Source organism: Nilaparvata lugens, chromosome 11, assembly GCF_014356525.2.
Source record: "Nilaparvata lugens isolate BPH chromosome 11, ASM1435652v1, whole genome shotgun sequence".
NCBI classification, from domain to species: Eukaryota; Metazoa; Arthropoda; class Insecta; order Hemiptera; family Delphacidae; genus Nilaparvata; species Nilaparvata lugens.
Window position 1 is genome coordinate 2,521,633 of NC_052514.1, and position 57,318 is coordinate 2,578,950.

Genomic DNA, 57,318 nt, shown 5'->3' on the forward strand with positions numbered 1-57,318 from the left:
GCTGTGTGACGCTATATTCTTTCATACTGTGCCGTTTATACACTCTCACCCCAACAAAACAGTAAAAACAGACAGTAATCGATAATAATCGGCTTGAGATAACAGTAAAAGTAGCGACATAAACGCCCTATACCATGGGATATCTACTTACGCTATTGTTTATCTATGGTATAACTTATACAGTTTTTATCCTGTATTTGACGATTAAAGAGCTTGTTATTGATGAGAAAATATTATGTATGATGGAAAATAAAAGCTCACATAGTGAAATGACTACACTATGGATAATTAAATCTTTTTTCAGAGTAGAGATTAAGGTCTTCTTATCATTATTACAGGTAGTGATGAAAAATAAAAGACCTCATCGTGAAATTTCCCAACTTTGGATATTTTAACATTTTTCCAAATTTGAGATTAAGGTGTTCCTATCATTATTGCGAGTTGTTTGAAATTCCATCACGTTTATTTCATCCTCAAATTGGCATAAATGCAAATTATTTTTCCTGATTTTGGTAACCTCAGATGAACATATCTTCTTGATAACTCAATCAAGACATTGGAAATACAGGTTCACATCTAATGATGAAGTGATAAATACAGGTTAACAATAAATCATGGATATCAAAAATGAGAGAATAACGACGAGAAAACACTTGACATAAAATATTAAACATTCAATACATGGAGAAAGAGAATATTTTTCAACCTAAGGCTGGTCACACACCGATTAGTAAAGACAAGACTAGTCACGTTTAGTCACAATACTTCACATAGTTGCTTATGGAGTCATGTCTAATTGCAATGACTAATCAGTGTGTTGTGTCATAAGCAGCAATGTGAAGTATTGTGACTAAACGTGACTAGTCTTGTCTTGACTAATCGGTGTGTGCCCAGCCTGAGTTGCGTCATACGCAACAATGTGAAGTATTGTGACTAAACGTGACTAGTCTTGTCTTGACTAATCGGTGTGTGACCAGCCTAAAGGATCATAATAATCTACAAATAAACTAAAATATAATCCTTCTCATGTAGAATTCAATTTGAAGCTTAGCATAATTTATTCATGAATGAAGAGAACCTGATAAGTTAAAACCGGAATAATAGCCTACTTCTCAGAACTCCATTTGAATAAGAACTCCATTTTAGAACTCCAACTTCTCAGAACTCCATTTTAATCAAGTTTGATTACGTTAGTATAAAATCATGGTTCATTTGAAGCTTACAATATTCCATTTGAAGCTTATCATGTTTTATTTAGAAATTAATAGAACCTGATTAATTAAAACTGGAATAATAATTCTTATAACTCCATTTGAATAAAAATTAAGTTGGACTACGTTAGTATACATGTTGAAAATCTACTTTGATACCTTATTGAAGGTTTAAAAGTGGAGAATCCACCATAAATATATTTAATTATTATTCATTGTTTTTGATTCCACTCACCCAAAACCGAATATGTACATACATTTATTTATTAGTTATATATTTATTATAATCATTAATCTGACACTTGAGAAACTAGATTTAGATAAAATATCTGCACTGAATGAAATACTTCGTGGAGTACTTTGTATATTTTTTAAGTTCTTTATACAGCATTTAAAAACTTCAAAAAATGATCTGTATTGGGAAATTTGTAAGGAAAATAGTTTGAAATATATCTTAAAAGTATTTATTCTATACTACAATATAGATACAAACTACTTGGGAGCAATTCGTGGATTCTTTCACAATTTATACACTAAGAACCTTTCTAAGAGTTTGATAGAATTAGATAAGTGACCATACCTAGTAAACGTGTTGCCATAACCAGATAAGATACCTGATGTTCTCTAAACTAGATGACCTGTGACTAAACTAACATCTACAAGTACCATATTCAGCAACAAAACTTGAAAATATCTTCACACTCCTAGAAACCCGGAATTTTCCGGTTAAACACTCAACTCATTACTTCCATTTGCATTAAATACAATTTATTGAAAATCTGTCAACATATTTCATTCACACTTTAAAGCTCAACTCACACTGACGCGACTCAGGTCGAGAAGAGACTCGACTCTAGTGGAGAGCATGTGTTTCCAAATGGTGACACTCAGACCAGTCGACTCTAGTCTCCGACACTGTCACTATTTGAAAACACATGCTCTCGACCTGAGTCGCGTCAGTGTGAGCTGAGCCTTAAGGTGCGTACAGATTTACGCGCCGCGAACATGAGCAATTCACTTTTAATCAGCTGATGCCAAGCTTTTCATATCTGTATCATACCGTTTCTGTAAAAATTCAGATATAGTCAGCTGATTAAAAGTGAATTGCTCATGTTCGCGGCGCCTAAATCTGTACGCACCTTTACAAATACGACTCACTCGGGCATCATTAAGCTACAAAAACAGCCACAATATTTACACAGGACCAAGTTCAAGAACAATTTTTAGCAAAAAGAAGACTAGAACTATCTTTATAAATTCTAAAAACCTGAATTGTTTACGATAAACACTTCATTTTCACATCTACAGACTGCAAACCACATTCAAACAGACTCTGACAATGGGCCCGTTCTGTGTACATAGAATATGGTAAATTGTCCGATTCACAATCTACCAGGTAAAAAGTTCCGCGTCCCATGGGAAGAATTTTGACAGATTCTGTACCAGAAACCAGTTCCAGTTCCAAGTTCCTGCCCCACAGTCGAATTATTGTTACAGTTTCAACTATCCGAGCTCTCACTGGTCGATTGAATATTGTAGTCTGCTTGCTTCTCTACGCATGCGCTGACAGCTTGTTTACCATGGCATAGCCATAGAATACATAACCAGCAAAATTATGTTTGATAATGTGATGAATTTTTCAAATAGATCTCATGAGAAGAGAGAAAAATTGTGATTACCTTTTAAAATGAAAGAATTTGCTAAAAGAATAGTTAGCGACCGAGCGATAAAGCTTACTTATCAATAACTGTATATTAGATAAGAGTACCGTTCTGTACTGAATATTTTTCTAGGAAAATTATTCAATAAAATTATAATTATTTTGCAAATAAAGCACAAATTATTTATGAATCGCTCACCGATTTTGAGGTTACACTTGTTTACTATCGATCAGATGTTTTTAAAAACAGTTCGAACGCAGCTGACTGATTCAAAGCATTGTCAAATATCATACCGGTTCTCATGCAAGGTAAAATATCATTCCTAAAAATTATAAAACTATCAATAAAGGATCAAGAATTTCAAATAAAAAATAAAATGTATGTATTATTGTTGAAATTATTTATTATTTAAGAAATTGTATTATGCGTCAGGTCTTATTGTAACTAAATAGGTCATAGCATGAAATTCTATTATTGATAAAATGGCAGAAATTAATTATAATAATCTCAAACCTAATAAAAATTGTACAAGAATATTAATTTATTAATAATTTAATTCAACTGAACCACATGGTAATTAAATCTCTTTGGTAGGTCTAAACCAATCACAGTGCATAGAAATAGCACCAAGACGGTGATCGTTTGAAAGCAACACATGTTAATCTATTATCAGACACCAACCCTGCCTTATCAGTTACACTAGCACGTGTACATTGTATGAGAGGAACTATGTCTAGAAGATTAAGCAGTTTTAAGAATTACATAAATTAAATTATTATTGTAATTAAAGGAATTGTATTCTACTACTTGCCACTGACGTCATGTTTACGTCACAAGCGTTCTACCAATGGCAAATTTTTATGCAAATTATTACATTGAGATTCCGAGAAGCAAGGTCTAGCCTAAAAGCTTAGAGAAAAGAGCACTTCCCTTTTGAAATCCTTACCGTGTAGATCTCTTTCATAGTTACCAAAGACCTATTTGTAAAATTTCTTGTTCGATTTTTAAATGTTCTATTTGTGAGCCGATATTTTAGGCCAATCTATTTGTTATTTGTAAATTTCTGTTTTCATCAATCGATAAATTTAAAAGCTTAAAGTAAACTATCCCTTAATTAATTCGGTGAAGGAGATATTTAAATTAAACTTCCCCACGTGCTGAAACCGAAGCCTGGATTGCCGCCGATCAAACGATTTTTGATCTAAAGAAGAAAACCACGACCGCCAAGGAATTTCACGTGAGTTATAAGTCATAAGGGGCCCCAATCTACGCTTCGAAAATATTTCAGTGCAGAAAAACATAAATTTTTCTTCGTTAAATTATTGGCCACGCCGACAAGCGCTTTTAGTTATTAAGAGCCTAAAATTTATTCATATTTAATTTCTAAGAATTTGTAGTTGATTAACTATCCTCCGCTGCCTGAACCACGACCCCGAACATTTTAAAAAATATTTCTATAATTCATTTTTTCACTATTTTTTCAAACTGTTAATTTTATCAATTGTAAAATTCTGTTGAATCACGCATGGTATCATGCAAGCACAAGAAATTTTTAACTATTCTATTAATGCTAAATTATTATCAACCTGTAAATCAAATTCTGAATCTGCACTGTATGATTACATATTTTATTGTAATATATTTCAGTTTTGTTAATTCGCTTTCTGAGTTCGATTATTTCTTAAGCCTGTCAATTATTGTGTCTGATACGTTCTATATCATCAAGAACCGATCGAATACGATCATTGGAATAATTGAATCAAGCTGGATATTGGAACAGGTCTAAGTGGATGTAGCGAGTGGGGTCAGATCGAGATATTTATTCTTTGTCCTTACCTGCTCATATATCAGCTTTTATCTGTTACCTACCTCGAATTTGGAGCGAACTCATCAATTGTACAGCAGAGGCAGCCATAGATCATATAAATTCCTACAATAGAGCTTAAAACCCGACAAGACTCTGTTCTCGAAGTATATTCTGAACGATATTGGGTTCAAATACCGTATTTTAATCCTTCAGAACTTATTAGAGACGCAGTCCCGTAAATTAGCTACATCGGGATTTTTGCTCGACCTGTATGATTTTGTATGCTCATTCTTCACAGGTAATAATTTTAAGGTATCCGTATTCAGTGTTTAGCGTCCGCTACACTACTTATAAAAATTTCATCATTATACAATCTGTCATTAGAAGAATCAAGGGTGAGCGAGCGTTTAGGCCTCCCGCGATTCCGACAATTGTATTGAGTCTTGTAGTGAGTCAATCAGTCTGGTGTTCACTCAGCGTCCTCACACGCCATTGCAAAATTTATAGCCACTACACCACTGACTCAGTGCAAGATTCACCCTACATGTGTGAAGCCGTTAAAAAACGCACCACATGATTTGCCGGCCCAACGTGAGGCATTTAAATACAGCATTACATCACCCTACGTGTGTTGTCCTATCCTTGGAGGTGAGAGTGACTCCCCCAGGAAGAGCACCACATGATTTGGCGCCCAACGTGGGGCATTTAAATACAGCATTACATCACCCTACGTGTGTTGTCCTATCCTTGGAGGTGAGAGTGACTCCCCAGAAGAGCACCACATGATTTGGCGCCCAACAGTGATAGGCATTGAAGAGGTGGATAATCGACTACGAGGATTATTTAGTTGCTCAGTATACTATAGCGCTGACAACGGGAAAATTTGTGAAAAATTCATGGTTGTGAATTTCTTCGAATTTAGTATTAACTGTTCACTGTTATATAAAATAACAAGTCGTACCATACTCAATTTTTGAACAGAAAAGAAATTTATCGATTGATGAATTTTGAGAGAAAAATCGAACTCAGAATTTTATTATTGTGTTATTCGAAAATGGTCGTACTATAAGTCATAGGTATAAGAGATATCATAAGAAAGGTCATATTATTTGAAGAATATTAGGTCTATATTGAAACAATTTATAAATATTTACAGAAAAGAGGATTGAAGTTATTTACATTTTTAAAAGTTTTTAAAACATAAAGAGGAAGTAAAATTAAATCACGGATATATTGTGGAATTCAAGCAGAGCATCACTGCTTTTATATAAAATTTTGCGAAGAATACTAGCCCTATATATATAATTGCGGCAAGAAATTATAAAAGTAAGATATTTATAATAATAATAATAATAAATTGTAAGAGGCGTACCTTTGTCACCGCATCATCCATTGTGTATCCTTTATGTCATTTTCGTTTTATGTCAACGATATTGCTAATTTGATTCACTTCATCACTGAACATATTATTGAACCACACCTTTGTATTTCTTCATTGAACGAATTTTTCACACTATTTCAATCTTTGATCATTCACTTATAATCGTTTCACATAACCTCACATGTTTGCGGTCGTTTTCAACACACTTGCATCGTTATAACATTAAATAAATTATGGAAGGTCCACACCGCATCCCGGAGGCCACGTCAGCGATTTCAGAGACGGAAGATGTCGCGCGGGATAAACGCCCATGCATTGCTGTTCCAGAGGTCCGGACGCCCGCATCTCATGTCATAGAACCATTGCCGCCAACCGAAGACCACACACCCACTCCTTCCGTGTTACAGATGAGTCTCATCCTGGAAGCATTGAACGATATGATCAAAGAAAGGAAACAACTGAACGAAGCAATAAACAACAATCTAAATAAAAAATACGACCAAACGAAGGAAGAATTAAAAGAAGACAATAAACAAAAAAATGAAGAATTAAGGAAAGCAAGTAAAGAACTACTCAAAGAACACGAACAAGCAAATGAAGAATTAAAGAAGGAAATCCAACAGTGGAGGAAAACAAGTGAACAAGGTTTTGAGAAACTGGATCAACAGTTGGAGGAAGCAGCGGAAAGAAGCAGGATGTTAGGACAGCAAATCGAGAGGAAAAAGTCAGACAATAGAATCAATATTGGACCAGTGATCGAGCCCATGCATGCGAAAGCAAACATACTCGAAGAGGAGGTCATAAAACAAGCAAGTGAACATGACACATATAAGGAAGACCAACCTACCGAGAATGTCAAGACTGAAGTCGCACCACACCCCGCAGAATGCCGAGAGGGACCGGACGACATCACCCGCCAAGCTGAGGACGACATCCATCAGGTAGAGGGACAGCTCGTACCACCGCGCGCCGACTACCAGGAGTCCAAGGACGTTGCCCGCCGAGTAGAAGAGCAGCCCGGACCGCCGACCCCCCACATCTCCCATCCACCGAGGACAGCACCTGCAACGGACAAACCCAATACTCATGAAGATAACCCACAAAACAATAGAAGCAAAACAGAAACCCACAACAAATCGAAATCACAACTGAAAATAAAAACCTATAAATCAAAACCATACCCAAGCAGCAAAACAATTCAAGAAAGAAGAAAAATATCTGAAAGGATCTATTTACACCGCCGTCATGTTAGGCTAAAATCGTACATCAAGCTTCCTACCAGCATGCAAGAAAAAAGGAAGACGGTATCAGGAAGGACCTACAATCACCGCAGTCATGTCCGGTTGAAATCAAACAGACTGTACACGGCATGCAAACAAGGAAAGGATTATTTGAAAAAACCACAGACACCACCGGCATGTCAGGTTTAAAAGATCAATCTGCATGTTACCGGCCGACAAAGAGGAGGAAACGAGTTTGAAAGAATTGATTTACACCACAGGCACATTCGTTTTAAACCAAGTTTTAATAAAACGGACAGTTGCAAATTGGAATGAAACTTGGAACAATAGAGAAATCAAATTTAGATGGGGGCTTGAGGAGAAAATAATTTCGGATTAACTGAAAAATTGCATTCGTGGAATACATCAACTATCAAACTTCTTCATAGTCACAGCCTACCCACCGAGTCATATCTTTGCAGACTAGCATCTTTCTACTGCAGCCTAATCAATCAAGATAACCTAAACTTCGCCGCATCTCAGCCAATAAGGAAATATTATTAATTCACTTCAAATGAAGAAACCGAAATCAACTTTAATAAAAGTCAAGAAAATAAAACTACGAAACAACTTTAAAAATTTACCAACCTAATCAAGCCATCCACCTCATGTCATAGTCATCACAGAAACAATCGCCTGGTACAAGCCGCACAACTGGAAAACAGAAACAAGAATTATATTATCCACAGAAAATAATTATAAATTAGAAATAACATGAAATTAGTAGTGAATAGGAGGAAAGAAAATAAACAAAGTTTATTTGAAAAAATGTGTAAATCTAACCTTGAAATACAGAATCGATAGAAAAAATCTATTCAGAACCAAAGCCTGTTCGATAATTTTCTTCGTCCCACCAACCAATGTGTACGAAATCCTAGAGTCAATGTTAATAGAATCCAAGCAATATCGTTATTCAATTATTAATGTAACATATTATTTAATGTGAAATTATAAGTAAAAAACGCAACCAAAAATATATATTTATGTTAATTTGCACGAAATGCGCATGTTCTGTGTTATATGAATGTATCTCTAAAAAAACTCCAAAGAAAATGAAATTCTTACCTTTAAATGTGAAATTTATTACTGTTGCATCAAAAGATCATGAATTGAAATTCAAATTGATAAATGTAAGACTTAATATTTGTAACCAACATTGATAAAAATCAAGAAAGCCATTTCAAGTGTAACCCTGTTTGTACGCAACGTACTAAGCGCAAATAAGAAATTGCTCGAGTCAAACGGTAGACGATTGTCAAGTCACCGAAGTGAAATCACATTCTCACTCAATTTATGTAAAAGCCAAACCAAAGAGTCGAAACCTGTAATAACTATGAAAAAATGATGAAAGTCTATATTTGTTGCAAATACTGTTCAAATCTTAAGAAGTAATATGTGAAATCTTGTATATTTGTTATAGTTATGGGTCTGCTCATAAGCCACCCGTGAATGGAAGTTGTGGAGTTGTTTTAATGAAGGATCCAAAGAGACCTCATTAATTATTGTATTTCGATTGTATCCAATGAAAGGAACAATCAATATTTATTTTTCGTAGCCAAAAGTGCACGATATATTGTTTTTAGTGTTAAGTGTTGAGTTTTCGTAGAAGTAAGGAGATGAAATAGTGTATTCATCACAATATCGGATTTTTCAAATAGTCATTGTTTCGACTCGTCTCCCAATTACCTATTTAAAATATCCTGGGGGCTTTTGTGTGATGAATTTTTCAAATAGATCTCATGAGAAGAGAGAAAAATTGTGATTACCTTTTAAAATGAAAGAATTTGCTAAAGGAATAGTTAGCGACCGAGCGATAAAGCTTACTTATCAATAACTGTATATTAGATAAGAGTACCGTTCTGTACTGAATATTTTTCTAGGAAAATTATTCAATAAAATTATAATTATTTTGCAATAAAGCACAAATTATTTATGAATCGCTCACCGATTTTGAGGTTACACTTGTTTACTATCGATCAGATGTTTTTAAAAACAGTTCGAACGCAGCTGACTGATTCAAAGCATTGTCAAATATCATACCGGTTCTCATGCAAGGTAAAATATCATTCCTAAAAATTATAAAACTATCAATAAAGGATCAAGAATTTCAAATAAAAAAATAAAATGTATGTATTATTGTTGAAATTATTTATTATTTAAGAAATTGTATTATGCGTCAGGTCTTATTGTAACTAAATAGGTCATAGCATGAAATTCTATTATTGATAAAATGGCAGAAATTAATTATAATAATCTCAAACCTAATAAAAATTGTACAAGAATATTAATTTATTAATAATTTAATTCAACTGAACCACATGGTAATTAAATCTCTTTGGTAGGTCTAAACCAATCACAGTGCATAGAAATAGCACCAAGACGGTGATCGTTTGAAAGCAACACATGTTAATCTATTATCAGACACCAACCCTGCCTTATCAGTTACACTAGCACGTGTACATTGTATGAGAGGAACTATGTCTATAAGATTAAGCAGTTTTAAGAATTACATAAATTAAATTATTATTGTAATTAAAGGAATTGTATTCTACTACTTGCCACTGACGTCATGTTTACGTCACAAGCGTTCTACCAATGGCAAATTTTTATGCAAATTATTACATTGAGATTCCGAGAAGCAAGGTCTAGCCTAAAAGCTTAGAGAAAAAGAGCACTTCCCTTTTGAAATCCTTACCGTGTAGATCTCTTTCATAGTTACCAAAGACCTATTTGTAAAATTTCTTGTTCGATTTTTAAATGTTCTATTTGTGAGCCGATATTTTAGGCCAATCTATTTGTTATTTGTAAAATTTCTGTTTTCATCAATCGATAAATTTAAAAGCTTAAAGTAACTATCCCTTAATTAATTCGGTGAAGGAGATATTTAAATTAAAATTCCCCACGTGCTGAAACCGAAGCCTGGATTGCCGCCGATCAAACGATTTTTGATCTAAAGAAGAAAACCACGACGACCAAGGAATTTCACGTGAGTTATAAGTCATAAGGGGCCCCAATCTACGCTTCGAAAATATTTCAGTGCAGAAAAACATAAATTTTTCTTCGTTAAATTATTGGCCACGCCGACAAGCGCTTTTAGTTATTAAGAGCCTAAAATTTATTCATATTTAATTTCTAAGAATTTGTAGTTGATTAACTATCCTCCGCTGCCTGAACCACGACCCCGAACATTTTAAAAAATATTTCTATAATTCATTTTTCACTATTTTTTTCAAAACTGTTAATTTTATCAATTGTAAAATTCTGTTGAATCACGCATGGTATCATGCAAGCACAAGAAAATTTTTAACTATTCTATTAATGCTAAATTATTATCAACCTGTGAATCAAATTCTGAATCTGCACTGTATGATTACATATTTTATTGTAATATATTTCAGTTTTGTTAATTCGCTTTCTGAGTTCGATTATTTCTTAAGCCTGTCAATTATTGTGTCTGATACGTTCTATATCATCAAGAACCGATCGAATACGATCATTGGAATAATTGAATCAAGCTGGATATTGGAACAGGTCTAAGTGGATGTAGCGAGTGGGGTCAGATCGAGATATTTATTCTTTGTCCTTACCTGCTCATATATCAGCTTTTATCTGTTACCTACCTCGAATTTGGAGCGAACTCATCAATTGTACAGCAGAGGCAGCCATAGATCATATAAATTCCTACAATAGAGCTTAAAACCCGACAAGACTCTGTTCTCGAAGTATATTCTGAACGATATTGGGTTCAAATACCGTATTTTAATCCTTCAGAACTTATTAGAGACGCAGTCCCGTAAATTATCTACATCGGGATTTTTGCTCGACCTGTATGATTTTGTATGCTCATTCTTCACAGGTAATAATTTTAAGGTATCCGTATTCAGTGTTTAGCGTCCGCTACACTACTTATAAAAATTTCATCATTATACAATCTGTCATTAGAAGAATCAAGGGTGAGCGAGCGTTTAGGCCTCCCGCGATTCCGACAATTGTATTGAGTCTTGTAGTGAGTCAATCAGTCTGGTGTTCACTCAGCGTCCTCACACGCCATTGCAAAATTTATAGCCACTACACCACTGACTCAGTGCAAGATTCACCCTACATGTGTGAAGCCGTTAAAAAACGCACCACATGATTTGCCGGCCCAACGTGAGGCATTTAAATACAGCATTACATCACCCTACGTGTGTTGTCCTATCCTTGGAGGTGAGAGTGACTCCCCAGGAAGAGCACCACAATTTTTCTCAATAGAAGATTTGAGAGTAATGGAATGAAAGAAATGCACACTTTTCTAAACGGTACGTTTGTAGAACAGGATTTCTTCATTCACGCAGCTAGTAGACGACACATTTTGGTTTAAATAAACTTTATAAGTGCGCGCCAAAAGCTTGAACCAACGATTCTGAAATGGCGTTCCATGGGAACATTTTCCACTAGTCACGTGATGGAATAATTTACGATTGGAACTGAAACAATTTACTGTACACAGAACCTACACATTTTCACTTCTAAAGCAAACCGCATTCAAACACACTCTGACAATGTATACTTTGTTTAGCAGTACTGTACCGCAACTAGTCACTAGTTCTTGTTCTTATAATATTAAAAACATAATAAGATTTCCACAATAAACACCTCACTCTGTCACCGTACTGTATCTAGCGCCAGTTGTCACCGTACTGCGTCTAGTCAGCAGACCTGACGTTGCCCGGGTTGATAATCTCGTCGTGTAGAGTGCGCATGTGTCGCAGCAGATTGCTCTTAACGTTGAACTCCTTGGCGCACACCTGACACTCGTAGGGCCGCTCGCCCGTGTGCGTGCGAGAGTGAACCATCATGGAGGCGTGTGAAGGGAATGTCTTCTCGCACAGCGGACAGTGCTTACGCCCGTTCAGTGCTGCCTGCTTCAACAGGAACTGTAACAAATTATTAGAAAACCAGTTGTAATGGAGTATAGAAGAGGGTTACAAAAATAGTTCATCTTTATAGAGATGTCCACGTTATAATGGCAGTGGAGAAAGATAGCTAGAACAAAGTTGCCGATCAATGCCTTCTATAAACGGTAGCTGATACAGGTTCATATTATTAATTTTTAATCATTATTAACCTGACCTGTGCAGCGCTCCTCGCCAACCGACTGCTACGAGACGACCCTGATGTGGAGGTGCTAGCCCTAGGGGGTCGCGCCGCTCCCACCGACGACTGGTTGCTCATTGCCAGTTGCTCCTCTGTGTGCGCGCTTTGGATATGCCTCACCCAATCACCTGGGTTCGAGTACACCTGCAAACATATCAACAGAAATAATGTAGAAAATTAAGCAGTCAAAATAGAAAAATTAGAAATACAGATGAAAATTAATGAGGAATTGCATTTATTCAAATGCTAATTAATGACTACTTATTATTAAACGAAAATCCAAATTATATGCTGTAAATCACCCCGAAGACTACTGCTACTGCAAATATGGTTCGAGGTTATTTACAGGATTTAATTTGGATTTTCGTTTGATAATGATCATACCGGGTGACCCAGAATAACGGGAACATTTGAAAACGCCATAAAACATTAGTGGGAAGGGCAAAAATGATTTTATTTAAACTAATGTAAAGTTCAAAACTGTCCATTTGAGAATTATTAATAACATCTATCACTTTTTGACAATTACTTCTTCAAGATGGCTTCCTCCTGCACGAATACACCCTTGAAATCTGTGTTGAGATTCCTGAACGATTGCTGCAACATTTCAGCTGGGATATTGTTGATTTCATTTTGAATTGTCTGTTATGATTCAACCACAGTTATAGGTCAAGTTGTGGAAACGTTTGATTTGAGGTAGCTCCACAAACAGAAAATAGCAGGTGGACAGATCATGAAACGCAACCTAATCGTGAGATTACACAGTTACTAAACAATACTCTCTCGCACAGTTGCCATTGAATGCAGTGCAGAGTGAATTTCGCTCACAATTTCATCAATAATTAAAAATTGAAACAGAATTCAAAATGAAATCCGCAATAACCCAGATGAGATGTTGAAGCGATCAATGAGGAATCGTCAACACAGATTTCAAGAGTGTATTCGTTCAGGAGGAAGCCATCTTAAAGAAGTAATTGTCAAAGAAAATAAAATACAAAATGATTAAATGAACTAAATAATGCTGAAGAAATATTATATTCTTGACTGAAAAAAAATTAATTTTAAAATAGTTGATAAATATTTTTACAAGATGGAAAAATTATCACGGAACTGTATAAATCATAACATGAGATACAAATTCAAACGTGAACTGAGTTTATTAACATAAGTGAGTTTTTGATCTTGGAGGAGACAAATGACAGTTTTTAAGAGTAAATTATGATTCACCTGTGAATTGTGATTCAACTAGAACAGGTGACATCAGATACTTGTTTATGAGAAAACTGCGTGAGGTCTACTGTTCACAAACTAATAGTAATAACTGACCAAGCGAAGTGAGGTCTAAGATTCAAGTCAACGGTTTTGCATTTCTCTTTATGTTTATATGTTGCGCATTTACGGCGGAACACGGTAATAGATTTTCATGAAATTTGACAGGTACATACTCCTTTTTAAATTGCGCGTCGAAGTATATACAAGGTTTTTGGAAATTTGCATTTCAGATAATATAAAAGGAAAAGGAGCCTTCATACGCCAATATTAGAGTAAAAATCAGACTATAGAATATTATTCATCATAAATCAGCTGTCGAGTGGATTATAAATTGACGCATTCAATTCAATAACTCAATGTAACTTAATGAAAATACAGCTATTATGTGGAGTACTAATTGCATGCAGTGAGGCATGCAATTGATAACTTGAAGTAGCATAGTATTTTCTCCCGACTTTCCTCTGCTTTCAACTTCAACTCGATAAGCTTTTGATGATAGTAGCATATAGATGTTTACATCAAATTATTAGCATTGTCGATACAACAACCCAAACAGCCATTAGTAGTTTATACACTGATATCTCACCGACATGACAGGACAGGACAGAATTTACTCTGATGGACAGTATTAGAGGAGACTGTGATTTATAACTGCGTGAGGTCTACTGTTCACAGAACTACTAGTAATAATAATATTGAAAACCTTATTGATCACTTATTGAAAACCTTGTTGATTGACTTATTGAAAACCTTGGAACCTTATTGATTACTTATTGGAAACCTTAAAACCTTATTGATTTACCTCCTGACATAGCTCACAGCGCAGAGGAGGGTACTCAGCTTCGCTGGCTGTCCCCTCATCGTCCCCTTTCTCTCCCACAGCTGAGCCGTTCGTAGCCAGCGAGTCACCTCCACTTGTCTAGAAAAACACAAAATACATATCAACATTTATTGAATTTATTCATTTATTTATTCATATGGCTTTTATTGGCAGAGAGATCTTTTTGGATGTTCTGCCTTGCCGTATTTCCCAATGTATTAGCCTTTTCACTTTGATATAATATCGTATGTTAACTATGATTTATTTTTCCTCCACCTACTGTCTAAAGTACTTACTTTACTCCCTGAAACATGATACTAAAGTGTCACTCTTTCGCCCTCGGTAGTAAAAAACAGAAAAACTCCCTAGGGAGGAAAAGTGACTCCATTTAAATAACATGGGAAGCATCTCTATTTCAAAAACTCACATTGTAATAGGTTAGAAAGTCTAAGCTCAGATGAGAAAGCGTAATAGAGGTGTATGTCATTGAGTCAACTGAATTCAATACCACAACAAGAAATTTGATCAACTCATGAAATATATGTTTGTATGCCTATGATATTATATTCTCAATATTAGTAGACAATAAAAATGTATAAAATTTTTTAAATATTTTATTCTATTCAAAATACCAGCCAACAAATATTTTTGATTTGCAATTCAAATCTGAAACGCCGTATCTGGAGTCAGCCATTTTTGGTAGCCGCTCAGCTGATGTAATTGTTACAACTTTAGCTGATAGATAGCGCAATTGGCAGTGCCAATCAGCCGACCGGTTTTTAGGTTTTAGATTTTAGGTTATGTTGTTAGGAAACATTGTGACCAATACGTAAGTTATTAAAATGATTTTATTTGCAGTTTCTATAAAAAAAAGTAGATGGAGGAAAAATGTTGTGTACATCACGAGCGAAAAATACTTTTTCTCCCTCAGGAAAATTGTTGCCCTCGGCTTTGCCTCGGGCTTCAAACTTTTTCCCACAGGGAGAAAAAGTCGTACTTTCACTCTAGATATACAAATAACTATTGTATTCCATATCTTTAACCAGTTATTTCATAACCAGCAACAAAAACATCCACACACACCATACAAGAAGCTATGCAAATTTGCATATACCACAATTACGGTTATCAAAGACCTTAAGAAGCCATGTAAATGTAGGTTTGAGACTCTTCAATCACCTTCCTCAAGAAATAAGAAATTTCCCGTTTTTGAAGTTTAAAGATGCACTTTACAATTTTCTAGTCAAAAATCCCTTTTACAGCTTGAAAGAGTACTATGAGAAGTGAATATTTGAATGTATTATGACTTTTTAAAAATGTATACTTTGATGTTATTTTGACTTATATTGTATAGAAATAAATTAAGATGTAATTGAATATTATAACTATCTTGACAATGTCTCATGCAATCATGTAATTGTTCTTGGACAAATAAAAATATTCTATTCTATTCCTATTTTTGTCTTTCAAATTATCCACATATTTTCTATTATTGTATATTATTTATCTATATTTTTTTTTTATTGTATCTCTTTTTCTATGTTATTTTTCTGCATTTTTCTAATATTGTATATTATCTACATCTTTTTTTGCTGTTACCTGTTTCTCTGTTATTTTTATGTAAAATTGGTGTTGTATTGTAGTATTGGTTATGTATTATAGTTTATTTATTTCTGGACTGAAAAGTGGACTCAAATCAATTCAAGTGGATAGCATAACCTATAATGTTTATTCATTCATAACTCTACCTTCATTGTATTATCATTCATCCCATCATCACCTAGGCTTAAAATACTTCTATGAAGTCGCCTTTGTAAAATAATAAATATTCAAATTTCGGACAAATTTCAAGTTTGGACAAACTTCCGGCCATTGATATGTATTCAATAATACAGTGAATGAATAAATAAATAATAGTTTAGCTTACATTGCGCTTAGCCTTGCGCCTAGGCAGTTCGGTGGGAGGGTGCGTCTCAGTGTGCCTGACCCAGAGCGCAGGAGTGGTGAAAGTCTGTCCGCACATGTCACAGGTCAACGGCGCATAGAAAGCACTCATGTCTTCCTCATCCTCATCCTCCTCACCTCCCTCTCCTTCCTCCTCATCCTCCTCAAATTCCACCTCCTCATCCTCTTCATCTCCACCCTCTTCCCCCTCATCACCTGAGTAGAGTTCCTGCGAAAAAAAACAAAGAGATTAGAGAAAAATCAAAATATAACAAAAGAAATGATAAATATTGTATATGACCGTAGGCCTATATCATTTGGTTAAAGTATGTGGATATGATTGTGTATATCATTTTTTTTCCTGAATTAAGAGTGCACTCCTAAAGGATTAAAAATGTTGAACCGGCAAGATGTTCTGCTGATTCTATGTAACATATACAGTAGGCTACACAGACAAGATATCAAGGATTTTGAGGGAAATAATATTACACTTTAATTAATATTTTCACGTTTTTTATTCCTTATTCAATGATCGATTTACCAAATTCAATAGCATTGAGTAATTGAATTAGAAAGAGCCAGGGAAAGCATGTCAATTTTCAATAAGAGAGCAACAGGTATTCTATGTTCTACTGATTCTATGTAATGTATATATACAATAGGCTACACAGACAAGATATCAAGGATTTTGAGGGAAATAATATTATACTTTAATTAATGTTTTCACGTTTTTTATTCATTATCAATGATCAATTTATTAAATTCGTTAGCATTGAGTAATTGAATTAGAAGGAGCCAGGGAAAGCATGTCAATTTTCAATAAGAGAGCAACAGGTATTCGATGTGCAGGCTCTTACAAAATCGATCATTCTGAAAGATCCAGCCGTCCAAAAGTATTGAATTTCTAGAAAAATTGAAGATAAATATTGTATGAATCGTAGGAGATGTTGATGGGACTTGAAAGTTATGTACTTTTTGAGAAAGAGACTTACAAAGTTGCTCAATTCAACATTGAAAAGATAAGAAGAATAGAGCACCAATGACGTCACACCGATCATCTGACTCTGACTCAAGATGCGCGTGGCCAGTACCTTGTATTCTAGTTACCTTGCTTTTAATAAATAAACTTTACTTACCGACTTGATGTTGATATCTGAATGTAGCACCGCTTTGTCCGAGTCAGGGTGGGGTGGTGGAGCATCCATGTTGTCCCACTCTATGGGCTCCTCTTTCACCAGCAACTCTATCTGCATACTCTGCTCTATGCCTAGCACTCCTTCGTCACTCTCTCGCTCTCGCTCCTCTCTCTGCTTGTCACTGCCTCCTAGATATCACAATGAATGGACAATCATTATATTTGTTAAAGAGCAATAATGTGCATATTCACTATATTAAGTAACAACCTGGCCCGGCGAACTTCATACCGCCAAATAGTTAATTCATCTCATGACAATCTTTAGCTGGATGCACACCTGAGGAGGCGCGATGCGGCATTTTCAATCCAGGTGCTTCTTGCTTATTGGTTTGAATAGAAGAAATCACACACACTGAATCGGGCATTGCGTGGAACGGTGTGATAAGGCAATCTCCATAATATAACCAAGCCGCATCTCCTCAGGTGTGCTTAGCCTTAGCTTAATCTGATGCACTATATTTTTATGAAAATCATCCATCAATCAGTAATTACATTCATATCTCAATATGGACTTACTATGTGCTTAGTTAGTTGTGCAGTAGTTTGTATTTTTTAGATATAATTGAATGCAGCCTGCTGGGAAATTGAATGGAATATCTCCTTGTTGCTGATTTTCCCGTGCATATTCTAAATTTACAGCATATCGAGTTCTACGACCCAATTTTGGACGTCGTTCGTACCGCGGCAATATTATTAGAATCAAAATTTTGTGAATCAGTGGAAAGAAAATAGAAAAACAGATCCAACGACGGCTGTTGGATGACGCAATGATTATAACAGCAGATTTTTATTTCTGTGTGTGGCCAGCTCACAAATCTTCTCCCATAAGGATTAGATAAGGTTACACATAGTCCGGAATAGGTTAAGTCTTGTAGTTGTTTATTTATAGTAGTTTACTTCACAAAATTTCCAGTCCTTGAATATGTTCACAAAGTAGAATTTTAAAGTTGAATAAATACCTCCAACCAACTCCTCGACATTCTCCTTCTGGTTCTCGGGTGGGGGCAGAGAGTGCGACTTCTTGGCGGGCGGTGGTGGGGGATTGGGAGGTGTGTGCGTTCCTTGGCTAGCCGACGCAGGGCGTTTGGAGGCACCCACCTACAAAACATACAGCATAGCATATTACTATAAGATACACAGATAAGATAGGATTCATTTGCCATAAACAAGATACTATCACAATTTTCCACGAGAAATATACAAACAGTGATTACATAAATAATACAATAATGATGATCTGGTGTGGCGCACTCATACAACTTTCCTTGCCGTTATGAAAATTGATCACCTGACGACGCTAGAGATGAAGCTGATGACGCTAGTGTTCACGCGCATCTCAAGTCTACTATTCAAAGATCTGAGCCAGCTGGTGACAGGACAATAACGCTGGAGAAACATTAGGTCTGCTATCTCTTCATAGTGAATGATTTAATAGAATCAACAGTTGCCAACAGTTTGCAATTGAATAGTCACATTTTCTCGAATTGCAAGCTTATTTTCAATTTTAGGTGGAAATGTTACTGAACATCAATTGTAGAGATGTTCATGCAAAATCTTTTCCACTTGAAAGTTTTTGTTTAAATTATATCTGGAGCCTGATAATTGGGAATCTAAAATGAAACTTTGCATAGATGGGACGGAGCTCCTGAAATTTTAACAGATATGGGACTTGTGGCAGTTGATATAGCTTATCAATGACTATTTTAGGTATAAATTCAATCAAAATCGTTGGAGCAGTTTTCGAGAAAATCGCGAAAAACCCTGTTATTGACAACATTTTCGCCATTTTATACGCCATCTTGAATTGCATTTGATGGAAATTCGTGTCGGATCCTTATATTGTAAAGACCTTAAGTTCCAAATTTCAAGTCATTCCGTTAATTGGAAGAAGAGGTATCGTGTACACAGACACACATACACAAACAAACAGTCATAAACAAACATACCACACACACACACACACACACACACACACACACATACATACAGACCAATACCCAAAAACCACTTTTTTGGACTCAGGGGACCTTGAAACGTATAGAAATTTGAAAATTGGGTACCTTAATTTTTTCGGAAAGCAATATTTTCCTTACCTATGGTGATAGGGCAAGGAAAGTAGAAATGATAGAAATAAAATAGTGAGTATTATTTACCTTCAAGTGAGGTTGGTGACTACCTTCAGTATCGGTAGCAGGCGATTCCAGCGGTCGACTACTCCTTATATTCGGGTCTTGACGGGTTAACACGCCTGTCGGTCTGAAAACATAATTAATTATTAGTTTATTCCCCAAAAAAAGTTCAAATAACATCAATAATAAGTTGACCGTCATATCGAATAATCTATTAGCCTATTTCAATTATTTCTCCGTGTCTTTGCTTATTTTGATGAATATTGGTAAATTGTCTTATTTGTAATTATGTTGACAAATAAATGAATTTGTAGTTGAAATGGCCATAAAATTATAGGTACCAACAAAAAGCCATAATGATTTACTTTACACAGTAAAAACATTCTTCAAAGCCAACTATATTGGAAACTCTCAGGGATACTCTCATGTATGCCCAATCCTGTATAATTATTTCAGTCAATTGAATTATAGAGAAACTATAGCATAATAGTCCAGTAAATATCGACATAAAAAAGGGGGTGTGCTTGCAATTTATATTGTATTTCTGATTTTGTAATATATTATTTGGATAGATAAGAGAAGTCCAGAACCAATTTCTTCATGCAAAATTTCCTTGTGATAGATACAGAGTGGCCCAAAAGCCTCGTATTTTCGGTTGATTTTCCAGTTTCAGCTATTTCTGCCAAATCCAGTAATCGGACAGAAAAATTTGCTTTGGTCTTTTTTCTAGAATATAAAAGTCTGAATAAAATGAGATCATTCCAAACTCTCTATCTTCAATAAGTACTGAGTTATAATTTTTCAAAAATGAGTGAAATTTGAAGGAAAAATCAATTTTGATGAATTTTAGTTTTTGATAAACAATATCTTCCGATTGCTAGCATTTGGATGTATAATTCAAAATCCCTCTGGGCGTAGTTTTGTGCTCTACAATCTAAAATAAAGTGGAGCGCTCTATCCCATATAGATTTCCAGGTATACCTGACAACAATACTCCTTGTATTGTGGAAAACACCTAATTTTCAGCTTGAACCATCATCACCAACTACATTGTCCTCACATTGATATTTCACACAATTACATAAATTCATGAGATTATGTTCTATGAGAATCACCCGTGAAATCTGGCACATCAACTCCCTATACCATGGGTTATTTTCTTATGATATCTTATCTCTATGATAATAAAATTCTATAAATAATTGAATAGTCTCGCCTCACCTGCTAGCTCTGTCTCTGTCCCTCTCCTTATGCGTGCCACTGCCATGTCTACCGGACCCCGAACCCCCGGCCCCTGTCCTACATAAACCCTTGATGCGCAAAATCTCGCCGGCCCTCAACACAGCATCCAACTGCTGTTGACTTACTGTCGCCTCGCCACTGCAAACAACGATTAAATAGGCCTACTTCACTTTTTGTGTAGTTGAGAAGTTGATATTGTGGTAATTATTCATATTGGATGAAAAAGACTATGAAATTGTCGAAAACCACAGATTTATTGATACTTAGAAAGGCCGGTTTCGGTTATTACACCATTGTCAATCTCTGATAAACTGATAGAGTTTATCAGATTATCGGTTTACGGTATTTATCGGTTATTACACCATTGTCAATCTCTGATAAACTAATAGAGTTTATCAGAGTTTGACAATGGTGTAATAACCAAAACCGGCCTTTCTAAGTATCAATAAATCTGTGGTTTTTGACAATTTCTTAGTCTTTTTCATTCAATTAAATACTTCATCAACCAACAGAGTGAAGACTTTAGAACACCAACCAATTGCAATATAATAGAATCTTACGTCACAAGGACGGGAAGGGGCCTTTCGCAGGCGAGAATGATGTTTCTAGTCGAGGCATTAGCATCGTCAAATGTATGACAAGTTTAACATGTGAAAGTGTTTCTGACAATAAAAGTGATTTGATTTGTATTTGTTAATCTCTATTCCGTAATGTCTATCTCTGTTTTCCTCCTAATAAAATTCATTATTTATTTAATCATTCAGAATTACACAACTTACAGAAGAGTACCACAGGCTTATAAGCCCCAAACGGTTCCAAATCTAATTTATACAACAGTCCAAATTTAGCTAGGTTATGTGTCTCAATTTACAATTCAAAACACACAAAAATCATTTTTGAATTGTGATAGTTAACTAGAATGTCTTTGTATTTTCATTATTGTACTTTCATAAACTCTTTTCTGTAGTATATTGATAATAGTGAATTGGTGAATGATAGTATAGGTACATAAAATACAATTTGTAAAGGTATTCTACGTCTACATAATTGTGAATGAATAGATGCTGGTAACTTACCTGTACATATACTGCAGGAGTACACTAAGTGTACGATAGCCGATGTCAGCTGGGAGCACCACTACTAAAGGTGCCCCACCTCCTACCCCTGAAGCTAGGCCTGGGTACGCGTTCCTGCAAATAAAACATCAACAACTATAAGGTGGGCCGTCCACTGGAACCGATTTCGTCCAAACTAGCATCGGCCAAAAACTACCGAACTCAACCGAACGATCCCCCAACAAAGAGAGGAATAGATGCTCGTCCATTGCAACTGGTTCATACGGCCGTCTCCGGCCGATCAATTTTTCGAACCGAATTGAATGGGATTTTCCGGCTCTATCCGGCCGAACTAGCAAGTCGAGCTGGGGCAACAAAGTGTTCCTAACCTAAAATTGTTTCACAGTCCTGTTTGTTTTTTGAAGTTGTTCTGTTTTATAAAGTTGTAACTATGGACCCGTTCTGTGTACATGGAATGTGATAAATTGTCCGATTCACAATTTACCAGGTAAAAAGTTCCGCGTTCCATGGCAGTTTTGACATTCTGTACCAGAAACTAGTTCCAAATTCCTGCCCCACAGTCGAAGCGTGGTAAATTGTCCGACCTGGTACAGTTCCAACTATCTGAGCTCTCATTGGTCTATTATTGTGGTCTTCTTGCTTCTCTGCGCATTCGCTGAAATGCACACTTTTCTAGACGGTTTGTAAAACAGCCTTTCTTCATTCACGCAGCTAGTAAACGATACATTTTACTTTATATGTGCGCGCCAAAAGCTTGAACCAACGATTTTGAAATGGCGTTCCATGGGAACATTTTGCACTAGTCACGTGATGGAACAATTTACTATTGGAACTGGAACAATTTACTGTACACAGAACGTACACTATGGATAATGAAAAGTTGATAAGTTTGGGTCAAGAGCATGTTCCATTGTGGGATATGCGAGACAAAAGATATCATCGTTGTGATGTTCAAAAGAAATCTGTAAACAAAGATTGCTTAATAATCAATAACTAATTTAGTGGATATTTGTTTATTCAATTTTCAAAATCTCAATATAATCATTGTTCATGAAAAATTTTGGTGGGTATGATAGTAGCATAGAGAAACAATTGCGTAAGTAGATATCCCATGGTATAGGGCGTTCATGTCGCAACTTTTACTGTTATCTCAAGCCGATTACTGTCGATTTTTACTGTTTTGACCGCGTAAGAGTGTATGAACGGCACAATATGAGAGACTATCAGCGTCATAAAGCTTCACGGGAAAGAACTACGTGGACTATCAGCTTGAGTTAACAGTAAAAGTTGGGACATAAACGCCCTATACCATGGGATATCTACTTATGCTATTGTTTCTCTATGATAGTAGTTAATTCAATAATTGACAACTAGACTGACGTAAACGGTTCTAATGGACGACCATATTCGACCGAATTAACGGCCTGCAGATTCGTCCGATCCAACGGCCGAACGGATCGGTTGAATACGGTTCCAGTAGACGGTTACTCTTAGGCTCAACTCACACTTATGCGACTCACGTCGAGAAGAGACTGCGACTCTGGTCTCTTCTCGGCGCAGCATGTGTTTTCAAATGGTGACACTCAGACCAGTCAGCCTCGACTCGACATGTTGGTCGAGTCTCGACTAGAGTTTAATGGTAGGAGAAAATACTCTCAAGACCCAGTAGTGGTGTCACGACTCAGCAAGGTGGTGTTTCTGTTAAGACGACTGAAAAATCTTGTTCCTCATCAGTATTTGAAGATTTCATACTTTGGGTTGTTCCAGAGTGTAATGATGTACGGTCTTATTCTCTGGGGTGGGGCAGCTAATGTGGGAAGAATTCTATTACTCCAAAAAAAAGTACTGAGAATAATGACTGGTTCAGACTACTATGCGCATTGTCGTCCTCTTTTTAAATCACAACATATTATGACAGTGTTCAGTTTGTATATTTTGCTTCTTCTGATAAAAGTAAAAAATGAGTTGCATACTTTGAAGTGTAGATCAGAAATGCATAGGCACGACACTAGACAGAGTAATTATTTGGATGTTCCCTATGTAAGATTGAGAAAGTTGCAGTGTCAATCTGACGTTCTATCAATAAGAGCTTTCAATAGATTACCGCTGTGTTCCAGGAATCTGAGTACATCTGTTTTCAAAACAAAAGTGAAAAGGATGCTTTTAGAGAACCCACTGTACAGTGTTGGAGAGTTCTTTGATCTCCCTTGTGATATTATAAATAATTTCTTCCAAGCTGACTGATATATTTATATAATTAGGAGAATTGTTATGTTATAATTATTGATTGATGTTTATAGGTATGTTGTAACCTGTATTTTTTATATTGAGATGTTTATATGTGACATGGCCCACTGTACTATTTCAAGTATTTATCGGCTAATAAATATATTTATATTTCTATTTCTATAGTGTCTGAGTGGAGTGGACTATGATTTTAATTAAGGGAAGAAATAAAATGATCTCGTGAAAATCTTCTTATGCTATCTTTCCTCTGTGGCACACCTTTACGGAGGAACCTTCCAACTTCCAACTGATGAGACAGGATAGATTAAAATTGACCTTGACCTTGAGAGCAATCCAACTGACCTTGTAGCCTGAAACAGCTGATGCAAGTAGGCGCTGCACGCACTCAGGACGAATCGGTGCGCGGACACATAGCGGCCATCAGCTGTGGCCAGAGTGACGTCACTGAACGACTCTGACCGATGCAGGGTCGCGATCGACGAGTGCAGGTTCACGCCGTGACTGTGCCACTTCAGCTGGTAGTTCTCCGCCAGCATCGCCGCCATCTTGGATTGTAGGTGACGTCACTGCTGCGGGTCCTTCAAGGTCGAGTGACGTCACTGGTGGGGTTCTCCAAGGTAGTGTGCCGTCACTAGTAGGAGTCGCTCGGTGTCAAGTAATGGACGATGGATAGAAGCTGTAACAGAGAGAGGAAATTAAACTTAAAATAACTTATGAGAGTTGGGAAAGGAAAGCGCTATCTGCTTTGTTGAATGACTTAGGGTAACCGTCCACTGGAATCGTATTCAATCGATCCGTTCGTCCGAAGAAAGAGACGATTTTGTAGAGGAGGCTGAGGGCTTTTCTTCAGGAAAATCCCTTTTATCCTCTGAGGGAGTTCTATGATTTTAATCCTCAGACTGTGAGTGGATACTTCTTGCATTTTATGGCCTGTGATATATTGTTAAATTTGTGATTGTAAATTTTTGACGATGTCTTGCATTATTGTTTTTGATGTTCTCACACTTGAGGTATGGTATAGCTGCCTGGGGATCGTCTGCAAAAGAAAATCTAGAGAGAGTTCTGAAAATCCAAAAGAGAGCAATAAGAAATATTTTAAGAACCAACTACATTGAGCATTGCAAACCCCTTTTCAAAAAAACAGGAATACTAATAGCAGTCTCCATATATATATCTTGGAAGTCGTTATTTTGGTCCAATCTTGAGACAAGACAGGCACAGCTATGGGACAAGACATAATCACAACATAGACCTCCCACAACATAGATTGAAAAATCTCAGCGATTCTCCGTCTTATGCAGGGGCATACCTGTTCAACTTGCTACCCAGATAGTCTGAAACTACTAGAAAACAACGACTCGCAAGCAAAGGGATTGAAGAGGTATCTAATGGACCGGCCCTATTACACCGTTGCAGCATACATCGAGGAGCATACATACACCCACCTCAGATAGCGGCTAGTGCCGTGGAAAACCCCGTTCAAGGGACAATGACAATTCCCCGGTCAACAGACTGCGGCGAAGAAAACACAAGTAAGAAGTAAGTAAGTAAGTGTTCTGACAATAAACGAATCTTGTATTGGTCTTGCTACATGGTAGGCCTATGTCTCGTTGCATGCTATGAGTGTTTTGACTAGTAACTTTTGTTCTTGACCTGTCTTATGATAATTTTTTTCATTGTTCTTGACTTGTTCACTTGTGGCCATACCTATGACCACGCTATGAACAGAAACGCATTATTATTATTCTTTATTCATTTATACAATAAGTACATCATCAAAATTATAGGGAGAGGAAAAATAAGGTAACCTTGTGCTATTCCTCTCCCAAATTTAGATAAGGTTACACATAGTCCGAAATAGGTTAAGTCTTGTAGATGTTCAATTCACAAAATTTTCACAAAGAAGATTTTCAAATTTAGATGCTTCAAAACTAAACATAGAAGAAACATATTATTATTAGCATACTGTCATTGCTCCCACATGTCAGACAAAACATCTGCACATTTACCAGAAGAGAGGAAGTGCACTCACATGGAACTCGAGGGAGGGTTAGCTTGGATATGCCGCACTGTCGCCTGTCAAGAGTGAAGGACAATTTTCAGTATTTGTGGTGCGAATGTTCAACCGTCTGCAAAACTCAGGGCACAGACTCAAGAACTCATTGGAAGGATCTTCTAACAGAGATTTTTTTGAAGAAAACTAATTTTTCTAGATTGTTTTTGAGATATACCTATAGAGAACACTTGCCTCTATACCTTTAATACCTTCAGCTTCATCCATACCCACCATTATTGTGGGATCGATGGCGTCAAAAAATCAAAACACGTACAAGCACATTAAAAAAAACTGTAACAGTTCAGATCTACATCCCTGAGACACCATTAGTGTGAACCTAATACTCGAGCATGTGAACTGGTGCTTGAACCTGGTGTCCTAGTGTAAATCGGGCCTTACTTCAAACAGACATCTCCATAGGCTAACAAAATGTTAATAACTTAATCCTTATAGATTCTATTAGATTGAACGTTACTTGACAAACATGTACGGTATGTTCATCATGTCTATGATAAGTTATGTACAATCTAATAGAATCTATCAGGATTAAGTTATTAACATTTTGTTAATAACTTTTGTGTAAACGCGGCTTTAAAGGGTCAACATCCCTTACAATCAATTTTGAAGTATTTTCAATTTATAAATATTTTTTGTGTGTTTTGAATTGTAAATTGAGTGTGTAATAGGAGAATGAGTGACACATAACCTAGCTACATTTGGACTGTTGTATAAATTAGAATTGGAACCGTTTTGGGCGTAAGCCTGTGGTACTCTTCTGAAAGTTGTGTAATTCTGAATGATTAAATAAAACTAACTAACTAACTAACATTAAGAAAATAAATAACAGAGCAATGGAAATTATTACATAAAGTAGGCCTACATCAGCACATACTTATTACAATTTATGTCAGAATATATTTTCAATAAATTCGCCGGTTATGGCAGCAATTCTATGATGTTAATTACTAAAGATTCAATTTCGAATAAAAAGACAATACTTATCCAATATATATACTAATAATAGATATTTAAACACTTATCAGGCTGTCTATTTTATGGTTTTAATGCATGATGTTTTGTATGATACAATAAAAGAACCAAGCATGTTGCGTGTAGCTTGGATACGGTAATTAGAGTTGTATACATGAAACTAATCATCCTTTTTCTAAAAGTGTGTTTAAAAACATAAAACGAGAAAGCGTTTCAGAATGCTAAAGGTTCTATATGACATGATCCAGTAATATTTGAGCAACATAAGTTGCTCAAAAACACACATTGAGCTGAAGCATTTGAATAAACCAGTAGAACGCAGCTCCGGTGCTATCACACGGCGTTATCAGTCCACAACTATAACCTTAAAATGATTACTGCAACTTTTTGTAAATTAATAGAAAAGAGTACCTGAATGAAGAGAATAGTAGTCCGATATGTGAGAATATTTTTCCAATCGAGTAGAGGCGTTCCTTGTAAAGCTGCAGCCGCTTCAAACTACCGTCTAAAAATCGATAATGATGCGCATTGGCCATCGATTTCCGACAGGTGTGGAGTGAAAGATCGGGTATTCTCGTCGTGCTATCGATTAAAATCAATATTACAACTTTGGGAAACATTTTAACGACATTAAAATAAGAAATAAAGACAAAACACACCATCTCTTGCATCAAACAGCACTATAATAACGGTTTTATTGACAACAAACGTTGATTGAATTGAGGTTAGGGTAGTTTCAAGTCTTTCATTCTTGTGAATTTTCCTATTTTATATCTCAATATTACACTGAAAAAAATTCACGTATTGTGAATTTGAAAGGAAAAGTAGAACATTTTCCTATTATACAATATTTTAAAGCTTTAAATATTCTAGCAATTCAAAGTATCATTCAACATTTTTTTGAATTTTCAAGGGTGGTAGACTTGCTGGTAGTTCTAGCTTTTGACACCGTTAGCGCTAGCTTAGGTTCCAGTTGATCATGTCGGTTGTTTGTCAAATATTGCTGTCATTTTTGCACAGTTATTTATGAAATTACAATGATAATTTCAATTTTCCTGTAAAAATAACAACATATAAAAATATCAATGGCTGGTAAGTTTTACTGAAAAGTATTCTCATCAGTTTCAACCTTTTTTTAAGGTAGAATTCAGACTAATTCAACGTTGATAGAGTGCAGACGACGCTAGGAATTTTGTTATTGATTTCATGTTTACTTTGATTTACTGCTCAAGCTTTTTACCTGATTACTTGCTAGATTGATTCTAAATTTAGAAATGTTTCATGATTTTATAGCTGAATGGTTTTTTTACAGCTGAGTTCATAGGATTAGTGTTTTGTACTGATAAAGGATACACTTTTGTTGCACCCAACTGTGATGTACTCCGTTGAATTATTAAAAGGGTTTACGTTTTTACTTGTAAAGTAGTTAAATGTTCATAACAAATTAGAATTATTATTGCATACGCTATCTACAGGAAACTGGAAATTCAATTGTGAGTCTTATTTTGGGCTTATTCCATTTTTGTTGTTCATTTTCCAAGCTGTTGAACACTAACTTACTGAACTATAAATTCAGAGGCCTTAAAATCTCAAACTCCTGTCTCCTCCACTATTAATGGCATGCACAATTGTAAGATATTTGCCATGAGCACTATGATTTTGTAGAACATATTGAAGATGAGTTCAAAGTAAATTAATAGTGATACCTCTTACAGATCTAGACAACCTTACTCAGCAACTTGATCAACTAAAGATTGCAGTTGAGAAGTCTGAGGGCGTTCTTGACTTACTCAGTTCTATTCATGATCATATAGAACCTGACAAGGGTGAGTTATAAATATTTGTCTACATTTTATATACCTAATTAAGTTTCAAATAAGTTGGTACAGACAGGGCATACTCTTCAAGCTCATTGAGAACAAATCCTTATTGTCACTCATTTGAATACTACATCGTGATCAATCAGTGGTGTATTCTTGTTGATTTAGTGCTATTATAGGGCTGCAAAATTGGTATGAAGATACTCTTTCTCGGAGTTTCAAGCACGTCCACAGCACGAATAACCATGCAGGTTATTTTCACTGTGATTTGAAACTTTAGACACACCCTATCTGGAAATCCCAGTCATTGGCAACGACATCAAGTATTATGTCAGAGGTTTACTCATCAAACCACCTTTTATAATAACGAGAATAATTCATTCAACTACTGGTAACTTGGATATTCAGCATCTAATAATTCACACACCTTGTCCCTTTAAGGGTAACCGTCCACTGGAACCGTATTCAACCGATCCGTTCGGCCGTTGGGTGGACGAATCTACCAGCCGAATATGATCGCTGATTGTAACCGTTTACGCCAGTCTAGTTAGTAGTTGGCTGAACTATTGAATATTGAATAACCTACTATCATAGCCACCAAAATTTTTCATAAACAATGATTGTATTGAGATTTTGAAAATTTTATAAATAAATATCCACTAAATTAATTATTCATTACAATAATCTTACCTTCCGATCCTATTTGTTGAGCAATCTTTGTCCACAGATTCCATTGAACATCACGACGATGATATCTTTTGTCTCTCATATCCCACAATGGAACATGCTCTTGAACCAAACTTATCAACTTTTCATTGTCCATAGTTGAAACTTTATAATACAGAACAACATCAAAAAACAAAAACAAACAAGACTGTGGAACAATTTTAGGTTAGGAACAATTTGTTGTCTCGACTAGTTAGTTCGGTCGGATAGAGCCGGAAAATCCCATTCAATTCGGATCGAAAAATAGATCGGCCGTGCTCGGCCGTATGAACCTGTTGCAATGGACGAGCATCTATTCCTTACTTCGTTGGGGGGTCGTTCGGTCGCGTTCGGTACTTTTCGGCCGAATCTAGTTCGGAAGAAAACTGTTCCAGTGGACGGCCCACCGTATCCTCTTGTCATACACCGAGCACAGGATGATGTAATGGCTGAAGACCGTCAGTACACCAAGGCGAGCAAAGATGGCCTTACAGTGGGCAAGAGGGTTGCTACCTGTTATAATTCTTACAGCCCTCTTTTGCAGCCTCAGGACATCAGCAGCCCCTGCCGAATGGCCCCACAGGAGCAATCCATAAGTGATGTGGCAATGAAAGAGAGCTTTTTGTGTAGTTGAGAAGTTGATATTGTGGTAATTATTCATATTAAATGAAAATACAACAATCCTGACAATTTCTTAGTATTTTTATTTAATACTTGATAGAAGAGAGCGTACATCAATACCAGATACCTCTCCGTCACCAGGCCCCTCATCTTGAGCAGCAGGAAGCAAATTCGGGAGAGTCGGTTGGTTAGGTTAGGTTATGTTTGTGCCTGATTGCACAAAAGACTGTTTAATTTTAATCGTGATCAGGTACCACAATAGCCAATCACAGAGAAGCCATATTATTGAGAAAGTCTTCTCTGATTGGTTCTCGTGACATTCAAACATGATGAAATTTCAACAAACTTTTGTTCCTCAGTCGTTTTTATTTAACAGATGGAAAGCACTGAGATATTGCAATTATTCAAATGCTAATGAATTAACAATTATTATTAAATGAAAATCCAAATTAAATGCTGTAATTCACCCCGAAGACTTCCGCTACTGCAAATATTGACAACAGGGTAAACAACTAGATGGAAATATCCAGAGACAGCTGCTATCCAGAGATTTTCAGTTTGGTGTAAGGGTAAGCATTCCTGACCGGCAATTAGGAGGTACTGGGTTCGATTCCCGGACTGACAAATAATGTTTGAATAGTAGCGCTCATCGAATTTCCATCTAGCTGTTTACCCTGTTGTCAATATTTGCAGTAGCGGAAGTCTTCGGGGTGAATTACAGCATTTAATTTGGATTTTCATTTAATAATAATTAAGTTTTTATTCAACTAAATTATTCCTCTCCTTTTCCAGATATAGGCTCATCAGCCAGTGATCTAGTGGCACAGTTGGTACCACTGATCAGCCAGCCGGATGACGTCACAGTGGCTGCAAGGGCTGCCAACCTAATCAGCACTTTGGCGAAAAGTGACGGCGGCAGAGCTGCTTGCAATGCAGAGTCACGACTCATCGCTGTTTTGATGGAGAGGTTGGCAGCAGTTGGCTCCAATGGCGGCGATATTCAAGTGCTGGGACAAACCTGTCGTGCCTTGGGCAATATCATCTTCGAGGCACTGTATAACACTAGTGAGTAAAATGAAAATGAAAATGAAAAAATTCTTTATTAGGCGGAGTTAGGACTTTTAAGTCCTCTCTACCACTCAACCCCAGTGAGTACTGGGTTATCAACACTGAAATACTATCCCTACGGAAATTCCTTTACTGATTCAATAATCAAACATTAATTTGGGGTATGATCATAAAGAATTGGCTTATACACGTAAGGGAAAGGAAATTCACGAATGACGCATCATCACGTCTTGTCTATCATTGAACAAAACTGATAGCGCTATCTTTTTCTCGCTGTGCTCGGCTGCCAGACCGTCTTTTGACAATATAGAATTAATAATTAATCAACAAAATATTCCATCTTAATTATGAAAATTATTGAAAAATATAATAATCTTGTTTAATAAAATATAATTGATTATTTTGAACGAGAATGAACAGTTAATATTACATGGATAAACCTGTATCAGCTACCGTCTATAGAAGGCATTGATTGATTAATTGAGTACGTTATCTATGTAAATCACAATATATACTGGCTTATACACTTAAATACAATAGCTTACAATACAGCAAAATTATAGATGAATTAACATAATATAGACTAAAAAAATAATTATTGAACTGTATATTACGGCATATGAAAAAAGCAATATTGTTATGCATCTACATAAATTGGCGGAGATTTGTCCATTCTTTGGAAAGAAAATTCAAAATATCCTTCCCACTAACTCTCTACCAAAAGACAGAGGATTAATAAGACAGATCTTGTTAAGACAGCGGATTGGCGAAGTTGTTCTCCCATCTTTCTCCACTGCCATTATAACGTGGACCTCACTATAGCAATAAAGCATAAGTCAAGGAATTGCTTTTCTACTGAAAAATCACGCCAATTCTCATATTTCTGTCTTTTTTTGTTGTTCAGGTGAAACAAAGAAGGCAATAGTTGATGGAGATGGTTTGGTGCTAGCAATGAAAGCGATCAAATACAGTATAGCTCAGGGCAACGGGGAACATGCACGTCAACTGCGCACATATGCTGTCGGATTTCTGCATAATCTCATCATTGCTGAGGAGGAATTGTATCAGAAGGTGGGCTATTTTTTTCATATACCTTTAATATAAAACTAGAATATTGTCTAAAATATGAAGGAAGTATATACTATATTGTAGTATTGAAGGAAGCTTCCTTATGTGATAGGCTATGCATAGTGATAATTTAGGGTCGGTTTCCGAGCTCGGGATTCAGCTAAGTACTAGACTTTAAACAGCTGGAGTCAGAAAATTGGCTCTCCGAAACGGGACGTAGTCGCAGTTTTTACGGTAATCTTTATTTTCTCATTTCTATAATTGGAAACGTTTTTCCTTGACGAAATGAAACATTCCTAAATAATTGAAAATACCTGAAACTTTACACTATTTTCTCTTCATTTTATTTTCAATTTTCTAATTTCTCGAAATTTAATTTAAACATGGACTGCGACTACGCGCCGTATCGGAAAGCCAATTTTCTGACTCCAGCTGTTTAAAGTCTAGTACTTAGCTGAATCCCAAACTCGGAAACCGGCCCTAAATTATCACTAAGCATAGCCTATCATGATTATGATGTACAAGATGTATTACGTACCCATCATATTATACGGAGCCGAGACATGGACGATGACGGAAAGAGAGTGGAGTCGAATACAGGCAGGAGAAATGATGTTCCTCAGGGCAATAAAGGGGAAGACACGAAGAGACAGAGTTAGAAATGAGGATATAAGAAGAGAATTGAACATGGGGAGTATAAGGGAAAAGGTTGAAAGTATGAGACTACGCTGGTTTGGGCACATGAAGAGAATGAGAGAGGATCGGCTGCCAAGGGAATGGAGGAGATGAGGATTGAAGGGAGGAGACCAAGAGGACGACCGCGACGACGATGGACAGACTCAGTGGCCAACGAAGTGGAGAAGAGAGGACACCGATGGCGGCAGGTGGAGGACGAGCGATGGTGGGAGGACCGAACAAGATGGAGAGGCATTGTAAACACCCAGACCCGGCACTAGCTGGAACGGGACCCGGATATGTATGTATGTATGTATGTATAGCCTATCACATAAGGAAGCTCCCTTCTATACTACAAGACTTCGTAGCTTTGTTGATGTGATGAACAATTTAAAAGTTCAGATGAATAGGATCAACTGAAATAGAGACTGTCTAGTTAGAATATTGGACGAAATCTACATGATCGATTAGTAAGAAATTAAGATAATCTTGGATAGATGAAGAATGAGCTTGATATATTAAAATATGTTTATGTTTATGACCATGGCTCATGAAGAACTTCGTTATAGAGAAATTTAATATATCATACCTATTCTTGATTTAGCTGGATTTCTTACTTATCGATCATGTAGATTTTTTACTTTCCTTGCCCTATTACCATAGGTAAGGAAAGTATTGCTTTCCGAAAAAAATTAAGGTACCCTAATTTCAAGTTTGCTATATGTTTCAAGGTCCCCTGAGTCCAAAAACATGATTTTTGGGTGTTGGTCTGTGTGTGTGTATGTGTACACGATAACTCCATTCCCAATTAACCGATTGACTTGAAATTTTAAACTTAAGGTCCTTATACCATGAGGATCCGACACTAAGAAATTCAATAAAATTCAATTCAAAATGGCGGATAATTACTAAAAAAACCATGTTTTTCTCGAAAACGGCTCTAACGATTTTCTTCAAATTTATACCATGGATAGCTAGTTATTTATAAGCCCTATCAACTGAAATGAGTCTCATTTCTGGGAAAATTTCAGGAGCTCTGTAATATTCTTGAGAAAAATGGATTTTGTCAAATTTCCATCACGGCTTTCTCAAAAATGACTTGACCGATTTTTTTCAAATTCATACCCTGTATAGTTATTTATCAGCTCTATCAACTGGCATGAGTCTCCTTCCTGGGAAACTAACAGGGGGTCCACCCCATCCTTAAGAAATGAACTTTGTAACCTCCTTCTCGTCATGAGGTAGGTAGGTAGAGCAGTTTATAAAAAGAACACATAGTCGAGATATTTCATCTGTAGAACAGCTGTTTTGAAGACTACAGAAAAATGCATCGAGGTAGGTAGGTACATAGAACAGTTTATTCAAAAGAACACAACATATTCGAGATGCTATCTAAAATATTATTATTTTACCTGTAGAACAGATGTTTTGACGACTTTTTAAAAATTATCAAATTTTACAATAATTTACACAAAGGAAAATGTAGGTACTATGAAAACAATATATATATAAATAGTTTGATCATATAGTTTTAAATGTGTAGCCGTCAATCGTCATTAAGTTATTCCCGCAAATTATTCTCGTTTAAGAATGAGGCTTATAGTTCAATGAGCAAGGAAAGTTGTGTGAGTGTACCACACCAGATTTTTACTTTGCTTGTCCTATTACCATAGGCAAGGAAAGTATTGCTTTCCGAAAAAAATTAAGGTACCCCAATTTCTAAATTTCTATACGTTTCAAGGTCCACTGAGTCCAAAAAACTGGTTTTTGGGTATTGGTCTGTATGTGTGTGTGTGTGTGTGTGTATGAGTGTATGTGCGTCTGTGTACACGATATCTCATCTCCCAATTAACGGAATGACTTGAAATTTGGAACCTAAGGTCCTTTCACTATAAGGATCCGACACGAACAATTTCGATCAAATGTAATTCAAGATGGTGGCTAAAATGGCGAAAATGTTGTCAAAAACAGGGTTTTTCGTGATTTTCTCGGAAACGGCTCCAACGATTTTGATCAAATTCATACCTGAAATAGCCATCGATAAGCTCTATCAACTGCCACAAGTCTCATATATGTAAAAATTTCAGGGGCTCCGCCCCATCAATGCAGATAGATTCCCAATTATCAGGCTTCAGATACAATTGAAACAAAAAAAATCAAGTGGAATAGATTGAGCATGAAAATCTCTACAATTAATTTTCAGTAACATTTTTACCTAAAATTGAAAATAAGCTTTAAATTCGAGAAAATGTGATTATTCAATTGCAAATTATTGTTGATTCTATTAAATCATTCACTATGAAGAGATAGCAGACCTCATGTGTGTCTCCAGCGTTATTGCCCTGTCACCAGCTGGCTCAAATATTTGAATAGTAGACTTGAGATGCGCGGGAACACTAGCGTCAGGTGATCAATTTTCATAACGGCAAGGAAAGTTGTGTGAGTGCGCCACACCAGATTTTTTTTCTTTAGGGCTACTCTTAAATATGAATAAAACATGTCGTGATTGAAAAATTTTTTTTGGGTACTTAGATTTCTAATTTTTATTAAAATTTAAATTATCACCTTTCTCATTCGTATCTAATTGATAATTACTTTTTATCGTTAGGCACTAGACATGGACATAATGGAGGTGCTAGGCAGTGTCCTGGAGCAGGGAGTGCTGACCAGGGAGGGGGAAGAGGCAGCCATCCACGCGGCCATCTTGCTGAACGTGCTGACCGAATCAGCTGATCCACCCGGGTCACTGCAGATCAGCGAGCGAATCAGCGCCAGTGTCGTCAAGACACTGGAGGCCAGCAATTGTCGCGAGCTCAGCGAACTCTGGCTCCAGTTATTGCATTCACAGGCCGAGAATGGTGAGTGCAATTAAAAAAATTACTGTATAATTTATTATTATTTTCAAATATACATTAAAATTTATAATTGACTAGCAGGTGAACCCGTGCTCCGCAAGGGTATAGTTCAAAACTTGAAAAACTGAAAACTTGACCTACTGAAATCTTGAAGAATTTAAAATAGGCCTTTAACTATACTTGGTAAATTGAGAATCAATATGCAAAATTCTAACTTAGGCAGTCCAGTAGTTCAGACGTGATGATGCGCCATTCCCTCCTTGCAGCGGGATTTGGACGGTGTTCAGAGGTGGTGTGAATTGAATAAATTAGAAATCAATATTTCAAAAACCAAGTTCATGATCTTTACCCGCCAAAAGAATCCCAGACAATATAGTTATAAAATAAATGATACTTTTCTGGACAGGGTAACGAGTATGAGAGACCTGGGAGTCCTGATGGACCCAGCACTTGAATACAGGGATCATTTGGCTCATGTCATGAATTCGGCCAATAGATCACTTTGGCCAATAGGTTTCTCTTTCGTAATTGTAAGCCCTTCACTAGATGTGAGGTCATATTGAATATTTATAATGCAACAGTGCGGAGCAAGCTAGAGTATGCTGCACTTGTTTGGGAGCCATCACAGAGCACTGCCGTAAATGATTTAGAGATTATTCAAAATAAGTTATTGAGGTATCTTTATTTTAAAACGTATAATACATTTTGTCCAATAGCTTTTTCCACCGAAACCTTAAGGTCAACATTTAAAGTCCAGAAATTAAAAACCAGAAGATCCATTAGAGCATTAATGTTATTATATGACATTCTAAATAATAATATATTCATGCCAGATTTCATCAATTTGTTAAATTTCAATGTTCCATGCAATAGACCAAGACTTAATATGCTATTTCAGATACCGTTTGTCAGAACCGTTCACCATTTCAATTCCTACCTCAATAGAACAATGAGATTGTACAATTGACTAAACCCATTCCTTGACCCCTTCTATGACCGCTACAATACATTCAAAAAATCTTGTGAAAAATTATGCTGCTCAATTGATGAATAAATTATTATTTTTGAGCTCTACTAACTCTCCTTTTTTTCAACTGTTTCTTCTTTCTTTTTATTTAAATATTTTTCATCCTATACCCTTTTACTAACTTTCTGAATCTGACCAATATATCGTTCTCTTCTAATCTTATTAGTTATAGCCTACTGAATTGTGAATATTTAATGAATTGCAATATTATTTTCTTTTCTCTTGTTTTCTTTTTTAATTGTAACGTTACACTATCAAATGTGTCATTAAGGCTCGTAATGGAGTTTGTCTGTGAGCCTTTCTATGTTTTTATGGAATAAATAAATAAATTCGTGAATTTCCTATCCTGTACGTGTATAAGCCAATTCTTTCCTTTATTATAAATGATGATAGATCATTAATAATTGATTTATAATCTAATCTAGTGATTGATAACAAAAACTCATGTTATGAACCACATTTTACTACTTCAAATCGTATAATATCTAATATAGGCCAACCATGGGACGAGTTTCTTATTTTTAGTTGCATCGTTTTTTTGTGAAATTCTGTGTGTTGGAGATGTTATTGTGGTAGATATTCGTGTTGAATAAACAGACTTGAAGATGTCACAACTAGAAATGCCACAGTTCTGTTTTGGTTTTTAATTCATTATCAATATTTAGTGAATTGGAACGTCAGCTAATGTGAATAAATACTATTCTAATTTTTCATTTGCAGAAACAGTACGTATGTACTTGGCTAAGGCAGGACTTTGTGAGCTGCTGATTCAGCTGCTAGAAAAACATCACGCTCTAGTCAAAGACGATGAAACCAGAAACCTAATGAAGATGGCTTGTGATCTGATTATAATCATCATGAATGGAGGTAAGCATAGGCTGTTAGTCTAATTATTATTTGAGTTTTATCTATTAAAGAAATTAACAAATCACATGAATTTATTGTGAGACAAAAAAAAATGGGGAACTTTAACTATTTCCCTCCTAAATTCTGATTGATGACAAAATTTAAAACAGGGTAGTTTTCAGGGGAGTCAGGTTATGTTTTGAACTCCATATCTGTCACATGCTGTTCATGAATGTGTAATCAATTAGTAATTGAATGTTTCAATTCTATAAAATTGTATACCTGAATTTCTAACCTTATCTTGGACTTTGTCACCTATAAATTTGGAAGAAAAATAGCACAAGGACTACCTTATTATTTCATCTACCAATGTTATTACATTAGTGTCATTTGCATTGTAAATAAATAAATGTAAGTATAAATTTATAAATTAATATATTAGGTTTACGTCACAGTGTAGCTGAGAATAAGGGTGTGGGTTACATTGGATGTGTTTGCAGGTGAGATCATGCGTGAGCCGAGAAACAAATTCATTTATTTATTTATATAAATTCTGGAAAGATCTATTCAGACACCTTGTGACTTGTCTGTAGCTGTTTACACTGAACGCCACCAGCAAGTGCACGCGTTTAGTGTGAGTGTTTCTTTTGCAGTTTTTAGATGTTGTTTCTCATCTGCGCGCTTTGTCATGCATAACCACGCATGCACTTGCACATATAAGCATCCAATGTGGTCATACCCCTAGTTCTTGAAGTGTCTTTCCATATTGAATTGATAGTTATCCTTTCGAAATTGTTCAGAGGAAAAGATAGAATACAATAGAATGACTGCCTTTATTTTTAACCTAGGAGGGCGAAGTTAGGGCGCAGTCGGCCCTCTCTCCCACTTTACCCTCCAATACAATGCTAAATTATAATTTAACAAGCGATACTCAGTAAAAGAAGAAGGATGAGAAATGGACAATACTGAAAGATGACCTGCCTTTCTCACCCAACCACAGCTTCAACTCATCATCAGAAGAGGTGGTAGTGGCTCAACCACGTGTGATGGTTATACCAGTCTCCTGTCGGTGACGGCACTTATCTGAGGGTTAACTCCTGTTTTGGGAAGTACCCTTGTCACACGAAATAGGGAAAAATGTCTGAAGTATACTAGATTATTTTCCTGACAATTAATCAAATGATTAATTGTACTATTTTTTCTCAAGATCAAGTAACTCGATGATGGGTTACTATTAGCCTCTGAAATGAATATGATATTAGCAAATAAATAAGCTATAAGCAAGGTCGAACACAGGGTCACTAAGGAACAACATGTGATGACAAGTTGCATTTATTAAATTTACTAAATCATATAAGAATATTGTTGGTTCAATAAGTAATAAATTAATTTGATAATGAAGGGTTAAGTCCATAAACAATATAATTTGAATTTTAAAAAATTCTTTCAAGTTTATAAATTTATTAAGGATGAGCATGAAGTGCTTTCACCCAAGGGTTATACAGAAAATAAAATGAAACAATATTTTAAATGAAAAAAAGTAAAAATTATAATAATAATAATAGGTGGAATAGTTGAATAAAGTTAAAAGTAGAGCATTCTTAAAATTAAAAATAACAAAGATCTGTTGGGAAATAAATACAAAATTTTCGACGAAATGATAGGATCGAAGAAGGAAAAAAGAGCAATATGGCTATAAACCTTATAAGCAAGATGAGAAAATAAGGAAATTAATATTAAATACTTCTAGCTTGAAATTAATTTTGAGAGAGAAAAAGAGTATTTTTACTATCTGTCTCTATAGTTTTCTTTTAAAAGAAATTTGATTCAGATGGAAATTAGTGAGATATTGTCAATATTTGCAGTAGCAGAAGTCTTCGGGGTGATTTAAAGCATTCAATTTGGATTTTCGTTTAATAATAATTAATCATTTGATTCATTAGTTATGAAATGATGTGCTTTCTTGATGGATATCTTCATTCGTACTGAACCTAACCGTTGATTTGATGCTATTTTCTACTGATATTTGAATTTCAAATGATTTGGTGTTGATTTGTTTCAGATGAAAGCATGAATCTGCTGTATGGAGAAGGGAAAGGCAAGGTATTTGTAGGAATGTTGAGCTGGCTTACATCTACCGATGTATATATGCAAATCACTGGTGCATTGGCAATGGGCAACTTTGCTAGGACTGGTAAGATGTAGTTGACATCATTTTTCTATGAAACACATAAACAATTAGACCCTATGTGCGAATTAGCAGATATTATATTATGCAATACAAATACATTAAGTTTAGTCACTAGAATAATGACATGCAGATCATTATAATTGTGGAGAGTATTAAATATTTTTCCTACAGTTACGTTGAAAAGTGGCCGTTGCTGCACTGATTACAGAACGCAAAGAATCACTTTTCCGCTCTAGTGCGGGAAAAATTTTTCTGCACTCCAGATTTGCAACATGGCAACGCAAAATACTTAGTAGGTTATATGGAGCAACAGTGCAGCAAAATCAAAATGAAGTTGGTAACAGTGACTGCTGTGGCTGCTATAGTGAGCAGAGGTGCAACGAAGCACAACGCGCTAATTATTACATTATATATTATAACCAAGGACAACATTTTTATTCAATTTGACAATAAATTAAGGTTTTTATCAATAATAAAATTACACAGAAAAACATTTGATGCATTTCAGGCAATTTTACCCATAATTACCCACTTTTCATATTCAATGGTAACTGTAGGAAAAACTTAATGTGAAATACGTGCGCAAAGTTCCTCTGCTGCACTCAAGAAACCATTCCGCCCTCGCCTACGGCTCGGGCGTAAACGTTTCTTTCGATGCGGCAAACTGTCACTTTGCGCACTAGTTGCACAAAAAACTATAGTCACCAGTGACTAGAGTTAGTGGTCGAGTAACTGGCATACTAACTCTACCGAGCTAACTCTACTCTACTTACTTGGTCGAGTAACTGTTTTCACTACAATTGAGAATAGTAGGTAAAGTGTGTTGTCTAGTGAACAGAACTAGCCTTAAAATGTCAATACTTTTTAATAAATTAACACTACTCCAACACTTATTAACACTTTTTACTTTCCTTGTCCTATTACCATAGGTAAGGAAAGTATTGCTTTCCGAAAAAAATAAGGTACCCCAATTTCTAAATTTCTAGGTATACGTTTCAGGGTCCTCTGAGTCCAACAAAGTGGTTTTTGGGTATTGGTCTGTATTTGTGTGTGTGTGTGTGTGTGTGTGTGTGTGTGTGTGTGTGTGTGTGTGTGTGTGTGTGTGTGTGTGTGTGTGTGTGTATGTGTGTATGAGTGTATGTGCGTCTGTGTACACGATATCTCATCTCTCAATTAACGGAATGACTTGAAATTTGGAACTTAAGGTCCTTTCACTATAAGGATCCGACACGAACAATTTCGATCAAATGCAATTAAAGATGGTGGCTAAAATGGCGAAATGTTGTCAAAAACAGGGTTTTTCGTGATTTTCTCGGAAACGGCTCCAACGATTTTGATCAAATTCATACCTGAAATAGCCATCGATAAGCTCTATCAACTGCCACAAGTCTCATATATGTAAAAATTTCAGGGGCTCTGCCCCATCAATGCAGATAGATTCCCAATTATCAGGCTTCAGATACAATTGAAACAAAAGAAATCAAGTGGAATAGATTGAGCATGAAAATCTCTACAATTAATGTTCAGTAACATTTTCACCTAAAATTGAAAATAAGCTTCAAATTCGAGAAAATATGATTATTCAATTGCAAATTATTGTTGATTCTATTAAATCATTCACTAAGAAGAGATAGCAGACCTCATGTGTGTCTCCAGCGTTATTGCCCTGTCACCAGCTGACTCAAATCTTTGAATAGTCGCTTTGAGATGCGCGGGAACACTAGCGTGAGGTGATCAATTTCCATAACGGTAAGGAAAGTTGTGTGAGTGCGCCACACCAGATTTTTAATAAATTAATACTTTTTTATAAATAATAACAATATTAAACTTGATAGCCCACGGCACTACTCTACTCCACTAGCACAACACTTTTTTCATTAGCATAGTAGTGTCAGGTGGGCCGTCCACTGGAACCGATTCAGTCCGAACTAGCATCGGCCGAAAACTACCGAACTCTTCCGAACGATCCCCCAACAAAGAAAGCTATAGATGCACGTCCATTGCAACAGGTTCATACGTCCGTACACGGCCGTCTCCGGCCGATCAAGTTTTCGATCCGAATTGAATGGGATTTTTCGGCTCTATCCGTCCGAAGTCGAGCTGAGACAACATCATCCTAACCTCAAAATTGTTTCACAGTCTTGTCTGTTTTTGTTTTTACTTTCCTTGCCCTATTACCATAGGTAAGGAAAGTATTGCTTTCCAAAAAAAAATAAGGTACCCTAATTTCATGTTTTCTATACGTTTCAAGGTCCCCTGAGTCCAAAAACATGATTTTTGGGTGTTGGTCTGTGTGTGTGTGTGTGTGTATGTGTGTGTGTGTATGTCTGTGAACACGATAACTCCATTTCTAATCAACCGATTGACTTGAAATTTTAAACTTAAGGTCCTTATACCATGAGGATACGACAATAAGAAATTCAATAAAATTCAATTCAAGATGGCGGAAAAAATGGCGGATAATTACTTAAAAACCATGTTTTTCACGGTTTTCTCGAAAACGGCTCAAACGATTTTCTTCAAATTTATACCATAGATAGCTATTCATAAGCCCTATCAACTGACATGAGTCTCATTTCTGGGAAAATTGCAGGAGCTCCGTAATATTCCTGAGAAGAATGAATTTTGTTAAATTTCTATCACGATTTTCTCAAAAATGACTTGACCGATTTTTTTCAAATTCATACCCTGTATAGTTATATATCAGCTCTATTAACTGGAATGAGTCTCTTCCCTAAGAAACTAACAGGGTGTCCACCCCATCCCCATCCTTCTCGTGTATGAGGTAGTAGGTAGGTGGAGCAGTTTATTCAAAAGAACACATGTCGATATTTTATTTGTCGAACAGCTGTCTGTTTTGACAACTTTAAAAAAATTCTGAAATTTCATAATTCAAACAAAGGAAAATGTATTCTGAACACAATAACAATAGTATAATCGTAGTTATTTAGCCGCCAATCGACATAATGTTATTCCCCTAAATTATCCTCGTTTAAGAATGAGGCTTATAGATCATGAGCAAGGAAAGTTGTGTGAGTGTACCACACCAGATTTTTGAACTTGTTCTATTTTATAAATCTTTTTTTATTATATTTGTGAGTAAACACACACAGAAGAATGATTTTCCTCACTAGTAGCTTGCCACTTCACTTTCTTGCAACCAGCCTACAACTGAACTAGACTGACAAAAACGGTTCCAATGGACGACCGTGTTCGGTCGAATTAATGGCCGGCAGATTAGTCCGATCCAGTGGCCGAACGGACGGTTGAATACGGTTCCAGTGAACGGTTACCCTTAGAGTAGAGTGAGAAGCGGTGATTGATTGATTGATTGAGTATTTTATTTATGTAGATTATAATATATACTGGCTTATACACTTATATACAATAGCTTACAATACAGCAAAATTATAGATGAATTTACATAATATAGACTAAGAAAATAATTATTGAACTGTATATGATATGAAAAAGCAATTTGTAATAGATATTAATCATATTGTTATGCATCTACATAAATTGGCGGAGCTTTGGACATATCAATGTCCATTCTTCGGAAAGAATATTAAAAATATCCTCCCCACTAACTCTACCAAAATGGGGGAATGCAAGTGGTAGAGTACTATCCCACGATGCTATCCCACTCTACTCTACTAAAAACTAGTACTCTACCATGAACGTTATCATTGGGTGAGTTCACAAGATAGTTATTACTTGCCCAGGGAGCTCTACCACTAACTCTACTAATGAAAACCAGGCTTAAAGCTTGCTTCCATATGTGATTCGAATGCTTTAGTCAGTGAGTTAATATTTCATATTCTCAACGATTATATTAGTTTGCAAGTCATTATTTTAGTAATAAAACTTAATGTAAAACAGCAGTTCGTTATAGACCCAGAAATTCAAGGCACATAGTGCCGGTTGCACAACAGCCGGTTAAATTTTAACCGTGATTAATTCCACGAGAACCAATCAGAGAAGGCGTTTTTGAAAAGACGATTGGTTCTCGTGGAATTAACCACGATTAAAATTCAACCGGCTTTTGTGCAACCGGGCCATAAATTGTTAACAACTATTAATGTATTTAATTGTCTGATAGCTTGATACCGTATTGTAGCTAAGAAATGATACAGTAGATTGTGTAAGCTAGAGGGTATGACCAGATGACAATTGCAGCTCATATGTTTCTAGCATTGATATCAGTGTGTAAAGCTATGTTTACTCTATGTAGTTGGAGAGCTATGTTATAATTTGAGCTACATGTAGCTCTGTCAGCTACATATAGCTCTGCTATGAGTAGATTTAATGCTAATTTTATGTAGCAGAGCTATATGTAGCTCTGCTCATATGTTTCTAGCATTAATATCAGTGTGTAAAGCTATGTTTACACTATGTAGTTGGAGAGCTATGTTATAATTTGAGCTACATGTAGCTCTGTCAGCTACATATAGCTCTGCTATGAGTAGATTTAATGCTAATTTTATGTAGCAGAGCTATATATAGCTCTGCTATAATTAACTTTAATGCCATTACTTATAGCAGAGCTACATATAGTTTGGAATAAACCAGTACTCACTGCTCAGTTTCCAGCCAGATGCCGGAGAAGAAGGTGGTTCTTGCAGCAGCCGCTGCTTTCGCCGCAGCTACTGTGATATTTTCAGCACAGAGAAGAGAAAGAAGATATTGGATAATTTTGTCTCTATTCCAGTCAAATTCACTCACCATCATTGCACAATAATATATAAATCAAATAGAAATGCTCGCAATGCGCTGTAGCCTTCTAGCACTCTGACAACAAATGAGTACAGTATATCTGGTGTAAACTCAGCAGGCACTAAACAGCTGCAAACAGCAGTAAACAGCTGTGGCAGCCTTCCTTCAAGGACAGAGCAGCTACATCTAGCTCTGCTATAAACAAAAATCTGGTGTGGCGCACTCAACTTTCCTTGCCGTTATGAAAATTGATCACCTGACGCTAGTGTTCCCGCGCATCTCAAGTCTACTATTCAAATATTTGAGCCAACTGGTTACAGGGCAATAACGCTGGAGACACACATGAGGTCTGCTATCTCTTCATAGTGAATGATTTAATAGAATCAACATTAATTTGAAATTGAATAATCACATTTTCTCGAATTTAAAGCTTATTTTCAATTTTAGGTGAAAATGTTACTGAACATTAATTGTAGAGATTTTCATGCTCAATCTATTCCACTTGATTTTTTTTGTTTCAATTGTGTCTGAAGCCTGATAATTTGGAATCTATCTGCATTGATGGGGCGGAGCTCCTGAAATTTTTACAGATATGGGACTTGTGGCAGTTGATAGAGCTTATCGATGACTATTTTAGGTATGAATTTGATCAAAATCGTTGGAGCCGTTCCCGAGAAAATTGCAAAAAACCCTGTTTTTGACAACATTTTCGCCATTTTAGCCGCCATTTTGAATTGCATCAGATCGAAATTGTTCGTGTCGGATACTTATATCGTAAGGACCTTAAGTTCCAAATTTCAAGTCATTCCGTTAATTGGGAGATGAGATATCGTGTACACAGACGCACATACACTCATACACACACACACACACACAACACACACACACACACACACACACACACACACACACCACACACACACACACCACACACACACACACACAACACACACACACACACACACACACATACAGACCAATACCCAAAAACCAGTTTTTTGGACTCAGGGGACCTTCAAACGTATAGAAATTTAGAAATTGGGGTACCTTAATTTTTTTCCGAAAGCAATACTTTCCTTACCTATGGTAATAGGGCAAGGAAAGTAAAAATTGACACGTAGTAGAGCTACAGATTCTCTTTAATGTTTACCGAAAATTTTGGATAGCTAATTTTCTGCTATATAGCTGAGAAAATAGGCTTAAAGCTGCTATATAGCAGATCTCCAGTGTCACTTTTTGAACTTGTAGCAGAGCTATATAGCTGAGCTACATGTAGCTCTGATACATAGTGTAAACCTAGCTTAAGACTCTTTAGACTTGTTCAAACTTGAAAAGTCTTGTTTCAAGGGAGTAAAGGCTCCTTCACACTAGGCATGTTTATGTCCAATACATGAAGCTTTAAGGCTCTTTCAAACTAGGCTTGTTTATTTTGTAGTCAGACAAATTATACTCTATAATTCCATAGATGTAATTAAATTTCTGTTTGATTATTGTAGATAGACACTGTATCCAGATGGTGGACTGTGGAGTTAGTAAGAAGCTGATAGCACTATTATCAAACAATAATACATCAGCAGCTGATATACGTCTCCAACATGCTCTTCTTAGTGCTTTAAGGTAGGTGATCAATATATCTTTATTCTAACTAGCTTCAGTTATAGATTGACGTATTTTTCACTAAAGCCAGTCACTTGCACATCGCTTTTTGGACGTTCGATTTTTTTCCGTCCATATGAGTTCTACCAGGGGCCTATTTCACAAAGGTACAAGTATTGTTACCAACCATGGTTACGGACAAGTACTTGTAGTTACAAGTTTACAAGTACTCACGTTTCACAAAAAATTATGATCTTCAAGTTTACAAGTCTACAAGTACTTCAATAGTAAACTTAACCTATTCTCATAATAATTTCCTTTTTTCATCCTTTATAAAGGTTAATTGTACTTTTCAATAATTACTTTGAAAATATTTGAAAGCAATATAATGTTTTTTGTACAGTCTACTTCATTGATTGCTGAATTTATAACCTACACAGTATAATATGTACTCTGTATATTTATAGTATATGTACTATATATAATGTATACTATATATACTGTGTATATATACTATAGTACACATAACCTATGAGGTAACACATTAATAACTATTTTGGAAATTCATTAAATTCGATTTCCTAATGCATATATTCCCAAAATAATGAATTATAGAGGAATATAGGTCATTTTTGATTATTAGTAATATTTATTGAATATTTAAAATCATTTTAATGATCACTTGTAAATCCCTCATATAGCTTTCCACTTCGGTAGAAATTTCATAGTTACGAACAAGTAATTTCGACAAAAATTGTTGGCTACAATGAAAATCTTTGTGAAACACTTGTTCGTAACAAGCAAAACACTTGTAAACTTGTAGAATTCATTGTAACTACAAGTTTACAATTCTGCTTTTGTGAAACGCTTGTAATCAGCTGTTCTCCAAAACCATGGTTGGCAACAAGACTTGTAACCCACTTGTACCTTTGTGAAACAGGCCCCACATTAAACGGAACTTGACACACATCATTTGTTTAATCTAATTATGAATTTATAAGGACGGTCAGAAATTCAATTTGTCTGTAACTGGTTCAAGTGTATAAATTTCAACTTATTTGTAGAAAGTCTGTTGATAGTGTGGAACTACTCATTAAAATTGATGGAAAAACTGTTGAATATTGTAAATTTAAATTTTTATTTTGTACACTGGTCTGTCGTTTTGTGGCTTTGTAAGACACGTTTTCAAAAGTCTTTTGACAATATTTATAACCGTTCTCGTTTATTTAGATGTATCAAATAGAATATATAAATAATCACTTTTGAACAATAAATTACGACATAGCAGTCAGGTATTTATAAATGAAAGCTATTAGCTTCTACTCACATTAGTGGAGCGCTTTCGGACACTAGGTCCTTCATCAACACTGGCTGTCACTTCCGTTGTTGAGTACATATGGTTCGAACATATGGTTCATATGTACCTATGAACATATGTTCATTTGTTGAATACATATGGTTCATATGTACCATATGTTCGAACCATATGTATTCAACAACGGAACTGACAGCCAGTGTTGATGAAGGGCCTATAGTAAGGTCCACGTTATAATGACAGTATTTGATCAACTTTGGTTTTGCTATCCTTGTCTATCATTCGACATAGCCGGTGGTACTATCCTTTTCTTGGTCCACAACGATGCCAATTATGTTTTTGACAGTGTAGAAATATAATTAATTAATGCTGAGAATCGGCATCGCTATTCTTCTATCTTTATCCACTGCCATTATAACGTGGACGTCACTACAGTGTCCGAAAGCGCTACACTAATGTGAGTAGAAGCTAATAGCTTTTATTTATATAAATACCTGACTGCTATGTCGTAATTTATTGTTCAAAAGTGATTATTTAACAAGCAGTTCGTAATGGAATCAAACATTGAAGAATAATATATAAATATTTGATTTATGTTTCAGGAACCTTGTAATACCATCACAGAACAAGTCAAAAGTACTGGCTGATGGGTTACTGGATGCGATTTTCCCAGTGCTGACCGTTCCTACATTTCCTGTCGTTTTCAAACTGTTGGGAACACTCAGGATGGTCATCGACGGGCAAGGTTAGTCAGTCATTTATTCCCATATTCATTCCCATATTCCGTTTGCTGCACAATTTTTGCCAATGTCCATGTTTAATTCATTCTTCAGTAATTCAATTATTCGACATTATACAACTTGTATAGTCACTTAAGTATAGTGAGGTCCACGTTATAATGGCAGTGTTTGATTAGCAATATTGTATTACTATCCTTGTCTATCATTCAACAAAGCGGAGTCATTATGTTATTCCCATATTCATTCCCATATTCCGTTTGCTGCACTATTTTTGCCAACGTCCATGTTTAATTCATTCTTTTGTAATTTAATTATTCGACATTATACAACTTGTATAGTCACTCTAGTATAGTGAGGTCCACGTTATAATGGCAGTGTTTGATTAGCAATTGTATTGCTATCCTTGTCTATCATTCAACAACGCAGAGTCATTATGTTATTCCCATATTCCGTTTTCTTCACTATTTTTGCCAACGTCCATGTTTAATTCATTCTTGAGTAATTTAATTATTCGACATTATACAACTTGTATAGTCACTTAAGTATAGTGAGGTCCACGTTATAATGGCAGTGTTTGATTAGCAATGGTATTGCTATCCTTGTCTATCATTCAACAAAGCGCTATCTCTATCTCGCTCAGCTCTGTTCAAAGATCGTCTTTTAACAATGTAGAATTCATAATTAATTAACAAAATATTTCATCTTAATTATGAAATTATTGAAAAATATAATTTCTTGCTTAATAAAATATAATTGATTATTTCAAACGAGAATGAACATTAAAGGTAGACGCACACAGATCGTCATCGGACGTACGGCACGCATCGGACGGATCGGATGATTAGATTTGATGCATTGTTATCAATTGGAGTGCGCATACCTATACGGATGCGGATAGGTAGCCTATGCGCACTCCAATTGATAACAATGCATTAAATCTAATAATTCGATCCGTGCGATGCGTGCCGTCCGTCCGATGACGATCTTTGTGCGTCTACCTTTAATATTCTACAATAAAGCTGTATCAGCTACCGTCTATAGAAGGCATTGACAAGACAGAGGATCGGCAATGTTGCTCTCCTATCTTTCTCCACTGCCATTACAACGTGGACCTCACTATAGGCTGAAATTGATGGATAATGATCTCTATTCAAATAACTCTCTTTTTAAATAATGAGTGGTCTCTTCCAATGTTATTTAGAGCAGGATCGTTTATAAAGAGTTTATTTATTCATATTTTATTAATCTCTCTTTTCTGTACATATCTCTCAATATATTGAGAATCTCTCTTTTCTCTCAATATATCTCTTTCCTGTATAGGGCTACATGTAATATAAATAGAAAGAAAAATAAAAATTTCGCTTGAAAATGGCATTAATGTCCGAAACATGTTGTGATTAAATAATTCAAAAAGGCTACTGAGATTCTTCTTTTTCTTTCTATTTTTATTAATAGATTATGTTTTCTTAATCCATTCCGAGCTGCGATGTATTAACGTACTTTTTTTATGTATTTCACACGTTGTGCTGTCAGTTATTTCAAGTAAATAAGCAAATTTGTTCACTCACCAGTTGAGAATACTCCAATCAGTAAGTAAACAAATTTTCTTATTTACTTGAAATAATTGATTGCACGTCATGTAAAATACATAAAAAAGAGTGTTTATAGTAAAAGTAAATTCGTATGGCTTTTGTTGGTGGGGAGTTCCTTGCGGGAAGGTCCCACCGCCTGAATATATAATTCAAGTCGTCAATGGGTCTTACGACTGTGCTTATAGTTTTTCAGTTTGAGTCGACCCATTGTAAACCCTCTAGTCGGATGATGTTATAACGTTAGAATCGGCTCAAGATTATAATTATTTGGATAATTAGCTTTTTCATTTTTGTTGTGTATAAAATGTTGTAATTCATGTGGTTTTTTTGTAGAATCGGCAGCGAGACAGCTGGGTTGTAACAGGGAGTTGCTATCCAGGTTGGTGGAGTGGTGTACAACAGATGACCACCCCGGGGTGCAGGGGGAAGCTTCCAGACTGCTGGCTTGGCTCGTCAAGAATAGTCGGTGAGTAGATGCAACCTCTCTTCCTTTTCTTCTCAGTCTCTCCAAAGTGTGCCATTTTGGTGGGCCGCCCACTAGAACCGTTTTCGTCCGAACTAGAATCGGCCGAAAACTACCGAACTCGACCGAACGATCAAAAGCAAGGACTAAATGATCGTTCATTGCAACAGGCTCATACGACCGATCAATTTTCCGATTCGAATTGAATGGGATTTTCCGGCACTATCCGGCCGAACTGACTAGTCGAGCTGAGACAACAAAGTGTTCCTAACCTATAATTGTTTCACAGTCTGTTTGTTCTTGTTTTTTGAAGTTGTTCTGTTTTATAAAGTTGTAACTATGGACAATGAAAAGTTGATTAGTTTGGTTCAAGAGCATGTTCCATTGTGGGATATGCGAGACAAAAGATATCATGTTTGTTTTTTGAAGTTTTTCTGTTTTATAAAGTTGTAACTATGGACAATGAAAAGTTGATAAGTTTGGTTCAAGAGCATGTTCCATTGTGGGATGTGCGAGACAAAAGATATCATCGTCGTGATGTTCAAAGTGATCTGTGAACAAAGATCGCTTAGTAATGAATAACTAGTAGTTCTGTGAACAGTAGACCTCACGCAGTATTCTCATCCACAAGTACCTGATTGAAACTATAGACCTTATGGAAATACAGCAATAGACTGGCTTCTCCACACATCTGTGTAATCACTTGTCAGCTGATTTATGATGAATAATTCTATAGTCTGATTTTTATTGGCGTATGAAAGAGGGTCCTTTTTCTTTTTATATTATCCTTGAAATGCAAAATTTCCAAAAACCTTGTATATACGTCGACGCGCAATTTAAAAAGGAACATACGTGTCAAATTTCATGAAAATCTATTACCGCGTTTCGCCGTAAATGCGCAACATAAAAACATATAAACATTTAAACATTAAGAGAAATGCCAAACCGTCGACTTGAATCTTAGACCCCACTTTGCTCGGTCAACTAATTTAGTGGATATTTGTTGAAGGTAAGATTATTGTAATGAATAACTAATTTAGTGGATATCTGTTTAATCAATTATTTTCAAAATCTCAATATAATCATTGTTTATGAAAAATGTTGGATGCTATGATAGTAGTTAATCCAATAATTGGCAACTAGACTGACGTAAACGGCTCCAATGGTTGTCATATTCGGACTAATTTAGTGGATATTTGTTTATTCAATTTTCAAAATCTCAATATAGCCATTGTTTATGAAAAATGTTGGTGGCTATGATAGTAGTTAATCAATAATTGGCAACCAGACTGACGTGAACGGTTCCAATGGACGACCATATTCGGCCGGAAGATTCGTCCGATCCAACGGCCGAACGGATCGGTTGAATACGGTTACCCTTCGCCTGAGGTACTCTCCTGAAAGTAGTGTAATTCTGAATAATAAAATAAATAAATATTAGTGTATTGTGTTGGGGTATTTCAGGGACCGTGACGTCATGGGCTGCATGGTAGCAACGGGTGCTGTACAACAATTGGTTGCCATGATAACGGCCGAACACTGGGTGATGCAGGGAGAGGCCCTTCTCGCCCTAAGTCTGCTGGCTGCCATGCGATTGGCCGACGCGGAGCCACACCTCTTGGAGGCCAAAGTTGGAGACAGGCTTGTCGCCATTATCAACCCCAGCCTTGAACGCCACGTGTTCACCAACCTTCTCTCTCTCGTCTCACAGCTGGCTACTTCTAGTGAGTATTATTTGTATTTCTTTTCTTCTCATTTCATATATTTTCCTCCGTCTCCATATCCTTCATCTACTTTTCGTTCTCCTCAGGGTTAAGGGTAAAACCTCGTTTTTACTAGTAGAGTTAGTGGTCGAGTAACTAGCATACTAACTCTACTCTACTTACTTGGTCGAGAAACTGTTTCCACTTCAATTTAGAATAGTAGGTAGGTAAAGTGTGTTGTCCAGTAAACAGAACTAACTTTAAAATGTTAATACTTTTCAATAAATTAACACTTAGGGCCCTTTGCACAGCCAAAGCTTCAACTGAATTCAATCAATTGTTGGCTTAAACTCAAAATGAATCACTTTATATCCAACGAGACTTGATATGGATTTAATCCAGTTTAAAATGAAATTTAGTTTTCGCCCCACTTGGATGTAATGAGCTGGTTTACGTGCGTCATATGGAGGCCGAAAGTGATTGTTTTCTGACCAGGCCGGTAAAATTTTTACGGCCCTAGGGCTGTAAAATAACCTTGAAGTCAGCTGATTCTGATTTGATGTGAACGTGTTTACAAAATAGTTTATGAAACGGAATCAGTTTATGCTTCTAGAATTGAATAAAGTTTTTGCAATAAGATACTATCATTTTATTTGGATGAATGAAATACAAATGAGATATTATAAACTATTCAAATTCAATTTTCAGAGTATAATAGAATCTAACCTCCTAGTTACAGCGTTTATCACGGAACATGGTGGATAAACGGAATCATTTTATGCTTCTAGAATTCAATAAAGTATTCTGCAATAATATACTATCATTTTATTTGGATGAATAAAATACAGATAAGATATATATTATAAACTATTCAAATAATTCGATTTTCAGAGTAGGATAGAACTTCTAACCTAAACTTCCGTTGACATTCAGATTGGCCAAATTTCAAGTGTGCTGAAACAGCAGATCAAAAACTTTTTATTATTTGTGTTTATCATTCAATATTAAAACATTTATAATAATATCATCTTATTGTCATCTGGAAGAATAAAAAGTATAAACTCAACCTCTTACATAATTGAACATAATCTTTTAGACAAATCAGAATAAAAAATAAAAATACTTGGACAATTTCTTGATATTCAGATTACCTCAGATTTGCTAGAGCTATGACCTTCCACTTTTGCTTTCGGAAGTGCTTATAATAGAAAATTATTCTCATATATATATATTGTTTATTTTTCTGTGTGGCGAAAAATAACGTTCTCACCATGGGCAAAAGTGTTTTTCCTGCTCTCAATCTTTTCTAAACCGATTTCGAGCCAGAAAAGTCTCATTTTCGGCCCTAGGTGCGAAATATACTATTAAACTGTCACTGTGCAAACGGTGTGTGTGTGTGTATGAGTGTATGTGCGTCTGTGTACACGATATCTCATCTCCCAATTAACGGAATGACTTGAAATTTGGAACTTAAGGTCCTTACAATATAAGGATCCGACACGAACAATTTAGATCAAATGCAATTCAGGATGGCGGCTAGAATAGCAAAACTGTTGTCAAAAACTGAGTTTTTCGCAATTTTCTCGAAAACGGCTCCAACGATTTTGATCAAATTTATACCTAAAATTGTCATTGATAAGCTCTATCAACTGCTACAAGTCCCATATCTGTAAAAATTTCGGGAGCTCTACGAAAAGTTCAGGCTTCAGATACAATTTAAACAAAAAATTCCAAGTGGAATAGATTGAGCATGAAAATCTCTACAATTCATGTTCAGTAACATTTTCACCTAAAATTGAATATAAGCACGAAATCCGAGAAAATGTGATTGCAAACTGTTGGCAACTGTTGGTTCTATTAAATCATTCACTATGAAGAGATAGCAGACCTCGTGTGTCTCCAGCGTTATTGTCCTGTCACCAGCTGGCTCAGATCTTTGAGATGTGCGTGAACACTAGCGTCAGGTGATCAATTTTCATAACGGCAAGGAAAGTTGTGTGAGTGCGCCACACCAGATTTTTCTTTTTCGACTACTGTATTGTTTATTCTATCCAATAGATAAATAAAATTGTATTTTTCTGTTTTTGTAGGTGACATGAAGCAGCACTTAAGAGAGCGTGGAGTGCCCAAGGCTCTGTCAATGATCGTCTCGCTAAAAGACAACATGGCCGACATGCGAGACCAAGTCTCTCGTCTCACATCTATGCTAGAAATGAGCTGAACAACCATTAGCATAGCATAAAACCGTATAGAGAAAAGATAGCATAAGATTCTATACTTATGCTACCTTATCTTTATGCTCTAAATGAGTTAAACATGCACTAGTATAGCATGAAACCATACAGTGAAAAAATAGCATAAGATGTTTTACGCTTATGCTACCTGTTATTTATGCTAGAACATGTTCCATTATGCCACAGCATACCATGTAGAACCATACAGAAAAGATAGCATACGATGCTGCCTTTTCTCTATGGTAGAACGGTGAGGTAAGGTATTGGAGTGTAGAAAATTGTAGCTTTGTGAGGTCCACGTTATAATGGCAGTATTTGATTAGCATTGGTGTTGCTATCCTTGTCTATCATTCCACAAAGCAGATAGAGCTATCCTCTCCTAGGTCTGCACCGTTGCCTGATCTCTTTTCAACAATGTAGGAATATAATTAATTAACAAAATATTAATCTCAAATATGGAAATTCATCAATTAATCATTGAGAGGTATTTTTTTTGATGAATGAATTATAATTATTTTCAACTAGAATGAACAGTTAATATTACATCAGATATAGAATAGAATAGCTGATTTTATTTTTTACCTAGGAGGGCGGAGTTAGGGCGCAGCCGGCCCTCTCTTACACTCAACCCTCCAATATACTGGTATCAGCTACATTCTATAGAAGGTAGTGACACGGCAACACTGTTCTCCTATCTTTCTCCTCTGCCATTGTAACGTGGACCTCACTATAGCTTTTGAAGTCTATGTGAAGAGTCCAATACATTCCTGTAATGCACAAATTTCATCTAGCGTCTTATCGGTTGTATAGGAGATATTATGTAATATACTTGAGTAAATCAAGAAAGAGCATCTAATCAATATCGAGCTATTGATCTCAGTAGATTCAGTGAGCTTCCTAGTAATGCTGAAATTGATTACAATTATTGTAATCAACATTAATTTCAATTATTCTAAATTATTGTTGTCTGCTGTTATTGAAAGTTTAAGGCCCGGTTGCACAAAAGCCGGTTAAATTTTAATTGTGATGTGAACCAATCAGAAAAGGTGTTTTTGAAAAGACGGCTTCACTGATTGGTTCTCATGGAATTAATCAGAGTTAAATTTCAACTAGCTTTCGTGCAACCGGCACTAATAGCTCTTGTAGTTTTAACTTTGAATTTTTAATTGTTGTCTGTTACCTTTTAAATATTATATACCTTGTGTACAGAGTGTATCCAAAAAGTAGACTGACAAACTACCACATTTGTTTACATTGTAGAAAAATAAGTGACATTAATTTTTAATCAAAATCAAATTAATGTTGATCTACTAAAATATTGACTACTGAAGATATATTGATATCAATTTGTATAATCTAAGTCTTGAGACACCAATGTTGTTTAAACAAGGTTGAGTAATGTCTAAAACTTAGAAATAGGTAATAATAATACTGGGGGTGATGCCCACATAAGCTCTTAGGCTTGTGCGTGGGTAATGAGTGAGAAGGGAGATGACTACTTTTTAGGTAGACGGGACCGACGGCTTATTGTCTCCTCCGAAAGAGGAGAAAATATATTGAAACATGTCTCCAAAATATCTCCAATATTTGATGATATGTATTTGACTGAATTAATATTGAAATTCAAGCTCAGTTGGAAAATTTTGAGCTGAGAAATCGATTTAACTGTTAAAAGCTATGAAATTCAATTTTTCTCATTGAGATATTGAACTGAATATGCTAAAAATTCAACAAACTTTAATATTCTTTGAGATATTGAACTAAGGCCCGGGGTTGCACAAAAGCGGGTTAAATTTCAACCGTCATTAATTCCACGAGAACCAATCAGAGAAGGTATTTTTGATTAGACGGCTTCTCTGGGTGTTTCTCGCAGAATTAATCATGATTAAAATTTAACCGGCTCTAAATATGCTAAAATACTTGAGTTACATGCTTTACAACCTCTGATATGGGGTTGAATGTTTAGTAGCTAAATATTTGATAAATAGATTTCATTGTATCGTATACATGAAATCTGTTTTTTAGTGAAATTTACTTTGAATTGTCAGCACTTTTAAATAACATTAAAGCTGATATTTAATGCGAATTTTACACTACAAGTTTGTCAGTGTACTTGTCTCAACCTCTTTATGGCTTCAACTACAACCTAATGCGAAGTTATTGTGTGTAAAATTTCTATTATAGATTCAAATTTTTGTGTTTTTTAAACATTTTAGACCTCTCTATATTCATTTTAATGTTTATCAAGCATCTAAACTAGTTAGTATTTTGCTATTGCTTTCAACACCGAGCTGACAAAATAATATTTGCATAGACTAATTCTTGTATTTTTTTCAAATCTAGTGTAATATTGTGGTTAATTATTACTATTATATTTAAAGTAGGACAATTTGTTATAATAGTGGAATCACTTCTAGTGTTGTTATTCATGTGATAAATATAATTGAATTTATGTAAAATTATAGAGTAATTAAAGTTTTTTTAGAATATATTAGTGATGAGACCAAAACGACAAAAATGAGAGCTTGAATCAACCTTAATTGAAATTTGAAATTTAAAATTTTATTTAAAATGATAGATACTCATGATAGATTCACTTTTCAAACCGTCTTTTAAATCTAAATCAATCATCAACAATT

The 57,318-nt window shown here is 35.7% G+C and overlaps 2 protein-coding genes across 2 annotated transcripts; one reads left to right on the forward strand and one right to left on the reverse strand.

The window, feature by feature from the left end:
* Positions 1-11,582: 11,582 nt before the first annotated feature.
* Positions 11,583-28,186, reverse strand: LOC111055861 (telomere zinc finger-associated protein). The gene is made up of 11 exons (XM_039437405.1): positions 27,859-28,186; positions 24,744-25,077; positions 22,155-22,268; positions 21,058-21,216; positions 19,861-19,963; positions 18,667-18,805; positions 17,649-17,836; positions 16,496-16,741; positions 14,551-14,667; positions 12,453-12,620; positions 11,583-12,256 (listed from the first exon to the last, which is right to left on the reverse strand). The coding sequence occupies exons 2-11, from the start codon at positions 24,944-24,946 to the stop codon at positions 12,026-12,028; spliced, it is 1,668 nt and encodes a 555-aa protein (XP_039293339.1). The 5' UTR covers positions 24,947-25,077; positions 27,859-28,186; the 3' UTR covers positions 11,583-12,025.
* Positions 28,187-28,406: 220 nt separating this feature from the next.
* Positions 28,407-55,207, forward strand: LOC111055864 (rap1 GTPase-GDP dissociation stimulator 1). The gene is made up of 12 exons (XM_039437406.1): positions 28,407-28,539; positions 29,163-29,273; positions 31,386-31,658; positions 32,566-32,732; positions 36,013-36,262; positions 38,007-38,153; positions 40,195-40,326; positions 46,533-46,653; positions 48,550-48,692; positions 50,613-50,745; positions 52,207-52,466; positions 54,536-55,207. The coding sequence occupies exons 1-12, from the start codon at positions 28,533-28,535 to the stop codon at positions 54,664-54,666; spliced, it is 1,875 nt and encodes a 624-aa protein (XP_039293340.1). The 5' UTR covers positions 28,407-28,532; the 3' UTR covers positions 54,667-55,207.
* Positions 55,208-57,318: the final 2,111 nt, after the last annotated feature.

Coding starts and splice junctions, on each gene's coding strand:
- LOC111055861 (XM_039437405.1), bottom strand. CDS start 24,946: ATGGCGGCGATGCTGGCGGAGAACTACCAGCTGAAGTGGCACAGTCAC. Junction 14,668..16,495: donor GGCGCAAGGCTAAGCGCAAT/GTAAGCTAAACT, acceptor GTGTTTTTCTAG/ACAAGTGGAGGTGACTCGCT. Junction 12,257..12,452: donor TGGCGAGGAGCGCTGCACAG/GTCAGGTTAATA, acceptor AATTTGTTACAG/TTCCTGTTGAAGCAGGCAGC.
- LOC111055864 (XM_039437406.1), top strand. Junction 36,263..38,006: donor GCATTCACAGGCCGAGAATG/GTGAGTGCAATT, acceptor TTTCATTTGCAG/AAACAGTACGTATGTACTTG. Junction 38,154..40,194: donor TATAATCATCATGAATGGAG/GTAAGCATAGGC, acceptor GATTTGTTTCAG/ATGAAAGCATGAATCTGCTG.